Source organism: Elaeis guineensis, chromosome 1 (genome assembly GCF_000442705.2).
Source record: "Elaeis guineensis isolate ETL-2024a chromosome 1, EG11, whole genome shotgun sequence".
Taxonomy (NCBI): Eukaryota; Viridiplantae; Streptophyta; class Magnoliopsida; order Arecales; family Arecaceae; genus Elaeis; species Elaeis guineensis.
Window position 1 is genome coordinate 120395209 of NC_025993.2, and position 60948 is coordinate 120456156.

Below are 60948 nucleotides of genomic sequence, written 5' to 3' on the forward strand. Positions count from 1 at the left end.
GAGGTGGATTTTTCTACTTCATAACATTCACAGACGACCTATCTAGGTATGGGTATGTCTATTTAATGAAGCATAAGTCGGAATCATTTGAAATGTTCAAACTATTCTGAAATGTGGTAGAAAAACAAACTGGGAAGTATATTAAAACTCTTCGATCTGATCGAGGAGGTGAATACCTTTCCAATGAGTTTCTGACGTATCTAGGGGAGAATGGGATTCTCTCTCAGTGGACTCCTCTTGGAACACCACAGCATAATGGTGTGTCTGAAAGGAGGAATCGGACCCTGTTAGACATGGTTCGATCCATGATGGGGTTTGCTGGTCTGCCGATCTCCCTCTAGGGATATGCGCTCGAATCGGCTTGTTACCTTCTAAATAGAGTTTCGAGTAAGTCTGTAGCCAAAATGCCATATGAGATATGGATAGGACGTAAGCCAGTACTCTCGCACCTTAGGGTTTGGGGGTGTCCGGCTTATGTTAAACGTTTAATTACAGACAAGCTTGGACCTAGGTCTGACAAGTGTAATTTTATAGGGTACCCAAAAGAGACCAAAGGATATTATTTCTACCTTGCTGATGAGCAAAAGGTGTTTGTCAGCCTTAAGGCAATCTTTTTAGAAAAGAAGTTCCTTAGTGAAGGAACTGTTGCCTCTAAAGTCGAACTTGACGAAGTTCGACAGGTGGAAAAACCGACACATGTTACTGAACCTGAACCGGATTTGATTAGATCAGATCCGGAGCCCATTGATTATGCACCCTTAAGGCGGTCTGGTAGAGTACCACATCAACCGGACAGATACTATGGTTTTTTGATCCGGGATGGTGATCCTATCGAACTTGATGAAAACGATGAGGATCCGATCACCTACATGGATGCAATGCAGAGACCTGACTCTGAGAAATGGCTAGAGGCCATGAAATCCGAAATGGAGTCCATGAAGGTCAACGATGTGTGGACATTGGTTGACCCACCCGAAGGAGTAAAACTCATAGGGTGTAAGTGGGTCTTCAAAAGGAAGAGGGGCGCAGACGGAAAGGTGGAGACCTATAAAGCCCGTCTGGTTGCCAAGGGATATCGTCAACGTTATGGTATAGACTATGACGAGACGTTTTCTCCTGTGGCAATGCTCAAATCCATTCGGATTATGCTTGCGATAGCTGCCCATCTGGACTATGAAATCTGGCAGATGGATGTGAAGACAGCTTTCCTAAACGGAGAGCTGGATGAAGAGGTGTATATGATACAACCTGAAGGGTTCACATCCACAGATGAGTCTAAGGTGTGCAAGCTACAGAGGTCCATTTATGGACTTAAGCAGGCATCTCGGAGTTAGAACATACGTTTTGATAGGACGATCAAAACGTATAGCTTCGTTAAGAACGGAGAAGAACCCTGCATTTATAAGTGGGCTAATGGTCCAGCAGTAGTATTTCTTGTATTGTATGTGGATGACATTCTCTTAATCGGGAATGATGTCCCTGCATTACAGGGAATAAAGATTTGGCTATCGTCACAGTTCTCCATGAAGGATTTGGGAGAAGCTTCCTACATCCTAGGGATGAGGATCTATAGGGATAGATCCAAAAAGTTGCTTGGCTTATCCCAGTCCACGTACATTGATACTATACTGAAAAGGTTCAGCATGGAAAATTCCAAGAAAGGCTATCTACCGATAGGCCATGGAATTTCTCTCTCGAAGAGGGATTGTCCGACAACACCTCAAGAGAGAGAGCGTATGGGTAGGATTCCATATGCTTCGGCAGTGGGATCTATCATGTACGCCATGACATGTACACGACCAGATGTGGCATACTCACTAGGGGTAGTGAGTAGATACCAATCTGATCCAGGAGAGAATCACTGGAAGGTTGTTAAAACCATCCTGAAGTATTTAAGAAATACTAAGGACCAGTGGCTTATATATGGTGAATCGGACTTGAGACTTATAGGGTTTACAGACTTTAGTTTCCAGTCTGATCGCGATGATAGCAAGAGTGTGTCAGGATTTATTTTTACCCTTAATGGTGGGGCTGTCTGCTGGAAGAGTTCCAAGCAGCACACTGTGGCTGATTCAGTATGCGAGGTGGAGTATATTGCTGCATCAGATGCTGCCAAAGAAGCGGTGTGGCTGAGAAAATTCATCACCGAGCTCGGAGTAGCACCCTCCCTTGTTGGTCCAGTTCTGCTCTACTGCGACAGCTCTGGAGCCATTGCTCAGGCGAAGGAACCAAAGGCACACCAGCGGACGAAGCATATTCTGCACCGCTACCATCTCATCCGGGAGATCGTGGATCGAGGTGACGTCGACCTTCAAAAGATCGACGGAAAGGAGAACCTGGCCGACCCATTCACTAAAGCCATTGCGGTGAAGGAGTTCAACGACTACAAGTCGAAGATGGGTATTAGATACTGCACCGATAGATTTTAGGCCAAGTGGGAGATTGTTGGAAATAGTGTCCCAAAGCCAATCGTCAGCCTGTTGACGGTTGTGCTCCTTTTGTATTAGTACATGAATTATAAATAAATAAAAATTATTTTGATATTTTTTCATCATAAATGTTTCATCTTCTAATGAACTCCTGTGTTGTGGTGAAGTCCTTAGGACTATTTAGACTCGACAAAGGAGGATTTGTCGTTTAGTCCTTAAACATGTTCGCGACCAAATGATACGTTGTTACCAAGGACGATAATATTTATCGAGCATAGGTCGTTGTGTGCCATATGGGTTGGTTGTCCTCATAACCAAAGAGTGTGGAGACACTGGTATGGCATACAGGTGAGATGTAATGGTACATCTGCACTGAACGTGACCAACTCCGGAGCTATTTCTGCTGTCAAGATTTGCTCCGATGGGATATGGGTATAAATGTCCCTCCGACCTGAGACCGCCACGGTGACTTGCAAGCAACTCACTGCACTTAGGCACTGGACTACCTGAATTTCTAATTCAGTGACGGAAGGTTGCTGGGTGTAGTCAAGTACTTGACTTGTCGGTGCGTGTGTCAAGATGGGATTGACCACTCCAGTTTAGGAGCTGTGTACAGTCGTGTTTCAATTTAGCAAAACCTTGGCCAGGGTAGTCCTAGTGAGGAGTCACAGGACTAATTGAGTTGAGCACGATTCGGATGATATCATCAGGGTTGACAGTTTAACCCTGAGTCATCCTAAACACAGGGATCAAAAGGGATGAATTATACGGTAACCATATTCACGTAGGTTCTGAATGTTGCGATTGCAATTATTCGACCTATCCGATCATCGGGTACCATTGCTAGATGGTCACTTCGATTAGTACAGAAATTGGTTCCTGTGCTACCGGCTTAGGTTCGAACCTGCGTGGTCACACACATTAGAGGTTCCTTTCTGATCTGATGGTTGATTATGAGTCTTATCTATCTGAAACTCTATGATTGAGAATTAAGATTCTCTAATCATGAGTTCCACACATTTTGGGTACCGGGGTCAAAATTTTGAATTTCGAATTTTGAATTTGAAATTTGAACTCTTTGATCAGGGTTTCATATCGATGGTCTCTGATGCCTGATTGCCCATCGGATTTGGACTCAACATTTATGAGAGGTTTAATTAGTGATTTAATCACTAATTAACTCAATTTGATTGAGTAATTATTTTTGGATCAAGTCCAATTGAATTGGATTCAGTTTGGATTGACCCGATTAGGTTAAATGTTGACCTAATCGCTAAGGTGGTTTAGTCCCTGATTTGATCAGGGGTTAGGTTTAGTTAATTTCTGATTTGATTAAGATTTTATTAAGCCTAATTATGTTGGATTTAATTTGGTCTAATTGTGCTCAACCTATTTTAAACTAGGTTGGCTCAATTTGAATCAAACCACCTTGTTTTAAATTCCCTGCGTCACCCAACTTCCTTGCACCCATTTGAATTCACGAGAAGAAACTTCTCGTGAAATTTTTCTCACGTAAAACCCTTCCCCACATCCTCATTTGTGCGCCATATGGATGGATAAATTAATTAGTTAGCCATTCAAATTCAAAGCATGTTTGAATTTGAATGGATAACTTATTACTTGCCCTTTCATCCTTATCCATTTTGTGCGCCACATTACTTACACGAGAAAAGGTTTCTCGTGAAACTTTTTCATGCACAAAGAGCCACACCCCTTCTCTTCTCACGCCCAAAAGGATAGGGATAAGTTGGTTTTTGTTTGAATTAAAATTTGATTTGAATTCAAATGTGTAACCTCTTGTCTTTATCCTCTCACGCGGATAAGACACGTTCGATGTTGTTTTAAAAAGAGGAGAAAAGTGGGACGTGCGTAAAAAAAATTAGGAGAGAAACTTTGGGGCGTGAGGAAGGCTTCTGCGCAAGGTGAAGGTCCAAAACCTTCCGAGAGAAAAAGAAAGAAAAGAGAGAAAATTGGGCGCAGGGTTTTTGGTGTGTACCCTAGGGTTTCTACCTAGGGTTCGAGAAGTGAGATTGGTGTGCCACGAGTATCGTGAGTCCACCAAATTTCAGAGAGAGATCCATCAGCCTCTCAAGTAACTGTGCAGACGATCCAGAGCATCCGAGAAGTTGGCACACATCGATCGAAGGAGTTCGATCAACATCTGCCATCAAAAGGGTGAAATCACGAACTAGCATTCGTGAGGAGCTGATCAGACGGGAGCTTCGTGTGGACGATCCGCAGAGGCCAGACAGTTGGGTGGCTGCGACATGATGATCAGAGCCCTCCGATGGTGATCAGATTGTGGTGATCGACTACCCGCAAAAGGTGATGTGTTCTGACACAGTACTGTAAAATGTTTACTGATTCAAATTTGAATTTTAAATTTAAATGTATGCTGTTGTATCATATTTAGATCCTAGTGTAGGGTTAATTAGTATTAATTAATGAGATTAATTAATAATTCCGCTGTAAAATAGTAATTTTGAAAAAATTTTAAAATTACCATTTTGCCCCTGCACTAAATTTTTGCTTCAAAAAATAACTCGGATCCGATAGGAAAAGTGACTCGGGTTCGCACAACAGCTACCTCTCATCGCCTGATTCCAAGATCGGACTTGAGAGTTGGGGGGTAGATCCTCGTCACTTATCCAGCTAGCCTGCTTCCTTGCCTCTCGACTGACCATTTGCACTTCACTGATCAAGCTACTATTATTCAACCCGACTCCTACCAATGGGCCTTGTCTAAATTGGATACTCGCCGACTAGGATCGATGATACATGACTGGCTAGAAGCAATGGGCTTAGCTGAGTCAGCGCTTTACCGAATAGGTTCGACACACGATCTATGCATAGTCTGCAATGATACTCGGCACATGACTGACTACATACTTGGTGTCCTACCAGCTGGCTTAATCAGTGACTGGGTGACACCGCTCAACAGACTCATTCAGTTTATGATCGAATCCGAGAGCAGGTGCGCTAGCTAAGCAGCTAAACATCAAGCATGACTGTCATGCTATCCCATCAGATCATATCAAGTCTCTTCACCCAGGAGCCATATCCTGCACCTCTAGCTACACACCGTGAAAAGAAACCACGAAGTCATTAATTATGCCTATGAGCTCATTAATTGTACCCCACATGTGATATGGCATACTGCCACAGCCACCTGTGCATCGAATGAGTGGCATGTCCGCTGGCAGAGCCAATGGAGCGGCCTGTACTGCTCAGTACGGATAAGAAATCTAGAATGGGCTCTCCTTTTCTCCCCCAACCTTAATCCCTCTATAAATAGAAGTAAGCGAGGATCCCTCCAGGTATGCAATACTCGCTCTATGCTGAGACTTTGCTTCTCCTTTCATTGAGTTTCATCCTTGACTTGAGCGTCAGAGGGTCCTCATCGGAGCCACCTCCAGTGGGACTTGCCTTGCAGGTCTCGTCTCCCCCGACAGCTAGCATTCCATCAAGATTCGATCATACCGGCATCATGCGGAGATCATCCCCAGCTCATGTCTCCAGCCCTCACTTTTGCCCTTGACCATTTTTACTGTGTCCTCTCTTTGGTGGATGAGTCTCCTTTTCGATTTTCTGCCACACATTAGACGCATCTACTCGGCTCCAGGCCGACCACCCCATCATAGATAGGCTGCAACATGAGGTTTTCTTCTCATGGCTTTATTACATATAAGAGGTTTAGTAGCACAACCCACTGCATATGGCTCCTGCAACTACAGAGTCTAGAATGGATCAGATGTATGCAACTTTAATCCTACATGCAAAGATGTTGTTTCCTTGTATATAGGAGGTTTAGTGATTTGTTGATAATCACCATTTTCCCTCTTATAGGTTATACATCCTTTTATTTTGCGGGCCCTGGATTTAGCCCAGCTCTACCTGGAGGTGCATTTACTGGTGATCAATCATTAGAATAAGCTTTTGGGTTTTGATCAAAATAATTTGAATTCATCATCTTGGCTCCACAATCTAATCTTCCTTGCTTTGTCAAAGTATTATGTATAAGAGATAGTGTTGGCAGTTTCCAATTGCCAAATTTTGATAGAGTTATTGATTGTATAAATCTCCAAAATCATATTGCCAAATATTCAAGAGATCACCAAAACATATGCTTGGAATCTATTATCGAAGCATATTCTTGGAATATTCCTAGAATTTGCTAAATCTCTAAGATTATATAACCACTTAGCAAGGGATTCTCAAAGCATATTCTTGAGATCTATTGTTATATATGTCCATCCTTTTATCTATTATCCTTGCAGGCGATGATAGAGAAATACTAATAACTCTTGTTTCCTTTCTACATGGTGTCAAAGCCTCTCTTGTAGTTTCTCTAGTCACTTATTTGCATTTTTTATCCTTTTATTTCTTCATTCTTATCCAAACTAGCTTTCGCAATGGCATCTTCAAGTTTTCTCATCCCCATGCCAAACATGCTTCCACTAAGTGTTGTCCAACATAATAGAGATAACTTTATCACCTGGAAGGCATGCATCTAACCTCTCCTCACTACCAACTCATGAGATCCTATTGATGAAAAGTTCTTAAGATAGGATGTACTTTGCTTAGCATACAAAAGTGCAAGTAGTAGTTCCAATAGAGTGGCAATCACTATTTGCTCCTGCTCATAGGTGATCAACTCAATAAGGATTATCACTAGGTCCATAAAGTGCTGCAAATGGCATCTCCTATTGACAAAAATAGTAACAATAATATTGCAGAAACAAAGCAATAAATTTGAATAAGAAACATATTTGAATAATAGAATAATAGAACAAGACTTGCACCGCCACCTTCTCTTCTTCAGTAGCCATCCATGCGCAATCTATATGCTAGGGAGCAACCAGTTAAAGTTTACATTCCTTCAAGAGTTGGAATGCATCAATCATATTATCAGACACATTTTCCTTTGAATTTGTGGCATCCACCATACTGATGAATTTAAGGGCAAGTACAGCTCTGGGTCTTACTTCTAGTTACTAGATCCTCTATTACTTTTACAAACTATTCAAGTTTAAATTTTATGTGCACCAAATTTTTATGGTCTACATCTGCCACTCAAGTTCATCTTTTCTAAGAGGTGAACCTACTAATCTCTTTGGTGAAGCAAGTAACTGGTGAGCTTGCAAGATCTTAATTAGCTTTTCTTTCAAAGTGGCCAAATTAGATGACCACGGAATCTAAAGTTATGTCGAAGGACATGGTGCTAGACACATCCCATAAGCCTCCTGATTGTCGACTAATAGGATGTAGGGGATATTGTTTACATCATATTTAGACCAATATCTACAATTCAAAGACCGATCAATAATAGGTCCTAAAATGCCATTTAGTATAGATTGAGTAATAACATCTTAGGCAAGTTGTACAAGAGGCTTTGGAAAGATGTCAATATTAAGTACTAAGGTATAAACCCATAGTCTTAGGAGAAAGTCATACTTAGCCACTAGGCCAAGTTTAGCCTTTTATCAAGTACCAAACTAGACCGAAATATCAAGGTTTCTAGCCAACACACTAAGGATTCTGGTTGAAACACCAAAGGTACAAGCCAAAATACTAAAAATACAGACTGAGTGATATGAATTGAGGATGGGCCCTTAGTGGAGTGGAGTCTAAGGGTGGCAGTTGACTAGCGGCTACCACTATCCATGCATAGAAGAAGTAGTCGAACTGCCTAGCATGCATGGCAATGGTGACCAATATAAAGTAATAATAGTAAAAATAAGTATCTAGTATGAGCAGTGGTACCCATCTTCTTACCCATGATATGAGATGAAGGCTAGCACTATCTATTATGCATTAAATATTGGGCCATATGGCACATTAGCAAGGATAAGTGATAGAACTAATTAATAATGCTCATTTTAGCATATCCATATGTGAGTATATTAGTAGCACTACCTAATGCTCTTGCCAGTAGTGGGTGATATAGCATACAATGGTAAAGACAAGTGTCAAAGTAGTAAATAGGGGCCACCTATACCTATCCAAATCTATCATCTTCAAAGATGATATATAACGATAGCAAAAATCTTTGGATCTATACTACTTTCATATCTTTCGTTCCATTACCATTTTTGTGGCTACTTTAATATCGGTAGTAAACCTGTCATATCTACCCCTTCCTGTTAGACTTGTCTTACAACTCTCTAGCAAGCAAGCTGCGAAATAAATTTTTTTGGTATACCCATAAAGATATCCATCTAATAAAATCAGAACACACAAGCACTCGAAAGGCCAGCCAGAGGTAAGGTTGGAGAGAACTAGAAAATAAGCACACAAGATCACTTCGGGGAGACATGTGAGTAGGAGAGATGGAGTTAGGATTTAAATTATAGGGGGTATCATCCTCCAAAGCTAATGAGAACCAGAAATTACAAAAGCATTTGAAAGTGGATTGGATATTATAGAAACAATCCAAAAGGTTTATTATTAATCTCTTTTATATTGGTAATTTCATGTGTATTGGTATATTGCCTTTTTTTGACCATTATTAACTATATTGCTTTTCTCATTCCCTGATCTCCCTTTATTGTCCATGTCCAAGGTCAAGAAGATTATGGACAAAATATAATATTTACTTAACTATATCTCATCTCTAGTACATTTACTTATTACAAGTTTCTTTTATTGTCAAGACCAACGATTTACCAACTCCCTATCTGCAGAATATTCATTGATTAAGGTCCTATGCAGTATCTGATATAAAACTTAGTAATTTGTTGCTCTATTAATAATATATTTAAGAGGCAACCTATCAACATAATGTAATTTGGCCTAATATAGAATATTAAATTAGAATTTCTATTCAACAAGTACTTGAAAGCAATATAACATGGCATCCTAATATTTCTCTAGAAACATTTATCATGAAACACAACTTCAAAATAAGCTAACTTTTATTATGCTTAGATAGTTAATCAATCTGAATAGGTTAGAAGTAACTATGATTTTTTAACACTCATAGTTGAAGAAAGATTAACCAGTTGAAATTTGAACTCATTTTGATATTGACGAGTTAGGTATGCCACCTATCTTACTTTCAATTTGGTATTGTTCTAGATTAGGTTATTTAATCTAGTCTATTAAAGAGCTTACTTGACTGAAACCGACTCGTTAATCTAATGAAAACCCTCTAAGCAAGGATCTGTTTGGATATTTTCACAAGCATGGCCTGAAAATCCTATAGAAATCGGGTCTATTGGTCCATTTAGCTTGCATTGGTCTGCCTCAATCCCAATATTTAAGCTGCAGGAAGAAAAAAGATCCATAACGATCTTTCTTTGTTTTTACCAATAGATTTGAGCTGGAAGGTGTTTGGTTGATATAATTGCATTTAAATGGGCAGTTCAATCTTTGAATCCTATAGGATTTTCAATTCTATCTTATACAAAAATCCAAACTGACCCTAAACATACACAAGCTATTCAATCATGCAACTAATCCCTTTTTAACAAATGATATTATATACAAAAATAGTAAATAATCTTACTTTTGAGTAATGCAATGATGAAATATCATGGCATAAACCCAAGTATAATAGAATATTACCAAGATAATGTCTAAATGTTGGACTACCTACCATTCAATCTCTACCCTTAGGCCATTTATTAACAAAATGAGTTGAGAAATATTTTGTGCACTGTGGGCGGTGTAGCTCCACACACACGGCCGTGATGACTGACTTTCGCAAGAGATCGGTGAAAAAAAAAAATTTTTTCATGCTATGTCTGATTCTATATGTGAGTCAATTATCACATACAGTGCACGCGAGCTACACTGCCCGCGGTGCACAAAATATTTCTTAGAGTCATGGGCTGTTGAAGCAAACCAAAACTTTTTCTTACGCATCAATCATGTTATATTTTAATGGTGTTGGGGAATCCCCACCGGCCGACTTACGGTCGAAGGGGCTGACTGGCCGACTCCGACTGGCCGACCGGCCGACTCTGACTGGCCGACCGACCGACTGGCCGACCCCGACGGACGACTGGCCGACTCCGACTGGCCGACTCTGACTGGCCGACCGACCGACTGGCCGACCCCGACGGACGACTGGCCGACTCCGACTGGCCGACTCTAACTGGCCGACCGACCGACTGGCCGACCCCGACGGACGACTGGCCGACTCCGACTGGCCGACTCTGACTAGCCGACCGACTGGCCGACTCCGGTCAGGAAGTCTGATGGCCGACCCCGACGGCCGACTCCGACTGGCCGACCGACCGACCGACTGGCCGACTCCGGCCAGGAAGTCTGATGGCCGACTCTCGCAACATGATGCTCGCCGACCAATGGAGGGGCCCGACATCACTCAGCTGGCTACCGACTTTGGGTCGGTCGGCTCCTCCAACCACCGTACAGCCGTCAGACGTTGTCAGCTCTGACACGGACATGCGGCGCAGTTACCTAGGGACATGGTCCCGCCGAGAGCCGGGTCAACCCTGGTGATTGGACGGCCACACGGCGACATGACGTTTTTACGGCGGCTCTGACAGTCCACAGTGAGTTGACAGTTTCTCACTTGTCCGCGCCATTAATGATGGCGCCATACCGTGCTCCACTATATATACCGGGGAAGGCAACAGTGCAAAGGGTCGATCCGCCCGTCTCTCCCACATACGCAGGCTCGCTCCTCCCCCTCACTCTCTCTTTCTCAGAGCTCTCTGTCTGCATTTCACTGTTGCCCAGTCACCTCTCTGACTTGACCGTCGGAGGGTCCCCGCCGGAGCCGCCTCCGGTCAGTGCGGACTTCCTTTTGCAGGTGCACGCTTCCCGACGATCGGGCGACGAGGCGATTGGCCGCAACAGATTGGCGCGCCAGGTAGGGGACAGCATGACAAAGACAAGAGCTCAATGATTGAGAATCACTGGGTCGGCAAGGCGCTCTTCCCGCCGGGAAGAGGCCTCCCCGCCACCACCGGCGGCGGAGCCTAGCTCTCCGCGCCCTGCAGTGACCACGGAGGCGCAGATTGCGGCCATCGTACGGCAGATGACCGTACTGACCGACGCAGTCAAAAGCCTCCAGCAGCAACCGGCGGCCCGACCTATGCCTTCCAGGAGCAGCCGCCGACGACCGCGCCGACCCCTGTCGCCTCCATGCGTGCGCTCCCAACAGCGCTCCCACGAAGAGGAGGAGGGGCGACCACGGCGCGACGACCGACGGTCTCAGCGGCCCTCTCCTTCCCCGTTGGAACGGGCGAGGAAGGAAAAGCGACCGCGTACACCGTCGGCCTCTCTTTCAGAATCCTCCGGAGGCTCCACCCCTGGGGTCTCCCAGCATCGACGAGCGGACGACTACGAGCGCCGGTTCGAGGAAATCGACCGCCGACTCGCTCAGTTGCAGATGGACGGCCAGAAGTCTTCAAACCACGTCGACTTCCAAACCGCCCAACCTCTCTCCCGACTCATCCTCGACGAACCGATCCCCAGTCGGTTCAAGATGCCGCACGCGGAGTCTTACGACGGCTCCACCGACCCAATCGACCATCTGGAAAGCTACAAAGCTCTCATGACGATTCAAGGGGCAACCGACGCTCTCCTTTGCATCGGCTTCCCCGCCACACTCCGCAAGGCTGCCAGGGCCTGGTACTCCGGCCTCCGATCGGGAAGTATCCACTCCTTCGGACAGCTCGAGCACTCGTTCGTGGCCCATTTCAGCACCAGCCGAAAGCCGCCGCGAACGTCGGACAGCCTTTTCTCCCTCAAGCAGGGGGAAAACGAGACGCTCCGACACTTCGTGGCGCGATTCAACGCGGCCACGCTCGAGGTCCGGGACCTCAACGAAGACATGGCAATCTCAGCCATGAAGCGGGGGCTGAGGGCATCCCGATTCACCTACTCTCTGGACAAGACCCTCCCCCGAACTTATGCCGAGCTACTGGAGCGCGCATATAAGTATATGCGCGCGGATGAAGGAGCGTTCGACCGACGTTTGGCCGAACCCAGAGGCCCGAAGGAGAAGCGGAGGAAAGGTCGGGAACCCGCCGAACCAAGCAGGCTCCCGACCGATAGTCGGGTCTCGCCACCCCGACGAATCCAAAAGTCACCCTGACGATGGAGTCCGAGACCGACGCATCGCAGGTATGACTCCTACGCCCCTCTCCCCGCTCCTCGTGCGCAGATCCTGATAGAGATCGAAGGAGCGGAGAATCTACGATGGCCTCGGCCTCTGAAGGCAAAAGGCTCCGACCAACACGGCCGATCGTCGATCACCGAATCAATGGCTCGATCATCGATCGCCGAAATCGACGGCCTCGGCCTCTGAAGGCAAAAGTCTCCGACCAACATGGCCGATCGTCGATCGCCGAATCAATGGCTCGATCATCGATCGCCGAAATCGACGGCCTCGGCCTCTAAAGGCAAAAGGCTCCGACCAACATGGCCGATCGTCGATCGCCGAATCAATGGCTCAATCATCGATCGCCGAAATCGACGGCCTCGGCCTCTGAAGGCAAAAGGCTCCGACCAACATGGCCGATCGTCGATCGCCGAATCAACGGCTCGATCATCAATCGCCAAAATCGACGGCCTCGGCCTCTGAAGGCAAAAGGCTCTGACCAACATGGCCGATCGTCGATCGCCGAATCAATGGCTCGATCATCGATCGCCGAAATCGACGGCCTCGGCCTCTGAAGGCAAAAGGCTCCGACCAACATGGCCGATCGTCGATCGCCGAATCAATGGCTCGATCATCGATCGTCGAAATCGACGGCCTCGGCCTCTGAAGGCAAAAGGCTCCGACCAACATGGCCGATCGTCGATCGCTGAATCAATGGCTCGATCATCGATCGCCAAAATCGACGACCTCGGCCTCTGAAGGCAAAAGGCTCCGACCAACATGGCCGATCGTCGATCGCCGAATCAACGGCTCGATCATCGATCGCCAAAATCGACGGCCTCGGCCTCTGAAGGCAAAAGGCTCCGACCAACATGGCCGATCGTCGATCGCCGAATCAATGGCTCGATCATCGATTGCCGAAATCGACGGCCTCAGCCTCTGAAGGCAAAAGGCTCCGACCAACACGGCCGATCGTCGATCGCCGAATCAATGGCTCGATCATCGATCGCCGAAATCGACGGCCTCGGCCTCTGAAGGCAAAAGGCTCCGACCAATACGGTCGATCGTCGATCGCCGAATCAACGGCTGGATCATCGATCGCCGAAATCGACGGCCTCGGCCTCTGAAGGTAAAAGGCTTCGACCAACACGGTCGATCGTCGATCGCCGAATCAACGGCTGGATCATCGATCGCCGAAATCGACGGCCTCGGCCTCTGAAGGCAAAAGGCTCCGACCAACATGGCCGATCATCGATCGCCGAATCAACGGCTCGATCATCGATCGCCGAAATCGACGGCCTCGGCCTCTGAAGGCAAAAGGCTCCGACCAACATGGCCGATCGTCGATCGCCGAATCAACGACTCGATCATCGATCGTCGAACCGACGGCCTCGGCCTCTGAAGGCAAAGGGCTTCGACTAATGCGGCTGGCTAACTTGCCGACTTAGCTTCGACTAAGAAGGGCAAAACGCCAAGATGACCGCAGTCGCATTCGCGACATACCGATCTGGTCACGACCGATCGAAGGATATTCGGCTTGCCACCGTTTATCATACATCCCGACGCATACGTCCGACCAAGGGCTGGACAATGGATATTCGACTTACCATCGTTATCCTATCCGAATACGTCGGATGCTACTCGACTATCAGATTCTGCAGAATGATCGTGTCGACGAGCAACGTTCGGAGGTTGGCCGACCTCCGACCCGACGTGCATGCTCGACCTACAGTCGGGACGATCGATATTGGATCGTTCATTGATATGATCGCCAGAGTCGGGGCAGGAAAAGATGGAACACCACTCCTTTCGTCCGAAGCCGTCGCCCACGTGTTCACGCGAGCCAACACGACATCGGGCTCAGGAGTGGAGGGGGGCAACTGTTGGGGAATCCCCACCGACCGACTTACGGTCGAAGGGGCTGACTGGCCGACTCCGACTGGCCGACCGGCCGACTCTGACTGGCCGACCGACCGACTGGCCGACCCCGACGGACGACTGGCCGACTCCGACTGGCCGACTCTGACTGGCCGACCGACCGACTGGCCGACCGACCGACTGGCCGACCCCGACGGACGACTGGCCGACTCCGACTGGCCGACTCTGACTGGCCGACCGACTGGCCGACTCCGGCCAGGAAGTCTGATGGCCGACCCCGACGGCCGACTCCGACTGGCCGACCGACCGACCGACTGGCCGACTCCGGCCAGGAAGTCTGATGGCCGACTCTCGCAACATGATGCTCGCCGACCAATGGAGGGGCCCGACACCACTCAGCTGGCTACCGACTTTGGGTCGGTCGGCTCCTCCAACCACCGTACAGCCGCCAGACGTTGTCAGCTCTGACACGGACATGCGGCGCAGTTACCTAGGGACATGGTCCCGCCGAGAGCCGGGTCAACCCTGGTGATTGGACGGCCACACGGCGACATGACGTTTTTACGGCGGCTCTGACAGTCCACAGTGAGTTGACAGTTCCTCACTTGTCCGCGCCATTAATGATGGCGCCATACCGTGCTCCACTATATATACCGGGGAAGGCAACAGTGCAAAGGGTCGATCCGCCCGTCTCTCCCACATACGCAGGCTCGCTCCTCCCCCTCACTCTCTCTTTCTCAGAGCTCTCTGTCTGCATTTCACTGTTGCCCAGTCACCTCTCTGACTTGACCGTCGGAGGGTCCCCGTCGGAGCCGCCTCCGATCAGTGCGGACTTTCTTTTGCAGGTGCACGCTTCCCGGCGATCGGGCGACGAGGTGATTGGCCGCAACAAATGGGTTGAGAGAAGAATGCTAGCAATCAAGCAAAGAACATTAGCAATCTATGGAAGACACGCCAGGAAGCCCTTGAATTGACCTGAGTGCCCGAGTTGAGATGATGGAAGGGGTAAACATTTACACTGGAGCTCGTCAAGTCAATGCTAAAGATACTGTTGATCTCTACTTTTAGCCAATATATTATATCCATCCACCAAATGCATTAGTCTTTTAGCTGCGCAGGACTAGGTTTTTATTACATAACTTCTGAGTGGTATGGTATTAGTAAATTATCAAACTTTAGTGTTTAAAGATTCCAAGTCAAGGCATTTATGAGGAACTTTGAGCATTCAATGCTTAGTATTCCAACAGAGCTGCAGGTGTTACTTCAGAAAAAAATAGAAATTGCATCCTGTTGCTCATCGTTCTCATTTCCTAGACTGATGAGGGGAATGAGTGGGCCATTGATCCATACCAAGTCTAACGGGGAAACCAATAGCCTGGGTTTCAAGCATAACTGCGATGGACGCAGAAGATTTGTCCCTGAAGTAGCATTTGATGTATTATATAGATAATATTATTATGATAATATAATTACAGAAAATATATGATTATCTGATAAAATTATAAAAAAATTTATATTAGAATATTTGATATGTACAATGATATTATTATAAAATTAAAAAAAAATTATATTACAGTATTTGATATATAATTTAGATTACATAAAATATAAACTAATTTTTCATAAGTATTTTCATCTTTGCTTATTGATTATTATCTATTTTTCAGAAAGATAACTTAATTTTGAGACCAATTATTTTTCGTGACATCATTCATTATGTTTTTTTTTTCTATTTTCACCAACTGAAACTATCCATAATTTATTTTAATTTATTTTGATGAAAATATTTGGATCCTAAAGTTATCTTGTTGTAAGATTGTAAGATTGTAAGATTTTATATAATCACATAGCCATCTCCTCCTAGGCAATCAAATTATCTTTTTTTGAGATAATATTGCATTACATGTAATACAGTATTACTTGAGAAAGTAACGAAACAAATAATATAATCTAATTATTTATTATAAAATTACATATAATCCTATCAAAATTACATGTTACTAAATGTTCCCTAAATGCTGCTAAGCTTGCCATCACAAGCACAAAACTACATATTAGAAGACAACAGGTTTTTTTATCAAAAAAAAATTTATCAAAAAAAAAAAAAAAACAATGGGGTTTGCATGGTGGTTTTTTTATGTGCTCCAACTATCATGGCCGTTATATTCCAAGGATGTTGGTTAGTGTAGCTAGCCAGTATTTGATGGAATTATATTTGCTTACTTTTTTAGTTTTAAAGTCCTCAGGAGCATGAATAACATGGAAAGAGCCCTGTTGATTGGTTGACATGAAGCCAGACAAGCTATTATATAATATATGTAATATATAACATAAATAAATAACAAAATTATTCCATTTAATTAAAGCACACTCCTGGGGAAGAGGCTAGACATACGAAGGACTTGTAATTTTTTTCAATAATTAATTGAAAATAATACTAATAAGCTTAGAAAATAAATAATATTGAATAATAAAATATCAACTAAAAATAATATATAACTAATAAACAAAAAAATATTTATAATTATAAAATTAAAAAATATTTTGTTCATAGAACGCATATTCCATTCGGTTACATATGCATTTCTTGATAGTAAATATCAAATAATATTATTTAAATAATAAAAATATTTACCAATAAAATTATATTACTTTATTAAGTAAATAGATATAATAAAATGTGTATATTATATTTCTATTTTAGTAATAAAGAGAGAACATACATTAATTCATAAAGAGGAGCATCGTCACCGTCTACTTCGGGTGTGATCATATCTGCACACCTAAAATGATAAATAAATAAATAAATAAATATATATATATATATATATATATATATATTTTTTTTTTTTTTTTTTTTTTTCCCATCCCACAACCAAACAGCTAAAATGGATATATTGTTCTTCAGCAACTTATAATTAAAGAAGTTGAAATTTGAAACTATTTTCTGTAGTAGTACTTGAAAAAAGAAAACCGTCAATCCAGTTGAGTCCAAAAATTTGGTTTTATTACACAGTCTGGTACATCGTTGCTGCCCACTTTACCTCGAAAGTAGACTAGTAGAGTGAACATGGGGGTTAGTTCCAAAGCAGCCTCTTTTCCTCCATCTTAACCTTTGTTTTGTTTTGTCTTTTTTTTTTTAAATCCAAGACTCCTTTTTTCTTTCCTCTTTTTATCCTTTCGGTCTGGAGGGAGACAGTTCTCCCCTAAATCCTCGCATTTTCTGAGGTTGGTTTCTTGCAATAATCCCATTAGAAAGTCCCCAGTGAAAAAAGCTCAGATTTTTTCGTGGTATCAAGTGATTTTTCCCACAGAGATCCACTGTCTTTGATTCCTAAATCTATGGCTTTTTGAAGAAAATCTCATTGTGTTCCCTCTCCCAGAAGGCAAGAAGGTTCCATCCAGAGAAGGAAAAGGCCATCTTTTTATGGTAATAAATGGCCCCGTTTTGTTTATTCTGGTAGGGCTGAAAAAAACCAGTCTTTTTCCTTCTTTTCTCGGAGGTTTGGAGTGTTTTAATCGTAAAATAGGAAAAGGGTTCTGCTCTGAGATCACTGGGCTTTGATCTGTATCTTCAAGAGGACCTTGCCTATCAAAAAAAAAAAGGGATTTTTTTTCTCAAAATCTGATCTTTTTCCCCTCTGAAAGAGATCTTCCCAGGAGAAAAATCAGTTCTTGCAAAGGATTGTGGGATTTGAGGGCGGAGGAAAAAAATGATGCAGCTTCTGTTTCTGGTGCTTTTTGCCGAGGGTGTGGTGTCACTGCTTCTGATGGTGAAGATTGGGCCGCTGCGAGAGCTGGTGATGAGGGGTTTGGATCAGCTTAAGACGGGGAAGGGACCGGCGACGGTGAAGACTTTGGCGTGCACGTTGTCAGTGCTCCTGGCGTCGAGCATCACCAGCATTCTCAAGATCCAGAACAGAGGCACGAAGCTTGGGACTGTCACTCCAATGGACCAGGTTCTTTGGAGGACCCACCTCCTTGAGGCCTCGCTTATAGGTTAGATCTCATAATGCATCTCTTTGCCTAGATTCTCTGTTTTATTTGATGTTTTTTGTTAGAATTTTATTGATATATATATATATATATATATATATATATATATATATATATATGTGTGTGTGTGTGTGTGTGTGTGTGTGTGTGTGTGTGTGTGTTTCCATCATCTCAATATCTCTCAGAACCAAGTGGAATGGAGGAAAAGATTCATGTCGCAAGCCCAATTAGTTTGGGATTAAGCTTAGTTGAGTTGAGTCGAGTTGAGTATATCTGTTTAAGTTTCCACATAGAAAGCCTCGGGCACTGCACATTTGCTAGAGATGAAATTTTTTATCGACGTTTTTCAATCCAATACTTTGCTATGCAATCATAACTTCACATGTTTAAACTAAGGCCAATTGTGACGATAAGAATTCAGAGAGGTGTTATTTCTGTCTGAAAAGATTCTATTGTCTGATTCGTTTTTGCACTTATATTTTTGTGTTAACTTGATGTACATACTGTCACTATGTAGTCAGGATCTTAGCTGAAATGGTGAAAAGTTCTACTCTTGAGTCAATGGAAAAAACTGAAAAATTGTATTGAGTGAATTAAATACTAAAATTGTCAGATTTGTTACAAATATTTTCACTCTCAATGGTCAGTGCTGGATGAAAAGTCATGCCGTGTGGATTGGGATTTTTTTTTTCCCCAAGAAGGGCTCATTCTAGGTAGATCATGGTGGTCTTGCTGGAGGGGTTTGATGGAGTGATTCCTTAAGATAGGACTGCATGTTGTAGAATATTAAAATACCTAGATTAGCAATGGATGCTGTGACCTTCCGGTCTTTTCAAGATATTCTCAGACACTGCTTGCTTTTTGAGGTTTTCAGGGTTTGACTTGTTGGATTCTGGTTGTGGTTCAGCATCTATACCCATAAAATCCTGATCCTTGGTCAAAACAAGTTGGACTGCTCAGGTTTTTGACTGACTTGAATGTGAGATGGTAGAAGCAGTTGGCAGGTAGACACCAAGGATTGTCTACTTATCATTCCTAATGAGAGTTACCTCTATCCATTTGCAAGAGGGTCACATACGGCCATTGTAAATGATTACAGAGATAACAAATCTCCAATCTTTTTGGAGATATCCTAAGGCAATAACAACAAACTTTTGATGCCAAGAAACTTCAGGATTGAGGTTAATAAGTGGATTGTGGTAATGCGGCAAGATTCACCTGTGGAGGAAATAGCCCATCAGATACAGATGTAATAGGCTATGTCTCACTCAATTAGTTTGCAAGTCCAATACATATCTAGTAATGTTCACAGTGTGATGATCAGTGTATAAGAATACCTAGAAATTGTAACTGAAGGAGAATAGGTAACTAATACCAAGCTGCATTTTGCCAAGATGGTCTATCAGTGGAATCTCTTCCAATTTGTTTGATTTAGGTAAATTTGACTCCATATGTGCAAGACAAGAGAAGAAAGAAGATGAGGGCTGTATATTGATGAAATGCGAGGAGGAACATGAAATGGATAGCTTCAAATCCATTGCTTATTATGCATCAGATGCTAGTATATAATGGTGGTCTTAATTCATTATGCTTGAGGATCTTTACATTGTTAAGATGTGGGATTCTTAAATTTTGATTCGTAGAAAGGATAGAAGAAACGGCTTGTGGATTTTAGCCACACAGCTAGTACGTAGGCATTCAAATTTTTCAGTTGGTTTTTGGTGCATAATTAATGATGAAGGCTGGAGGAGTTCAATCTCACTACCATTTTGAAGGACAACGCCAGATGTTTTGAGGAGTTCAACCTCCAGATGGCATTTTTGAAGGGTGCATATGTATTATAAGCTTGTGATTCTCAAGCAGATTAATGCCTTATATAAGAACAAAGTGACTATTTCAACATGGATTATGGAGAACTGCTCTAAGGCAGGGCCCTTGGTTTATGCTCTATATGGCAAGTTGAAGGAAGATGATGCTCAAAGCATGCATAAGTATGGTTCAATAATGGATTTTCTATAACTAGAATATTTCACATAAACTTACCCTGGTCATGGTCTCCTAAAGCCTTCACATCAATGTGCTCAAGAGGTGTTTGCCTGTTATTATTTTCTTAGGCTTCAAGGTGAAGATGTTAGATAATCATGCAAATGATTGTCTTGTCGGATGTAAGGCAGCTCAGGTATGGTTCAATAATCTGTATATCTTTCATGATTGCAAGGGGCTATGGATGGGGCATATCTTGGATAAAAAGGCACATGATCGTTTGGTTGCAGAAAATCAAAAACCTTATGTATTGAGATTCCTTTGAGGATATGAGAACTCTTAAAAACATCAAACAATCTGAAAACTACCTGGTAGTGTCAGGATACTAATTTGATCTCTTTCAGGAACCTTTGTAGCTTTGCTAAAACATGTACTGAATAACCTTAGTTTTTCATTGATGTTAGGCATCTCAATATCAATTTTGATTCCAAGGTAGGAGAGACTATGTAGTTGGAAGGCCAGTGCTTGGTTCATGGGGTGGGTTATCAAGATGTTATAGAGAGAGTAGCAACACTTCTAAAATGGGCTTGGAGGCTGTGCTCCCAAATTGAAAGGTTTTGGTGAGAAACTATTGGATTCAGATGCTGTAATGGTAGAAAAATTTTAGCCTGCCCTTGTTAAGATTCATTTCCATATTCAAAATGTATGTGCTTCTTCTTCAAGAAGAATGTCTGCATAGGTCAACATATGAAATATGCATTGCTGATAGACTATGAGCTTGGAGAATGTGAAAATGAAAGCATTTTGTCTTGTAAATCTTTTCCTGGCAATGCATTTCCATTTCCCACAATTCTTGTGGGAAGATTTAAGGTTACCATGAATGTTGGAAGATCATAAATTTCATAATTCTGAAAAAAACCATGGGAAAGATGAGTAGATTATATTACAGATTGTGAAATTACTGTTTAAATATAATCATAGTCATCATGATCGTCATCCCTACAATGAAGCTAATTGCATAATGATACAAGATTGTACATCATTCTGTGTTGATCTTATAGTCTGTTTATGTAACACTGTGCTAATTGTTGTATATATTATTCTTTCCCACTTTTTTTTAATGGGTAGATTCTGCTACTTCTATACCATGTACCCTTTAACTATATGGCTTTTTTACCACTGTCAGTTGCTTTCTGCAAATGGTATGAGCACATCCCGATTCCTAACAGTGCTGAGAGTGCATAAAAAGTGCTTTCTGGTGATATAGGAGCCCTTGCTTATTTCATTGGAGTGAAGTACTCCCTTCATGCTCAATCTCCTAGAGCATAGGAATTTGAGCACTTTGGGGGATCAGAACTTCTATAAGATCTGATGGTTGTTTAGGGTGCAAAAGAGCCGAGCCAATCAGAGTAATAGGCTGTCAGCTTATTCTATAGAAGAGCTGTTCTCAAGTTGAGCTTAAAGAAAACTGTTCAGACTCTGCGCGGATAATGTTTAAGCCAAGTTTCTTTCTGAGCTGAGAAGCTTCCATATATTTTAAAAACCTTGGATATCCAGGCACAGCTTATTTATGAGCTGAGCTCTAAACACTCTGAGCTTGGCTTGTTTCCTGACTAACCCATGCCTGAGCCCAGCTGTAACCAAGCCGGTCTAGATCTGCTCATGAGTAGCTTGGATCGTTTGCAGCCTAGGTGCAGTGTGGTTCTCCAAATAACATATACTTCCCCTATTATTCTAATTTCCTAATTTCAAAATGAGGCATGACTAGAAACTGCAAGTCTAGTCATATCTCCTTTTATTTCCAACAATCGCCAATAAAACCTGCAATAAAGTTCAGCTTAGCATTAAATCCATCATCCTACAACTTTAAAGCACTGGAGACTGGACTACCATGTGCTGCTCCTTTATTTCCTTTTTCCTTCTCCATCACCTATTCTTGATGGTTCTTTGGTAGGATGTCCAAATATTGATTTTGGTAGTCAGATCTGTAATTCAGGCTATTTCTGCCTAAGTTTATTGAGGACTTCTCTATGATCTCTATTCTTCATTGTGCCATTTATTTTTGGATGTAGTTAAAGGTCCCTTGCGCTCCTACCATGGAGCCACTTCTATGGGGAACTTCTGCACTGTCTAGAGCTCTTGCAAGTCCCTGATCACCTCGAGGCATCACTTTGAAGATAAATGCATGCTCTTTGATAATTTGTTGGACCCCTATTTGGGGCTTTCAGAGATTTTTCTGTTCTCTTCTATGAAAACTGCTTTTTCTTTAGATACATATAGCCCACCTAGCATACTTGGTCAACTTGTCATGCTTCTAGACTTTACATCTCTTGTCTTATAATGCATGAGGGAGACATAGATTACCATTTCATCACCATGTTGATGACACCATACATCTTTGTTGTTATTTTGGTGATGAGGGTCTCTAGATCTACCAATACAAATTGTGCTTATGGGTATTTTTCCTTGCAACTTAATGTAAATTCATCAGAAAAAGAAAAAAGAGAGCCAAGTCAGCAGCAATCAACTAACATTATGTCAAATTTTTTCATGGTATTGTTGGCCACTCTCAAGGATTAACTTTTGATTCTTCAGTTGGAGTTCCTGCCATTTTGAAGCATATCAATAATCTCTTAGCCATGATGATTGACTGTAGATACTTGTAGATTTTATTTACTAGTTCTTATCCTCATTTCAACATCTATTTTTATTTCTTTTCACACATCTTCCTCAAGATCTGTCCTGGCTGCTATTTCAACTATAACTCCTTCAAGAGTAATCTCCATTAACTTCTCTACCATGGTTCTATGGACCATTTAAATTGCAACTGCTAATGTATGCCTCTTCTTATTTTGCATCATTAGTAATTTTACACCTTAGTTTTAAGTCATTAGGTTGATTTTATCTTGTCATATTCATTACGTCACTGTGCTTGTATGAGCTCCTTGTACATGGTTGAGAAGTCCAATTATGTAGTTTCAATAATTTACTTTGAGCATACTGAATATTACCAGTCCATGTTTGTTCATGCATCTCCTTGAGGTCAATATGTCCTCAATGAGGGAGTCATAAGAATCATCTGGGACGGTCCAGGTCACATTTGTTTATGAGTGCTCACAATGAAAGTTTGTCATGAAAGACCTTGGCCCTCTGGTATTTTATGGTATTTTCCCTGGAGTCCTTATAGCATTTGCTCTCTCAGTAAACATATTATTCATGTGATGATGCGCACACTTTACTAGTTCTAGAAATCATAACAGCAAAGAATCAGGATTCAAGGGTCAGTGTTTTTTTTTGTGATCTAACATCACCCCGTCAATAATTTATTTGTCCTTACCATTGTCAGGTCGAAATGCTAAGATCATGCATGTGGTTGGTTCATTGCTTCCTCATGTACTGCTCAGTATTTTATTGAAATGCTTATATTTCTCTGCATCACCCATGGCTTTTACTTGCCCTCCTCTTTTCAAACTTAACTTTAAAATTACTTGAATGCCCAGTGGAACAGTTGTGTTATAGAGCACTAATTAATGCACTACCTGAAAATTTCATTACCTCATGGAAGTTCAAGTAGCAAGATGAGTAGTGAAGCAAAATATTCTACCATATTTATTGCTTAAATGCATTTATTGTTCATACAATAATTACCATTCCTCCTTTCCAACTACTGGGTGGGACAATCTGAGTGCTAGATCATCAATAATCCTGTTTTCTGTTCTTTTGAGCATAATTCTACATATTTGGTTGGGGAACAGAAAATCAACTGTTTGCCTAGAAAAGGAAAAAAAGAACCGTAAGCAACCATTTTTGGTTCAAATCTTTGGTTCATATGATTCAAAATTTCAACTTTTCATTGGATCCATGTGATCTATTTTCTAAACAAAGTTTGTGGTGATTTAATGGAGGACATTAAAACCTACTCAAACGAAATTAGTGCAATCAAGCATGTCTACTTTAGTACAACTTTATCCTATATGTTCGGTGCATACTGAAAATCCTTCAATACCAGCTCATGCAAACTTATAATATGACATGCAATTACAAAGGGTTTGTATCATGTAAAGAAGGCCATATGTGGTAAATACAGTATGAGATGCCATGTTACACTGATGCTGTATACTCTACTTGAGACATGACAATCCCATTTTAAGGTTTATACTGGAGGTAGAGGTTCCTCCAGATAGGATGGTCTGAAAGCTGCAGTGTGGACTACTTATTGCAACTAAAAGGGAGCTATTGGTTGGCAATTTTTTTAATGAGGTTGTAAGTTGGCTACGCTTTCTGGTTTTATCAGATATTCATGGAAAACCACTTGTTCTTTTGTCTATGCAAGTAGACCTAATGGGAAAGGCAGGGGGGCAACAATCTTTGAGCCTTTTCCCCTGGTTTTGTGTTTGCAAAAGGTATGAGACTATGGCCAAACAAAGCATTTCCAATTCATTTTACAAAGACTATGGCCAAACTTGTTTTTCGTGTGCATCTCTGTCCAACTTTGCAAGGAAGTCAGTGACTGCATTCCATTCCTTCCATGTATCAGAGCTGTAAGTTTCCAAAAACTGTGTTTCAGAACAAGATAAAAATAATTTTCAAAGTGGAACAGCAAGCTTTGAATATCAGTTGTAATCCAACAGTCTGCTCAGACTTCAGCATGATAGAAAGTTGTTTTACTCTTTATTCATCTCTTCTTTGTTCTTCTATTTTCTGGCTTGTACTATCTATCTTGATGAAAGAGACATCGCCTGAAGCTGAGCATGATTTTGCAGGCTACACGCTTTTTCTGGGATTGGTGATTGATCGCTTGCACCACTACCTCCGGAAGATGGTTACTTTGAAGAAAACAGTTGGCACCTCCAAAGAGGAAGTTGAGAAACTTAAAAAGGAGCACCTTCATTTCAAAGACAAGGAGGATAAAGCTTCCAGTGAGATGCAAAAACTCCAGAGAGAAGTCGGTAGTTTAACTGAAAAGTTGCAGAAGCTGAAGACAGAGTGCGAACAGCAGGAGAAACGGGCAGTGTCTGCTGAGGCTCATGTTGTTTCCCTTCAAAAACAGTTAGAAGAGCTGCTGCTCGAATATGACCGGTTGTTGGAGGACAACCAAATCCTCCAAGGCCAGCTTCTATCATACAGAGGCTGAGAGCCTGAGGAAGGTGAGTTATCCTGGAATCGGTCCGCGATGTGTGTGCATGTAAATGAAGTGGAGAGAAGGAAGTGGTAGATATTTCTTGCGGGTACTGATAACTTGATCCTACTCTCATCGGTTATGTCCAAATCATGTCAACTTGTCAAATTCCCATAGCTTCTAAACCCTTTTTTGTGGTTAAGCCAAAACCTGCTGCAAGAGATTGCTAATGGTTGTGCTCTTGCAGGTGTTTTTAGAAGGCTTTCGTTTTGCTTCTATGGGGAGAGTTTCATGGAACCCAAGTGCTGTTGCTGTATTGGTTTTGATTTTATTCAAGAACAACTTTTATGGCTAACCCTCAAAAGGTTTTAGTTGAGGAACAAGTGATCAATCCTATTGCAATGAACGACTCTTTTTAGAAATGCATTATTTTGTGCCACATTGACAGATGTGCTGCTTTTTGTGATTAATCTACTTGAGGAAGGCAACTTTATCTGCCATGCTTGGAAAGGTCATACGTAGTGCTACGATCATGATCTATGATCCTTCTTCAATTATTTGGTATTGGTGTCACAAGATCCATTTCTTTATGTTGTGACACCAATACCTTCCTTTGCGCCGTTGGATCATGCAACGATTGCTTCGAGATCTATGCAGGTGGATGATGGAGTTCTAGATGCTTTGATATCTGTGCAGAGTGTGATCTAACATCGTGGAAGTAAATCAAGCATTCTTCCTTGGTACATACATCTGGAGCAGGGTCAGCCAAATGCTCCGTTTTGCGACAAAAATGCACACTTTTTGTTTATTTATTGATAAATTGAATAATTGATAGATCAAATATGTGAGGAATTTCATTAATTAAATGCTCCCATTATGTTACGGTAGACTTCTCATGGGTTGATAAAGAGTAAATATATTAGATATTAGATTTATTTTCCTCCTCTAGGTATTGACATGAAGCACTTACATAACATGTTGCGAGCTTGTCTGCCAATGTTCCCCTGTACTTCAATCACACGGATGGTTGTGGTCCATCTAGGAGTGCCTAGCCTGTGCCCACGTTTTGTGCAGCTTCACTTGAAAACCAATGGCCATTTTACTTGTATATCCAAATTTATCACCGAAGGCATTTAAGGATATATAAATCCAGACAATACTGACCAATCATACAAGAATCCTGCTTCGTTGCTAAAATATTGTGTTCCTGCTTTGTCGAATCATGAAAATCGTTTTTAACTAAACCATAAAGACGGCAGCATTAGTTAGCCCCAGAAAGGAAATGATTAATTTTATATTTTCAGAAAGATATTATTATTTCTCATAATATTAGTTTATTTACATTAGTTTTTTTTAAAAAATGCTATAGCATGCATAATAATTTTAGACCAAGAATATTTTAGTTAATGAAAAGTTGAAAACATCTAATATATATATATATATATATATATATATATATATATATATGCACTAAAATGGAGGCCTCTCAATAGAGAGACCTCTGTTTGTCGTGTGGGGTATTGGGAAAGAAGGGAGAGAACCACGTGGCCTAACTCGCAGTGCTCGTGGAGTGGGGTATTGGGAAAAAAAATAGGAGAGAACTACGGGGCCTAACTCGCAGTGCCCGCGGAGGCCTCCGCCTCTCCATCATCATCGCGCATTGTCTGGATAAGAAGAGATGGCACGTTTTGAGGAATTCTCGATCCCTCTGTTGTCGTTGCACGTTGGCGCACTCAAGCTCATGGAGGGACTTGCAGGCGAGGGTGCGAGAGAGGCGGTCAGGGACCGGGAGGAGGGGTGGTAGTGGTCATGGGCGTGGAGTAGGGAACAAGGCCAGGCCAAGTCCAGGCCCAACGTGCAAGAACAATAGAGAGTGTTGCACACAAGGATTCAGCCCGTCACGTGAGGTATTATCTGCTCTGACCTATGAACCTCACGGTTTTATCTTTTAAAAAATACCTCACGTGAGAAAGATTTTTTCCTCCTTATAAGTGCGAGTTCTATTTGGCTCACAACCGATGTGAGACTATTGGTACCTTCCACATTATTAGAATCACAATAAAACCCCAACTTGATACGTTATTATTGTGGACAAGAGCTCGACCCGTTACGTGAGGTATTGTTCGCTCTGGTCCATAGGCCTCATTGTTTTATTCTTTAACGTAGGAAAGATTTTTTTCTTCCTCATAAGTATGAATATTCCTTGACTCACAACCGATGTGGTACTATTGGTGCCCTCCACATTATTAGAACTACAACAGAGGAGATTGCCTAAACTTTCTTATTTGTAGAGTTAGGGAAGTTCTTCCGTGAAAGTGAACTCCAAAAGGGATGAAAATGTTTGGGGGTTGGAGCTGTGGTGGCAGAGAAGAGATCCTGCACATCATGTAGGTTAATATGCTAGTTTTTAAATTATAACAATGGCTTACTATTAACTTACTCTCATGCTTATTCTCTCCTTTACAAATCACTTATTATAAACTTAAAAATAAATTCAATAAAAAAGAGCAATATGTAATATTATCAAATAATACTCATCCAAAAAAAAAAGTAACAAGTGAGCAACAATAGACTACACCTGAAACGAAAAGTGCATATTCTTTTTTCACATCAATTCCTATCATCACCACTATTCATCAAATTCCTAAAAATTTTTAATAGCTTAAATATCTTTGATATCAGCGATCAAACATCAAATTTACATGGGAGCATGGACCTCCCACTACAACAAAATTAATAAATAACTAAAGGTGTGTTTGGTTACAATTTTTAATTTTTAAATTTTTTTTTTAATTTTTACTATTTAATGAAAATAAAAAAATAAAAAATATGTTTGATAACTACGTTGTTATAAAGCAAAAAGTAATATTTAAGAATGGCAGATGAAGAGCTCGACAAGGAAGAAAAATTTAAGAAGAGAGAGAGAAGAGGGTGGGGAGGTGAAAAGCTCGATGAGGAAGAAAGGTTTGTATTCTTTACTTTTTGGTTTGGCATTTTAGATGTACAGAAGTAAAAAAAAAATAAAAAAATAAAATTTGAAAAGTAAAAAATTTTTATTTTATAATTATTATAATTATTATAATTTTAATTTTTTATTTTTCATGATGTTATCAAATATTAATTTTTAATTTTTAATTTTTAAAAATTAAAAAATAAAAAAATATTTTTTTAATGATTATCCAAATGCATCCTAAAAGTCAATGCACAATTGGTTTTCAAAGAGACAAAAATTATATCCCTGTATCAAAAACAGATAAAAATTATATTCCTGTATCAGAAAAAAAGGCAGTTATATTCGAAATATACATAAAAAATCAGATCTAAGTAGAATAAATATGGAATATTAATATGTGAGAAAGGAATTATAAAATTTCTGTGCCAAGTGCCTTCGCTCGGGGATGTAGCTCAGATGGTAGAGCGCTCGCTTAGCATGCGAGAGGTACGGGGATCGATACCCCGCATCTCCAGCCCTTTTGTTTTTTAATATTTGCATTTGACAGATCAGTGCCCCAGGTCCACCGGCGTTACGTATTCCCGCGGCGTACATATGAGTTATCCTGGACCACCACCTCCCATACTCCGCCCTCTCTCGTTACCTTCTCCCCATTATAAAAAGAGTCCGCCTCCAGATCTGCTTACCAGCTACTGAGAGCGCGCCTTCCAGGTTTGTCCTCCCACCTCTCGAAACCCGCATCCCTCATTACCAAATCTTCGAAGAACCCGTTTCATAATATGATGAGGAGGTACTTTCGATCTTCATTTCCATCAACCATTGTTCCCCTCTCCCTTTTTTTTTTTCTTTCTGAATTCAAGCATTTCTAGTGAATTTTTTGGACTTTTTTGGATTTTTTTCGGTTCGTTCAGGGGTGGAGAGGTTTGGGGACGGAGAGGGGGGGCGAGGCAGCTGAAGCAGCTCGGCGGGGGAATAAAGGCGTTGCCGGGGCGGCTAGGGATTGCCGTGGTCTCTCTCCTGATCTGCACTCTGTCTCTGTTCTCGATGATCGGGGTCACTCGTCACTCTAATCAGGTGGAGGTTAGATTTCTTCGATTCTGGATCGTTTTCTAGATGTTGTGGTTCTTGAATTGGACATTGGGAATGTGACCGGTGAAAAGATTGGGTTAGGATTTTGCGGAAGCCTAGGGTTTAGATTTCCTTGCTTTTCTATGTTTTCCTTGATTGCTGGTAAGAGTTTGGAACATTCCCAAAAATATGGAATTGTACCACTTGTTTCCTTCTTTGTTGGTAAGTCAAATGAATGATTGTTTACTTCCAAAGATGTGATCACTATTTGTACCATGAAATCGTTCTTCTAGAGAGCAAGATGTACTGGCATTGATGTTTTGGTGGGCGAGACTTAATTGTTTACAGATATAGGTATGTCGTGGGACTTGGGCAATTATCACGTTGCAAAATGACCCTTTTAACTGACAAGCATTTCATAAACCAGGGCTTACAGATCATACACCATAGCTAGGAAAGGAAGCAATGTAGTTCGTAAGTATCTGGAAAGTAGGAAAGCTTCATTTGATTCAATGTTCTAAAATGCGGTTCAGGCAGCAATATATCCATCTATGTATGTGTATTGGGGCCAGGTCGCATGGGAAGCCATCAGATGCCCACGTAGACCCAAGTGGCTAACATATGTGGCCTAGAGACATATGGACTGTGATGGTGATGGAGGAAAGATTGACTTTCAAGTGTCCTTTTGAGAATTAGCAGCTTAAATACCGCATTTGTTTATTAGCTATGTATTTTAGATTCAGTCACATGTCTCGCGCCGTTGTTGCTTGTTTGGTTCATCATTTGATAGTTCATAAATTTGTCTAATGCATTTGTCTACCTGAATTTGAGCATGGTTCATAGGAAAATATAGTTATCTTTTTAGGCAAACATATCATCCTATCCTAAAATAAGCATTTAAATAAATGTGGAAGTGTGTTTGTGAAATATTACTTAGTCCTCCATTTTGACTTATTTTATCTGCATATTGCATATGCACTATACCCTCATACTATTGCTGCTTTTTAAACCTTTGATTTGATTAAAACTTAATAGGAATCCATAAACAAGAAGTGACTTGTAGAAATGGGACGGATATCAATGTGTTTCCCTTTTTCTTCCCTTGGAAAATGGGCTTTCAGTTTGTTGCTACACTAATAGTAATTATTGCAGAGAGACCTGTCGATTGGGACTAATCCTTAATTAAAATACGTCTAAGATGATATGGTGAGGTCGCATCAGGTGCGGATCCATGACCACCAATTCGATCAGCCACATGGATAAAGCCTGCGTCTGACATCCGCGACTAACAATCTCGATTTAGAGAAAGTGGGAGTGAATCCTCCTTTAATGAAGGGTCAGAACGTGGTCCAACGACATGCAGAGCTAGGCCTAACAAACTTATAGATTCCGGCTAGCAGCCTATGGGTTCAACCTCCATACAAAAGAGGTACGAAGGGAACCCTCAGATAAGAAAGAAAGCAAGCAAGTAAACACAAGCACTCGAGAGGACAAGCACTCGAGGGGAGGATGAAGGAGAGCTCTCTCTGCACCTTCAGCTCTCGCTGTCTTTTCTCTCTACTATTTTCAAAGCTCCGACTAACTTAAGCATCGGAGGGTCCCCCGTTGGAACACCCTCGAAGAGCATGGACTTCCTTTGTAGGTATTTTTTAGTGTCGCAGATCTCAAGCGGTGTCTAGCTTTAGCCACATCAGTACCTCTTCAAAGTCTTACGATAACAGATTGGTACTAGAGGAAGGGTTTAATCCCCTTTAAGAAAAGAAGCATGATGCGGATGAGAGTGCAAAACTGCGCTACCTCCCATCGGCAATTCGTTCATTATTGCCAGAGTAGTGTTGCCCATGGATCCATTGTAGTGCAACTTCTGGCTATAATAAATTCGCCACCGTTTGATGTCCTAGCTCATCAGATCCAAGCATTGACCAGTGTTATGTAGCAACTCCAACAAGTGGAGCGGCAACAGCAGCGTGTGGAGTCGAACCTTTAGGTGGTTTCCTTTCCATCTTAGTTGGCGATCCTGCTCTTAAAGTCTGAGATCCACTCTCCAGAAACATTTCTATTGCTCCCTCACTATTGCAGCTCATTCCTCTCGTTAGATCTTGAGGGAGGAAGCATGCTCGAAGAGCTCTTTCTCCATTGGTGATTTAGTCCTGGCCTGCTTTCCTAGGCCCGAAAGATCTCAACGAGAGGAGAAACTCAAGAGAACTCAAGACATCAAACATTGTCTTGGTGAAGTCCAGAGCAAGCCTCGTTGGAGCAACAATGGCCTCGACTTCAGCTCTCAACCACCATTCTCGTAGACCATCCTAAATGAACTGATTCCAAATCGGTTCAAGCTATCCCTGCTAGGGCCGTATAACGGTTCCACGGATCCTTTTGATCACCTATAGGGTTATAGAATCCTCATGATGTTGCAGGGTGCCTCAGACCCCTTCCTTTGCCTTGTCTTTCTAGCCATCCTCATAAAGTCAGCATGGGCATGGTATTCAGGACTCTAATCAGGGTCCATTCATTTGTTTGAGTAGCTCGGCAGGTTGTTCATTACTCACTTTAATAGTTGTTGGTCTCAACCAAGGAACTCTGATAGTCTTTTCTCTTTCTAGCAAAAAGAAAACAAATCATTGTACGACTACATCGCACGCTTCAATGCTGTGATGCTGGAATTGCGAAGTCTTGATGAGTCAATGGCGATGTCAGTGCTCAAGTGAGGGTTGTGTAATGAGCGCCTACCTTTTTCTTCGACAAAAAGTTTTTGAGGGTGTATGCTGATCTGCTGGTTCGAGCTCGGAAGTACGCTCAGGTAGAAGAAGCCCAAGAGTTACACAAGCAGGCGGAAGGAAAGAAGATCTCTAGCAAGAAGAGAGACCGAAAAGATCCTTGAGCGGCCTAGGCCGAAAGAGAGTCTTTTTGACAATGAAAGAGATACCAACCGAGGAGTCTGCCCTGACGGTTTGACAGCTACACTTTGTCCATCTCTCGATCCCAGATTTTGATGGAGATCAAGGGTCAAAAATATCTGTGGCGACTTGAGCCAATGAAGTCTTCTTTGGACAGGAGAAGCAAGAGGAAGTACTGCCACTTCCACCATGACTATAGCCATGACATCGAAGAGTACCACCAACTCAAGGACGAGATCGAGGTCTTAATCTAGAGAGGCTACCTCGGCAACTATGTTCGAGAGCGATGAAATCGAGCGCTCGATGAGGAGAATAATGACAATTGATCAACGGTTGGTGTTATCAACACCATCTTTACCCCAATTGGTGGCATGGGGAGTAGGAGACCAAATTAAGGAAGAAAAGGAGACGGTGCTTGGGGGGCATCCTTTTTCTTTCTGATTTTAGAGAGAAGTCAATGGCACCGTCGTTGCACTGCTAATGATAGGTAGCCATAATGTAAATACTATTCTAGTTCATAATGAAAGTTTAATTGATATTTTGTTTCATAATGCTCTTTGAAGGATAAAACTGCCAGACAGCCCAAAGAAGGTAAAGACAGAGCTGAGGCTATGTTAAACGAGGCTGGCCCTAATGACAGTACATTTGAGACAATCTTGAAAAGCTCATAAGGCTCACAACGATGGGGGAACTGGGTTCCCAACTGGACCTCTTATGTGGATGATGAATTCTCCGAGGCTCAGGGGCGGAAGGTCGCTCGATAACTGAGAAAAGGTGAAAAACTCTCTAAGATTTTTCAGAAAATAGAGGTCCTGCCAGCGTCAAGACCCGAGGACACCCGAGTCGATGCCTTACCCTGTTAGGCAACTTGGTGCTCCATGCCCATGGGCAGGTCGAAGCGAAGGCCACGACGATAGAGATGTAGGGGCTAACCGTCCAGAGACCCTACATGGCCCATTGTAGTTGATATGGCTTATTGAAGCCGATGCAGTCTACTGTAGCCGATATGGTCCACTGAAGCCAACCATAGCCCATTATAGTCGACATGGCCCATTACAGTCGATATGGTCCATCGAAGTCGATTTGGCCCACTGAAGCCAGCCACGATCTACTATAGCTGATATGGTCCACTGTAATCGATGCGGTCTACCATAGCCGACATGGCCCACGGTAGCCACCCGTGGCCCACCGTAGCCAACATAGCCCACTGCAGCCAACATGGCGCACTGAAGCCAATCCGATCCACTGTAGCTAGCCACAGTCCATTGAAGCCGCCGACATGGTCCACTGTAGTCAGCCACGATCCATTGTAGCCAGCCACGCCTCACTAAAGCCGACATGGCTCACTGAAGCTAACTTAGCTCACTACAGCGACATGGCTCACTACAGTCAGCTACGGCCCACTGCAGCCAGCTATGGTCCACTGAAACCGACATGGCCCACTGAAACTGACACGGCCCACTGTAGCCTACTTAGCCCATTGAAGCTAGCTGCAGCCCACTATAGCCGATCTAGCCCACTGTAGCCAGCTATGGCCCATTGAAGCCGATGCGGGCCATTATAGCCAATGTGGCCCACTGAAGCAGCGTAGCCCATTGAAGCCAATAGGGGTTAATCAAGGACCCCATACTGCCAATAGAAGTCGGCAATAACAACATGAGAAGGGTTAACTCATTCAAAGGCCCCACTTGAAGAAAAAAGCACCGGACAACATGTTAAAGAAAACTTCAAAAAAAGAGCACTTCATTCAAAAGGTTCGTATACATTTCGAAGGAATTCATTTTATGATAGTTTCAGTCGAACGAGGCTTGTTACAACAAAGAAAGAAGAAATACAAAGCTAGGACTCGATCGACACCCTTGGAGCACAAGTCGAGCCCTAGCAAATGTGACCCTTGATAAGGAGCACAAAATTCTCCATTTTGAGATAAGCATCGACCTTCGTAAAAGGATATCAGGGATGGAATGGCTGTTTCCTATGTAGAAACCCATCCACCTCTCAGATATTCCTTCAAGGAGGATTGGAAAGCAACACTGGGGGAGACAACAGACAAGTCATCTAGAAAGGCCCAAGACCTATGTGTGGAGGACAATGTGTTAGAAGCCCCCAAATGCCCGCTGTTGCGGCCCCTCGGTCGGAGCAATGGGATTTTCTAACACCTCCCATGCCAAAGTGAGACGCCTGTTGAAGCATTCCTCAGAAGCAACTTACGTTGATCGAAGGAGAAAGGAGATCTAAAATGGAGAAGAGCGCCAACTATCCATCGACACTGGACAAGGCGGCACCACCATGGTATTGTAGAAGATGACTGAGACAATACCAATCCCAAGTGGCAGAAGGCCCAGGCCCATTCAAATACCCCATTAATCATGCGACAAATGTTGCCACTTGAAAGGTTTCGGAGACCGTGCTTCCTAAAAAGCAGGTACCGGCATTAAATGCGAAGCCCCATCAGGTCTCTGGATTGTACGGTTCTCTGCCGCACAACCCCTGAGATGAATCATCTTCTTTGATTCACGGAAAGCAATATGGCACCAATCAACATCCAGTACTTGGTGTGCAAACATACCCACAATTTTCAAAAGTTCATTCACCACATATCGACGAAGCGAGTGCTTCGAATAAGGTCAAGGGAGACATCAGCTTGAGAATAGAAACCGACCCCACTGACCCATCTAAACTATTTGAGCCTTTGATCGAGGCAAAGAGCCAACCAACAAAAGCATTGCAAAAAAGCAAATGGCTTCATATGTGAAAGGTAAAGACAATGAAAATATACTTTTCACTAATTAAAATGTTTATTTACAAAACTGTGTCAAAAAGAAGTCACCAAAAGCAAATGCAAAAAGGGAGAAGAATTAGTCTTCATCCGAAGAAAAAGCCTTAGCTTCCTCATCGCTATTTCTGGGGTGGAGGCACCTCAGGTCCAGCTTCAGGATCATGCACTGCAGGCGTGCCTTGTAGTCCTCGAAGTCCTGGATGAATGCGACCGAAGACACCTCGACGAGCTCATCCTCAAAATCCACTGAGGCATTGAGTACTCTTCCATGCATCTGAATCTGACGTCGACGGCAACCTCCACTCTAGTCTTGGTAAACCCCCCTCCGCCCTGGGCAAAGAAGGATTCGCCCTGAGCCTCGCTAACCCTCCAGAGGGAAGCGGGGACCAACTTTATAAAAAAGGAGCTTGAAGTGACTTCGATACAACTTCTTGCGACAGCCCAACTGTAATTGACCTATCCTTGGTCCCTACCAGAGGTTGCGAGAAGTCGGGGATAGGAAGCTCCGACTGGTTACTCCTCACCCTCTTAGACAAGAACTCCCGACCCGAAGAGCTCATCTTCTTCTTCACTGTCAGTTTAATGGATGACAGTGACGGCTTCATGGCTACAAGACAAAGAAAAGCGAATCTACTCTTGACGGCTACAACTACAAAAGATCAACTGATGGTAGGATGACAGAAAAGTGGTTGGACAGGTGGTCTATTTATACAAACTATTGATGGTGCGGACTCGATCATCGAATCGTCAGATCTTGCCACGTGACAGGCCTCGATGAGTCCAAGGGCAATCTCTAGATTTCTTCTCTCGGAAGTGTTGCCCTGTGACTTCTCGAGCTCCCTCCCTAATAAAGGTAGCGCGAGTCATGAAACGATACACCATAAATCCCCAGAAGTCCTCCCTTCCAAGTGCAATAATACGGACGCATGCAAGAGGGAATCGGGTTGGTGATTCAACTACCAAAGCAACTACTTCCTTTGCTTGAAGCCAAAAGGCCACTTCGAACTCAAAAGTTGGGGGTATGTGTTGTAGAGAGACCTGCTGACTGGGACCAATCCTCCATTGATGGTGAGGTCACACCAGGTGCGAACCTAGGACCACCAATTCGACCAGCCGTATGGGTGAAAGTCTGCGCCTGACTTCTAGGGCTAACAACCTCGATTTAGAGGAAGTGAGAGAGATTCCTCTCTCAATGAAGGATCAGAACATGGCCTAACGACCTGCAAAGCTAGGCCTAACAAACTCATAATTCCGACTAGCAGCCTATGGGCTCAACCTCCATATAAAAGAGGTATGAAGGGGACTCTCAAGTAAGAAAGAAAGCAAGCAAGCAAACACAAGCACTCGAGAGAAGGGCAAGCCTTAAGGGGAGGAGAAAGGAGAACTTTCTTTGCACCTTCGATTCTCACTCTCTTTTCTCTCTATTATTCACAAAGCTCCGGCTAACTTAAGCATTGGAGGGTCTCCCGCTAGAGCACCCTCAACGAGCCTGGACTTCCTTTGCAGGTACTCTTGGGAATCGTGGATCTTAGGCGGCTGTTCATCTCCAGCCACATTAGCACCTCTCTAGAGCCTTGCGGCAACACTAATTATACATCACTAACACTTATACATCACTAACACCAATTATACATAAGTAGTAAATGAACTTGAACGTGCTTGATATGAATATGTTAGCATCTGCATATATCTAGTGATGGCCCACTGCAATACTTGTAGCTGGGTCCAGAAAAGTTTCTGCAACTTGGCTCTTCCAGTCCTTTTTAAGTTGATTGCTGAGATGGGATCCAGCTTAAGCTTAGTATACATAGAAAATAGACCAGAAATTGATACACCTGCAAGCTTTTAACTTCACCAGGTAGTGATCACAACCATGGGGCCCTCGCTTGTAATTTCTTTTATCTTGTTTTTTGTTGTGTGAATTTGGTACATATTGATGCACCAAGCTTGTTTACGTTAAATCATCATTTTGCAATACTAAATTCTGTTTTTGGTTTCATGCTTGATAGATTCAATTCTTTTAGAACCCAAGAAGATTTAATGCAATGTTTTGGCATGTCTGATGTTTATTGAAGTTACGATAATATTACCTTGGCTTGAGGCTTTAGTGGCCTCTATTTCATGTAGATGATCATCAATATAGCTTGTCATTATGTAAATAATGTCCTTCGTATGCCAATGTACTTGTATAGTTTTTTGAACTTTTTTTGGTTGTCTCAGTTTTCTGTTCTAATATCTTTCTTCGACATGCTTGAAGTATGTTGATGTAAATAAGCTTTGGAGAACTGCTGATTCTGGTGGTTGGAGATCCTCATCTGCTCCACGATCATATTGGCATTGTATGTAATTTCTGCATCTTCCTAAACGGTTCTTGTAACTAGGTTTGTGATTATATTTAGTTCTGTGCTGAATTACTTGGACCTTATGATGATGAATCTGACTCTGAAGTCTCTTTTGTAATGTTAATGTTCTAGCTCCTCCAAATGAGAGTAATGGCTATTTACGAGTGCGTTGCAATGGTGGCTTGAATCAACAGCGAAGTGCGGTATGAAGAATACTTTCAGTTGTGACATTCTCTTATTTGTAAACCATGCTTTCTTTGTGATGATGTTCAGTCTTGATACAGATTACAATTGGTAAATGTTGAGAAATATGCCTATGTTATCCAGCATGTCAGTAATGACTTAAAAACAACAACTATTTTTTTGTTGGTACTCCTTTATAACTTTTGACAGTTTGGTTGTCTCTTTATTGTTGTTATTTGATTAAGGAGTAGCATAGTTGATGGTTTTTAAAGTTGGCAATGAGAAAGAACAAAAGGTTCAGTCATGTCTAACTACAAGAAAATTCTTAAGCTTCCAAGCGATTGTATAGTTGAGAAAGCAAAAAAATAAACTAGATACCTGCAAAATTTGGTGGGTTTTATATCTTGAAATAGTTGCTTTAGATAAAATACTAGAAAAGTTGAAAAGTAATAAATTGATGTGGCCATTCTTCTGGAGTGTTCACATGACCATTTCATTTATAACCAGCCTTACGTCTTTGCAAACAAACCTAGGATATTCCAAGTACTTTGGAGGGTCCGTATTGCACAAATAGAAGTGCCTGGCCGCATGCAATAAAAAGCAATTTTAACTTGTTATCAATTGTTGGCGCCACCCATGCAGAGCTGTAGCTATGGGAAAGCAGAGCATAGAGTATCTAGATGCTTTTGTTTTTGTTTTTTTCAATTGTTCTTGTTTGTTTTTGATAAGCAACCTAAAATGGTTATGAGGGGGTAAGAACAACAAAGTAGGAAAAAAATCTAGCACATGAAGCTCAAGATGTTAAGTTTGTTAGACTGTTGAGGGTTGACACTTAAAAGGGAACTGACGTGGTAGCGGAAAAACATCAAATGGCAAAATTAAGATACCTTAAGCAGCAACAAGTAATAGACTGCCTTGTTAGATATAATATATGAAATACAAGCTGAGGCTTATGCTTGTTGGAAAGATCACCAAAATGAGCTTTCCAACACATCTCGCATTGTGTGGATCAAGAGTCAGAGAAACATGTAATGATGTAAATCACTAAGCAATTGTATTTCTGAAATATGTTGTATCAATAGAATCTTCATCAAAATTGTTCATGATGGTCTATTTGCGGGTTTAAGATACCTAGTAAGTTTATTTCCTTTTACTTGTATTGCTTTGGGTGGTAGAACTTTTGCTAGTAGAGCTTTTAATAAAAAGTTGTTTGCTGTTTGGCAACTATATTTTTGAAGTCCTGTGGAACTTTATAATATTCTATTTGGTTATCAAGAAAGTGCTTTTAGGATCGGGAAATGACAATAAATAGACATTGCATAGTGCTTTCAATTATCTAACAGTTTGTACAATAAAAAATTATTATTTTAATGTATTCTTAATTTATAACTTATTTATTTTGATATTTTAATATAAATAATATAATAAATAATTTATATATAATATAAAATATTATCATATTTTATAATATAATTATAATATCATTATGGAATTTAACATATTAATGTATTATGAATTTATAATATAACAAGCTATTATAATATATAAAATAATAATATTATATTAATTAGATTGTATAATATAATAATGCTATTGATTTATATTACATTATAATATTAATATATTAGAGTTATATTATTGTATTATATTGTGTTGTTATTATATTCCATGGGTATTTTCATCTTGGTAAAATTCTCATCAAATGGAAATAGCTTCCTAACATGTCTCAAGTAGAGATTTTGCCCAAACGCTCCAAATTTTAGCTTCCTCTAGTAGACATTTTTCAGATTTATAAGGAAGCAAGAAGCTATTTGAAAAATTTTACCAAACACCCACAATCACCTAAAAGGGCTTTTGGTTCTCCAAGATGTACTTTTTGGCCCTCTAAATACAATGCCAAATGGGGCCATATACATCTTTCATTACTAGTTTATGAGAAAACACTTCTGAGGCCATATTTGTATGTTATGACTTGATATGCTTTGCTATCTCCTTTGCAACTTTGGCATGGAGTCCTTGAGTCCTTTTACTTATGGTCTTTACTCAGAAGATACCAAGAACGCTATATCATCTTTCTAAAGTATAGGATAGCTATAGCTGTGTCAAAACAGCACATTGTTCCAACTTATCCTTTATTTTGGCAATGTGGATATTTTGGAACTTACTCATGCGAGTATCGTTGCCATGTCGTAGTCTGGTGATAAAATTCTTCAATTGTTTCAAGGATCCTTTTGTGAATTGGTGCAATGCATTATTTTCTTAATGGTCTTTTAAGGTGCTTTCAGACACTAGCATTAGTGCCAAGTTCTTTTTTCATTCCCAAGGGTTATGAGCTGCTGATTTCTCTACCTGGACCTTTTTTTTAGATATGTAATGCAGTTGTTGCTGCAAGAATCATGAATGCGACACTTGTGCTGCCAGAGTTGGATGCAAATTCTTTCTGGCATGATAAGAGGTATCTGCATTTTCGTCTCTGCAGTCATGTTCTTTTTGTATACTGGAAATCCCTTTCCTTATTTTGGAATTGTATATCTAAACATTATCAAGTTTACTAAAAAAGGATATGGCTCTTAGCATCAATTGCTGGCCCAATTATTCGAGAATGGCCCTGCCTGAAATCCAGGAAAGACCAGGAGACTTGGGGGGGCAGGCTAGGTGCTAGGCCACTACTTTGATGACCTTGCTTTTACCCTGATTGAATCCTTAGGACTAGGATCCCTTCTTAACTTGATGCTATCTGTATGTATCCATATCTTGCAACCATGAAGTCGAGGTGAAATTTGCCTTGTTGCGAATTATTTGGCTTTATATTATACTCCTGACAACATCATACTCCTTTCAACATAGAAAGCATGAGTTTTTACGATGATTCACATGGGAGGAAAAATCATAAGGAAGGGAGAAATAGGAGGGATGCAAATAAGAATTATGCTTTATCATCTCTCTGTTCTATTAATGCCATCCTCGAACTGCAAATCATTGTTCGCTAATTGCTACGTAACAAGGGATAAAAGGGAATCAATCTAAAAATACAAAATTAAAACTAAAATTCAAATCTTTGTATCAAAGTCAAACTGAAGAAGATATCCACAAGGGGAAGCCTTGCTTGTCTAAGTCTCGAATTTTATGAATCTGAATTATGGATCTGATTCAGATACATATTTTGTTGAATCATGTCTAGTTAGTTTTCAAAACTTGATGGAATGAACTTCTGTGTTGATTCTAAAACTGTTCCTGCCCTAAGTATTTATTACCATGATATGATTATTTTGGCTAATTAGCATAACTATTTATTAAATACAAAACTTCTTAGGGCCTGTTTGGATATTCCTACAAGATTGGGATGAAAATCCCATGGGAATGGGCCTGTTGGGCCATCTAGCTCCAGCTTCTGAAGGCCTGCCCAAATCCCAGCCTAAAACTAGGCTTTGGGCTTGCAGGAAGAAAAAAAGACCCATGGAGGCCTTTGTTTTCTTCCTGTAGGATTTGGGCTTTGAGGTGTTTGGTTGATAGAGCCGTGCTTAAATGGGTGGTCCAATTCATGAATTCAGCAGGAAATTCAACTCAATCCTGCTGGATTACCCAAACAGGCTCTTATTGTTTTCTTTAATATGCATTTTCTCTGGCCACAGCTGTATATATCAACTAGATATACTTTTTAATCTGATCTCATATGTCGAATTGTTAGAATTTAGTAAATCCATTCATTCCCATGCAATCTTTGGGCAATAACCTACTTTATTTTCTGTATCTGTACTTTTACTATTTTGCATAAATTACTTGCATTAATCTTTTATTCACACTGATGCACATGAAGATTCATCCGCAGTATAGATCATCTGCATTCAATTATTATATAAACATTCTGTGTTAGACAATTCTGATGTGATCGGTATGTGAGGCACCATTGCTTATTTCATAGTCAAATCTGCTGCTAATCTTGTCACCTTATACAGTACACAAGCCTATGCATTTATGATTTGTTATTGTATTGTTAAAAAGTTGTTTTTCTTCATAATTATATAACAATCTGCATCTTTATGGTACTAATTCGAACATTTGTACCTACATCAGTGGTTTTCCAGGTATCTATGATGTTGAGCATTTTATCAAGACATTAAGGTATGATATCCGTATAGTGGAAAGGCTTCCTGAAATTTCTTCACATGGAAAGACCAAGAAAATGAAATCTTATCAGGTTGAATGCTAAAGCTTAGTATGATATTATTCTGAAATAATACATAGATATGATGTTCAGAATATTATTAAGTTGAAATTGTCGTATATCCTGTTCTATTTCAGATTCGTCCACCAAGGGATGCTCCTCTGAGCTGGTATACAACAACTGCTTTGGAAAAGATGAGGAAGCATGGTGCTATTTACCTCACCCCCTTTTCACATCGTTTGGCAGAGGAGATTGATGACCCTGAACTTCAGAGGTTGAGGTGTCGAGTGAATTATCATGCACTTCGATTCAAGCCACACATAATGAAGACAAGTAGTGAGATAGTTAGTAAGCTCCGTGCAAATGGCCATTTCATGTCAATACACCTTCGATTTGAGATGGATATGCTTGCCTTTGCTGGGTATGTATATATACCTCAACTCCAATATATGTATCTTATACGTTCGTATGTACATATTTATGTACATAGTTATAGTGCTGATATAATTATGGTGTTGCTGCTGATAAGGGCGTTGTAGTCCATAAGGCTCCCATAACCATAAGGTCTGAGGAGGGTTAGATGTACTCTGTTGTAATCCATAAGGCTCCCATAACTATAGGGTCCGAGGAAGGTTAGATGTACACAGTGTTACCCTTATGGGCAGAGAGGCTGTTTCAATAATAATGTCACTATTGAGTACTGATATTATAAAATATTAATAATAGAGCACTTTAATTCTTCTATTATAAAGTGATAGAAATTTGGTACTTTCTCAATTTAAGTTTGTTTACATTTTCTTTTGTGGTTTAACTTTTGATGATGTGAGATCATGTTGCAAGCTATAGGCAGGCTTATAATATCATCATTTTTATGACAGATAAGTAGTACATAATTATTTTCCTAACTAAGAAGCCATTTTCTTCGCTTAAACTTTGTTGACATGATTAGGTCTCAGACTTGTCATCTTAATACCTTTTTGACCTAAGTTTGTTGTATAATATGTTTATTTCTTTTCTCTCATGGTATGTGTGTGCATTCATGTCATGCACACTTGTGAGCTTGCATGGGTCTGTGCATGTGTGTGTTTCTGTTGTGTGCATATGGGATGTCTTTAATGTCTAAGGGAACAAACAGCCTTGTTGTTATGTAGGTTAAACTGACCATATTTGCCCTAGAAATTTAAATATGTTAACAGAATTTTGGGGCATTTCACGTAATGGCACTATGCTAGGCTACTATCCAGTTAGCGTGAGACTTTTAGTAATGTCAGCACCCAACTCTTGCTCTCCAGCCTTCCTTTGTTGTCTCCCTCGCACTCTGTCTGACTATGTTCTTTTACCATCACAACCCTTCCTATTGTTCTTTATCTATCCACAAAAGCACTTCTTCTTTCCTCTCATGGTGCTGTCTCTATTCATTTCTTCCTCCCATACATTAAGATTGAGGGAAGGGGATGGTCTAGTGCGCAAGACTCCTACCACTGTAGGGTTTGAGGAGGATTAGATGCATGCAGCCTTATCCTCATGTGCGGAGAGGCAGTTTCTATATTTCAAACCTGTGTCCTAGGTCACAATATAGCAACATTATTGTTGCACCAAGGCTCAGCCTCAAATGAATGAAATACATCATCCTACATATGCATCAAGTGGATGCAAGAACTGGTAAAGACTTAATATCAGATAAGAGTGAAACCAAAAATCATACGTTTTGGAGACTAGAGAGAGGAATCTGCATTAAGTGCTAATTCTTTGGGAAAAGATTTGATAATTCAAAATTAAAGATGGGTTAGCTGAATTGGAAAGCCATGTTAATCATAATTAGCACCATTAAGAACGCATGTAAACTAATAACCAAATGTTCTGGAAGTTTCTAACCTATGCATGAAGTGGGTGTAGAAATGGAAGGTATGGAATGTGCTATGAACCTATAATTTTATTTATTAGTTAAGAGCTATTTTCATTCATTTAAAACTTGTCATTACATTTAAATAAAACAATTAAAATTAGCATTGTTAAAAATGTTTGGATGATGTGGCATATTTTAGTATATCAAGTTTAAATGTATTTACAAACTTGCATATATTTTTATGCCAGTGCATGCCAAGTGTTCACTGTCCTCATGCCACTCTGGCTCTTGACTAACATGGGCACAATATGTGATATTTTATTCCCTGGCTCAATATAATAAGGTTCTCAATGTCACAAATGTGAAGCTGAAGTTTTTTATCAGATTCTCATTAGAATTTTATATTGGGATCTGTTGCTAATTTTGAGCACAATGGTGGGTAAGAGATGGATGTGTGATAAACAGCAACTTATTTTCAAATTCTAAAGCTTGTGATTTTTTTAGGTCAAAGCTTGGAATTCAATATATACTATTAAATGCATGTAGTGTTCTCACTAATGGAAAGTTGGAAACTACATAGCCACTTCTGTTGTCCTAATCACACAGTATGGCATTTCTAACATTTTACATCTTCATTGTCTTGAAATTCACTGAAAGCTTCATAGCTTAATATGTTTGTATCCAACTCAACATATGAGAAGATATTCTATTAAATTATTTTGAATATCATCAAATTGCAATTCAGCTGAGTTAATTAGTTTCAGATTTGAATGTAAATTTTTTCAGGTGTTTGGATATATTTACACCTGAAGAACAGAAAATTTTGAAAGAGTACCGGGAGAAAAATTTTGCAGAAAAGGTACTTGTTTATAGAGACAGGATGCTTATTGGGAAGTGCCCATTAACTCCAGAGCAGGTAATTTTTTCTATCTTTCCATCCTGCAATTGCCTACCAAGTAGGTTAGACTTGGAAAGATTCCCAATCAGATTTGTAGACTGTACCACTCCAATATCTAGGTTCATTGGTTATGGTTATGGTTTTATAACACATGCAGCACAGTCTCTCTCATTTCATAGAGGCCTCTTTTATCTCACAATTGTTTCCGTTCATCTGTCCTGCACAATATATCAGCTTTATAATATATTCATGAAATTTCCAATTTATTAAACTGTAGACCTTCCCATTGGAGATAATCTCATCACTAGCTATAGGTTTCCTCATATGTGCGTGTTTGCTATGTGTTTATCCTGATATGATGCAAATGTTCTTTAGATGGCTTCCGAAATAACTGTTACAACAGGCCTAGATGGATCTTCTTTAGGACCAAAAACCTATTTTCTAATGCTTTTGAGGGATAAAGTTCCCTGTAGGTGTCTATAAATGTCATTTCAAAACGACTGAATGTAGCAGTTGGTTTTTAATGATTTTTATGATTTTACACACTTCTAGGCTTTGAACCTGAAAACGCCAAAAGGGGAAGATACAAGTCCAAATATTGCATACAATAGAATATGCTTGAAAATTATAAAGCATGTGCTTCCTTGGATTTATTGTTTTAGAAGTCTTTATTCATAAGGTGAAGTTTTCTCATATATTTTGAGTTTGAAGATCCACAAGTTAATTTAAGAAAACCATTCATTCTTTGTTTGATATTGTGCCATTACATGTTACCAGAAGCTATACATGAATGACTCCTTGTACTATTACAAACAGTTGTGTGGGGCTGTATTGAAGTCGCATTGTAAAGTAATTAATTAATACCTGGGCCAGATATCTGAATAAATTCGGATACATGACTTTCCTTGAAAAGACAATGAAGTGGTCTCCTGTGTAGATCCCCTCTTCATGAGAATTAGTTTGTCCTAAGTTACACAGATTCCAACCTGAAGCTTTAAGGTCCTTGCGGAGAGACATGCGGAACATATAAAGCTGTTCCTGGATTAAAGGGGAGCAAAGGGATTCTGGAAATAACTTGGTTTCTGTGGCTGTGCAGGTGGGCCTCATCTTGCACTCCATGGGATTCGACAACTCCACACGCATCTACCTTGCTGCCGGTGAACTTTTTGGTGGAGATCGCTTCATGAAGCCATTCAGAACAATGTTCCCTCACCTTGAAAACCACAGCACGCTGGGACCTGAAAAGCTTGAAGAGAATGCACGAGGGCTGGCTGGTGCTGCTGTGGATTACATGGTCTGCCTCCTCTCAGACATTTTCATGCCAACATATGACGGCCCAAGTAATTTTGCAAACAATCTCATGGGCCACCGTCTGTACTATAATTTCCGGACCATAATCCAACCTGACCGGAAAGCCTTGGCTCCAATACTCTTGGATATAGAGGAAGGACGCAGAGCTGGCTCAGAGGAGCGGATCAGGCAAGTTATGTTCAAAACCAAATTTGGGGGGCCCCACAAGCGGGTCCCACCGGAGTCTTTCTATACAAATTCATGGCCCGAGTGCTTCTGCCAAGTGTCTCCAAAAAATCCTGCTGATAAATGCCCCCCTAACAATGTGTTGGAAGTCCTTGGTAGCCAGTTGCAGGGTGATGTTTCAGAACGCCCGCGGATGTCCAACAGGACGCATGCAACAGGCTTGAAAGAAGACGCTTGATATTAAAGGTTTCAGCTTGTTTCGTTTGATCTCATCTGTAAAGGTAGTATTCTTGTTTACAGCCTCGAACACATGTGAATGGATTCTCAGGTTGCAGCTGGGAACTGTTTTACCTGAAAATAGCAGAAAGTTGGAATTAAGGCTTTTAGGGGTGTTGAAGAGCAGTTAGGAAGCTAGTATTGAAACAGTGTAACATAGACTAAACTTGGTGCCCACATTTTTTTCTCCTGCTGCTTTAGGCGAGGTATTTGTATGCCTCCCATAATATTTTTGGAAAGTTATGCTGTTTTGGAACATTGCAGTTGAGGCTTGTGCTTCAGACCTTCAAAATTGAGTGATACGACAATGCTTACACTATCCTGGATAATCCTTCACTGTGGAGTCTAATCAAACTTAGACTTGGTTAACCAGCAAAGGATCAAGGTCAAGCTAGATCTAGTTATCCAAATACAATCAGGCTCCACAAAACGATCCTATTTCTGTTGCACTTGGGACTTTATCAAGTATTACAACTTGTATCATCCTGCTTTCGGTTGCCATTTTCGTTCACATTATCAAGAAGCATGTATCAATTGCAAAGACCATCTCCTCTGAAACCTTTGATAGAATGGAGCATCAGCCAAGCTTTAGACGTGTCTAGAAATAATCTGATTTTTTTTTTCCTGCTAACTCATATTTCATTTGTAGAGGTGAAGTAGCAGGCCAGGTTAACCATGAATTGGACCTGCGCCAACAAGAAATCCTGCAATATAAGACCCTAATCTCAATTGATCCTCCTTGACTGGGTACTTTCCACGTAACTGTGAATTTTAAGTCATTTTGCAATTTTGATTGCCCTAATGGCATGCTTGAATCAAACGACAGCCCACGCAACAATTCTGCCGAACAACCCAAGCTCCTTTAAAGCAGCACAAATTGATCATGGAACACGAGATTAAAATTTCTAGCACCCAGTATGGTCTGGGTATCTCATTCAATACAATTGATAGGGCATAAGCGGGAAAAGGTCACTACAACAGCTTAGGACTACACGTTTAGTCATGTGCTGTACGCGACCTCGTAGCTTGTTATGCGTTGTTTCCAATTGTCTACACTGGCATCACAAACATTCCAGAACCACTTTAAGAAGTTTCAGAATCTACAAGTTTTCCATCGTATCTCATCAAACACCTTCGACTTTGCTGCCAGAAAACGTCTCTCGCCATTTTAAAAGAACATACAGCAGTAAACTGATCAATCACACATGGACATATATAAATATCTTTTTTCTGTGCAACAGTAAATGTTTCACAGAAACACAATGAATTAAAGCGGATGCTAATGCAATTTGTAGGTCACAGCATACCTCGTATGATCAGCAAAATCAGATCGCTCATCCAGAGAGCTTCAAAACACTATAAATGGGAGCCAACAAGGCGACCATCGACCTAGGGGCATTTAAAAACCCATAAAACTAAGCTGCTACTCTTTCAGGCGTTAGATGACTATCAGAACAAACATTTACATGGCCAACAAATTTCCACAATTCATGCACAAATACACCCAAAAGCCAGAATGGAAAATGGAAAGTCAGCCAGCAACTGGTCCTCGCAACTTGTTAGCAACATGTAGGAGGTGACTGATGTTTGTGGTCGGGTAATTTTGTAATAGCTTGAGATTGGCTGTAAAATCACCTGCTAAGAGACGTCTTCGAACAAGTATCAGCATGGCACAGCATATCCGTAGTAAGGTTTCCTGCACAAAAAATGTGTTATTCTTAATTTTCAACCTCATTTAGAGTCCTCGTAAAAAGCCCAAACACACTGATAGCAGATATAGAGCAAAGCATCCAAAGTAGTAAACCTGAGGGCCCTCCGGATCACCTAATAGAGTGTCCCAGATAAGAAGGCAGTCTGTGAAACTGAACTCTTGAGTCAATAGTAGGGTTATCCATCTAAATGCATAGAACTGTGGATTTACCTGTGATATGCAGATAATAAACTCTGAAGAATCAGAAATGTAGGACAATAATGACAAAATGATAATGGTAGATATCTGACAAATAAAATTAAAAGCTTACATTCTTGATTATGGGCATATAAAGCTATAAATGTCTAAGATATCAGTAAGCTTCACAATTAAAATTTAACTGCAATTACACAGCTCCAATATCAGTAAGCTAGCATTTCAACCACAATTCATTACTTAGCAAATGCAATCTGCATCTTTCAGATACTGGGAAAGCACTTTAAACCCATCTTCCAAACTGGTTTTAATGAAGCATAAGGCTGTACAGGTTCAGTTAGGATCTTTGAAAAAAACCCTGACTCGACGAACCATCTGGTTGCCTCATCAAATCCCCCTTCCCGGCGAATCGGGTAAGGCTAGAAGGGATGGTAGGTCAGCGGCTTCATTCAGCAGCGGATCTGAAGCAAACTCTATTTCTATAGAATATAAGTTGTACGAGCAATACATTTTTGTTCTGGATCATTGCTTGTACTTTCCGTGAGATGCAGCCATAGACCAGGACTACTTGAATTTTCTCCTCAACAGTATCTTCTAATGACTTTCAGTCATTTTCATCCTACACCTCAATTGTCATTCTCCAGAAATAATATCTACCATTCCTCTTGGAGATAAAACCATGTACCATCATCATAGACCAAACAATTTTAAAACTGAATAACACGGACTAGACATGAAATGCAAGAAAAGAGAAAGGAGAGAAAAAGGATAGACTGAGTGATAGGGGGCTCCTAAAGATGTGCAGCATTAAGATACACATTTGTTAGAGACCAAAGACCTGACTGACAAACTATGCATGTGGCCATTATAAATAGCTATATTCTACTTACTGGAATACCCTTCCTACTAGAGAATCAGCTTGTTAATTACATGCAAGTTTCATTTCTTGATGGTTTTATACACCCCTTCTGTCACAGTAGACAGATCAAGTACCTTTCTATCAAAATTGATTGACACACTCGCAAGTAAAGTTGCTTTAGCAAGCAGGGAAGAGATGGCAACCTATGAAATTGACACCAGGCACAAAGATTAATAGATCCATATCAATATAACAGCTTCAGAATGGGTTATAGGAAGAAGAAATCAAACACTTCTCCACATAAAAACCACATCAGGTACTAATATTGAATCGGAAAAAAACAAAAGCCATTCAAGTACTTCCACATGCAGGAAACCCACCACAATTTCTTGATATAGTAAAGAAGGTTCCTGGTCACTGGATAAATGAAATTAAGCGGTCTTTAACTTACTAAAACTGCTGGTCCTTTACACAAACTTTTGTTGATCCTCCGCACAAGCTAAAAAAGCCAAAACAGTGAAGCTATACCTTACAAGTTTCTCTGTAAATAAGACAATCATCTTTGTTGATCTTCAGCTTAGTGATAGTATTTAATATTTACATAAAAAATGTGAATTAGTACCACCAGCAGAAAACCAAATGACAGGACATCTTTTATTTATATTCATTTTTTGGTATGTAAACTGAAGATAGTTCCTCATGCTCACAAAACTACTCCACAACTCAGCTTGCACTACGAGCATAATCATTACGAATGCTAATCAAGGAATACATACATGCTTCAAAAAAGTTTTTCTGAAACATTAAAAAGAAAAAAGTACATGGTGGAAAACACAAACATGTCAAAACATTCAAGTAACTCAAAATCTTCAAAAAGTCTTACTTTTGTTGTAACCTCTAAATGACGCCAAAGCTCTTCATCATGTCTTTTTAGAAGCTGTGATAATTTGGCAATTGTAGAACGTATACCAACAACACTATTGTCAAGCTGCTTGCAAAAATTATCTCTGAACCCACTCAATAACTCGACAAAACAAAAGAATGTGTCTGCTTCTGCATAGGCCTGTGCGCATCACAAAATGGTAAAGCTAGTTAGTGAGACAAAAGGGTAGTAAGAATAATAATGTGGAGTTGTAGAAACCATATTCTCCCAAAATCATACATCAGTGTATAAGTTTAATGTTATGCTCTTTCTGAAATTTACAACTACATTCATGCCTATGGTTGAATGATGTATATTGCTTACAATTTCTACAGATAGGTGCAAAATAATCCTCATGAGGAACCTTCTTGAGAGACCAACATCATCTCAGTCTCACATCTCAATGATGTGTTTCAAAAGTCAAGGCCAACCAAGCATGGCTAAATTGGTACCACAAAAGAAATTCAGAAAGAAAATTACTTTTTCCAAGGCAACAGTTTCTTTGAATGTAAATTTAAGCCCAAAATGTTTGAAAAAATAATTATTACAATTCATCAACATGATTCTAAGAGTTAACATCCAGCTTCAGAATTAGGATAAAAGTTTGGATCACATTAAAGTATGTAAGTAAGACTTGAAGTTCCAGTTGGATTACCGAAAGATCTCAACTTCCTGGGTTAATACGATAATCTGTTAGGGTATTCTTTAAATGGTTCATATGTGAATACATTCACAATATTGACAGTTAGTTGTATGAACATTATAAATAACATGGCTTTTGTAAATTAGTTGTTCCCCTTGAGTTTCAGAGATTAAAAAAAGAAGATACTAGAGCATTTCCCCTTCTAAATCATGGTTGGATCATTTGTTTTGATTGTTCCCTCACCCGAATCAGACTTGGTCTCAAGCACTTACAACGGACATGACCACAATCTTGTGCTCCAGATTGACTCCAGATGCACAGACCATGCCTTTACGACATGTGTACATGAGCTACATTGTAAAACACAGGAACACATTATGATTGCTGAATGAAGGATAGGTTCAGCGATATAGAAATGGACAGAGTCATCACCACTTGATTACAAATTCTTTCTATGCCTTATTTCGGAGATTGTTTCTACACATGAACTTGGTTGCTTCATATTGATTAAGTCTTCATCCATATTTGATACACACCTTAATGTAATAGGTTTACTGTGCAACTTTTTTTGAAGAAAAATTAACATGAAATGACTTAAATTCTGGTTCTCTTTTGGCTTCGCCCCCTAAAACCTACTTTTAACTTCTTTCATCATGATGTTTTTCTATTGCAAAAGATTAGAAAATAATCAATCATCGCTGCCTTATCAAGGCTATGACCCTTTCAGCTGTGAATGTTCCTTCATAAATTACTTCAATTTGTTAATCACAGGCAAACCATGTCCCTAGTCTGATTGTCCTATCCATACTGACATAGAAGTGGGAGAAAGATCCAACTATCATCAAAATGGGACAATAGCATCGATAATGTACCGTTCCGATCATATCAATATGAAACTGCAACCAACATAGGTATGGGATGCCAAAACATGTGAAATAAGGTGGCATGGTGCCAAAAGGGGCAATGGGGTGGTGTTGGAGAAGGAAGCAGCAATAGAGCAGTGTTGGAGGTGGAGGTGGAGGTGGAGCAGCAATTCCAGCACAGTGGTTCACAGTTTAGGACCGCTCTGCCATCACCTCCAACCTCCAAGCCATGTAGGAGAAGGCAACAGTTGCATGAGGATGCTGGCGGTGGACACAAGAGAGAGAGAGAGAGAGAGAGAGAGAGAGAGAGAGAGAGAGCAGCAGCAGCAGGAGCTGAGAGGGAAAGAGAGAAGCTGAGGAGGGTCGGTGGAGGGAGGAGCCCATGGGGCCACTGGTAGAGCCAAGGAGGATCGCCTGCAGGAGGAGGTGTTGAGGAGGTTCACCAGAGAGAAGAGGAACTGAGTTGGAGGAAGAGAGAATATGTGGTGGGTCTTGGAGCATGGGAGGAAGCGGAGGTTAACACTCCAACATCCCAACCTTCTCATCCCTTGATTATCCAATGGCTCAAATTCACTCACCTAAAAACAATTTGGTTGATGGAGAGGATACCTGAGTGTTCTCATATTCACTCAAAAATTTGCCTCAGGACAGACTGGCACAGATGTATTGTAAGCCAGTACGTGACAGACACATTATGTACCGGTCCACAGAAAATCAGTACCACCCTCTGTACTAGTTTTAAAATCTCAAGTAGGACTGTAGGAGATCCTAGAATGCATATTTTGGCTCTCCTTTAGTTTCTTTTCTGGAACCTCATCTTTCAACTTCTTTTGTCATAAACATTTCCAGTTTATTGATATTAGCAATAATTACAAACTATTTCATTATTGAGTTGAAGGATGCACTAAGTCCTTCATAGGAAATTTGAAGTTGTTGAATATACTGAAGATAAATATGTTGATCAATCCACACCAAACAAGCATATAGGTTATATTAGTGTGCATTCAATTGTCCACATACAAGCTGTCATATCACCACTAACAACAGCAAGCAAGTTTATTAACATTCTTGTGCTCTCATTGATCTTTTTCATTTTTTCCCCTTCTCTTCCACATGCTCTTTGAAAATCTGGTCAACCAAAAGAGGAGGATCATGTAAGCTTGTTACATTAAAGCAGTAACCTGTTCTTCAAGTAATTGATTTAGTTGCTGAAAATCCATTTGTGCTTTATTTTTACCAGCATATCATCACATCTCATGCCCACAAAAGATTTTTCTGCCTCCATTGAACCTGGTGAAAATCCTAAGTTTAGCTCTATACCAGTGATAAAAGCAACGACTTGGGAAGGTCTGATTTGGTTATATTCTTGAGATATTTTTCTACTTCTATCAGCTAGACGCTTTACTTTTTAGCAGTCTCTCATTGAAATGCATGTCTGCAAAAGATTTTTCCACTTCTATGGGCCATGGTTAAAGATCCAAGTTTAGCTCTGCACTGAAATTCATAAAGCAAAGACCTGGGTATGTCTGAATATTAAGTGTCACATATAATTGAAGGTTTAGGCTCAAAAGAAACTGGTTTAGGTTAAAGATTGATGCCAAGGATAAGACTGGTAATATAGAATAAAGTCAGTATACTTTCAGCATGCTGGTTTGAAACAATAGAAAGGACATTAACGTTAAAATAAAATCATTTAGATAAAGGAGAAATGTAGTTCTATGATTGATGAGAACAAAAGAAGAACAAATCCATAAAATTACAGCAACAACCGGGCACAAGATGTCATCAATAGTCTAACAAAGAGCCAAACCAGCAATATGGCATCATGAACTGGATATGAAGTATATGAAATTGTTATCTAAATGGGAGAAAAGAAAAGTACAATGGAAGACATCCACACTTAACTCCCTAATGTAGCCACTTGCATGTTTCGACTCTTTTCCACTTTCCTCATATTCTTGAACTTAAAGAAACCAATATGGTAGGACCAACAAGTGAAGTAAGCAAATAATACTTCATCCACCAACCGGGACCCCAATTTAGAAAAATATCATTCTATAACTTAGAAGGCATAAAAATGTACCATCCTGGAGTAGCACAAAATATCAACCCAAAATAAAAAAAAAAAAAAACATATATATTCAATCAAGGTTTTGAATCTTAGGGAAATATGGAATGGGACGCTCTTCTATCCCATCCCGTCCAGACAACAATCTCGGACATGCATCCTAATAAATATCTTCCGTCTCTCTCCCCTTCTTCTTTTCTTTATTTCTTTTCTTCTTTTGTTTTTTATTTCTTTCCTTTTATTTCTTTTCTTCTACCTTCCTTTCATTTCCTTTTTCTTTCTTTTTCTTCTCCCTTCCTTTCTTTTTGTCATTTTTCTTCTTCTTTCCTTTCACTATTTCCTTTTCTTTATCTTTTCTTCTTTAACTTCTTCCCTCTTTCTTCTTCCCTCTCTATATGAAGGGGCTTCAGAGTCCCAAACCCATTCTGACCCGATTTTCTCACAGGAATAGGATGGGATGGTCGGGATTCCCCTCGTCCCGTCGGGATGTAAAACCTTATACTCAATACAGCTAAAACTATCCTAAAGCCTTAACTTCTATTTCCAGTCACATTTATGCCCAATGGAAATCTTCATACATAACAAAGATCCACCTAAAGCTTCTATCTTGTAGCTTACTCAGACCATATAAGTCTCATCTGCTTATTCTGTTCCATCTCTGTTTCCTTTATTTTGTTCCAAATCCCTTGATCTTCCTTCTTTTCACTTGATATACATAAGCAACCCTCAACAGGAAGGAAGGTAACAATGCAGCAAATTTTGAAGTAGAAAGGATTAGGATGCTTTCTAGGTTACTAGAAATTTAAACAGTGAGTTCTGTACACTTCAACTTCTTCAGCAGAAACCATTAGACCTCAAAGTTTCCTTCTTAAAAAGTAACATAGTATGAAAACCAAAATAAACCTCATGCAATTTAATGATGTTACATGCATACTAAAATATCAGAAACAAACAACGAACCACAGTAAAGAAAATTCTCTTAAAATTCATCTATCATGATCAAGGTTAGCAATCCCGGTACTGAACCCATGAACCATGCAGATAAAATGTTGGTATGCCCAGTACAGGGGTCAGTTTGGCACTGAGACTCGGTTTGCCCTTTGTACCAAGTCTCGGTTTGTTACTGGTGCAGTACAATACACTTGGTAGGGGGTGGTGTGTGTACATTTTTCTTTTTTTTAAAAAAAAAGAAAAAGAAAGTAAAGCCACTTTAAGCAAATTGGTACTAATATCAGATTCCTTACAGCATTATTCTCATCTGGATCATTCCTGAATACATAGAAGAGTGGTGCTAAAACTTCATTCATTCCTTGTACATATCTTATACCGGGATTTAGTTTTGCAAAGATAGTAAGTATGCGCCTCAAAGCCTCCTGAAAACAAGACAAAGAATACAATCAGCCCAGTGCAGCTGATATATCAAAAACAGGATACCCACGATATGAAGAGAGAAAAGCTCACCTGATTAGACTTTGCAAAGGAAGAGTCCCCAGAGAAAAACTGCATATCTGGATGGGTACGTTTTACGTCCCGATCAATCTGTTCTATGATCTCTGTGTCCTGAACAGCTAAACATTGTTAATCTATTTGGAAATATGTCAGCACATGAATGAAAAGACACCTAGATAACTGTAAATAACATATAACTTGTAGAAAGATCCCTTTTCCATGACTGGTGCCCTAACATTTAGTATTATATGTGGCTTCAAGCAATAAATAGCCCTGATGATAGACTTCAGATGCAGACATCCATCCAGTTGTTTTTATCAAAGATTTTGATAAATGCAGTTATATATATAGGAGTTTTTCTCAGATCCCTATAGTGTTCTATTATATAGTTTCTTACTAAAGCCACCCCTTTTCACATTCCAACACCTTGTTAGAATATCCAATTCACTCCCTTGACTTTCAGTCCATGATTCTTAACAGAAAACTGATGGGTCTGCAGCATGATGTGCACTGGTACTTACCAGCAAAGTCACCTTGCTAAACATATTGGTGCTGCATTGGACAAATCGGATGGCTGTTTTCATAGTAATAATTCTTTGACTTGCTCAAAACTAGAAAAAATGGTTTTTCAGAAAATGCTATCAAGTAAAAGTTAGGAGGCATGAGATCTTTAAACTAGATGACAGCATATGCTTTATTTCCTAGTAGGGTGATTATCTGTTCAGAAAGCTGAGAACTAATTGAGGAAAAGAAATGTGTATTATGAAGTTAATGTGACACATGGAAAAATTGAATTAGATTACACAAAAACATGTTTTAACACTGTTCATGCATGAAATGAACAATTTGTTTTAGTTGTTTTGTTTATCACGTAATGGTATTCTAATAAAATGGAGAACAGTCATATACAGATCACAAGTTACATTCAATCTCAAAGCAGTACCTGGAAGTATTGATTCCAAATGCTGGTCTTCCCAAGGCTCAGAGGATGTTCCCCATCAGTAATTTCTGACCTCTGAAGCAAGCCACTTCCTTTGCAATTCATCTCTTCAGTTTTGGAACCAGCTGATTCCTCCAATCTTCGCGTGATTTCTGACTGACTAGCAACAAAAGCTTTCAGAGGCCATTGAATGGGATGGTAAAAGACAAGCACATAAACAAACATATTAAATGTATACATATTACATGTTCTTCTATGGTTGGATATCCTTCGCTTACTGCGTAAATACATGCACATTGGCTTGAATCCATATTTTACATTAATGATTACCATTCAAAATGCTAGAAGAAAAACAACCACTGGTTTGAAAACACTCCAGATAACTTACAGGATTTAGCAGAAGCTCATCTTTGAAAGCCTTATATTGAGAACGTCTCTTATCCAATTCATGTGCCCATAGCGTCCGATCATGTGGCAAATACCCCAAGAGGAGCTGCTCGCTACCAAAAAAATTAAATTAATTTTGAATAAGAAGAAAAGTTCAAAAAACAAAGGCATATGAATTTTATTTTCACTCAAGACTCCTAAAATTGCCATGTCACCATGAAAGCACTTTAAAGGTAAATTAGCGTTACTATTTTGCTTATGTTTTCTTTTTATGTCTAATGTGTAAGTCAGAATTTCATAATTCAAAAATGTGTTGCAGTATGTGAGAAGCAAGGGACTGCAAATGCTTAAGTAGCAGAGAGGTGCATAGACCAATGCTCAGATGGCTTGCATCCCAAATAAACAAAAAGTAACTTAAATTTTATAAGTATATAAAATGACTGTAAATTTATTAATAACATAGGAGCAAAAAAATAAATAAATGGCATTAAAGAAACACTTCTACCATTATTTAAAACCTGCTTATCATATATAACTAGTAAACTAACAAATTTCTCCAACAAATCAAACAATAATATGACCATTCAAAAAATTCTAACAAATTTGAGTATGTAAATCAGACAAGCAACTATGGTGTTGATGGAAGGTTGGAAATATAGCAAAGCTAATGATACTTGAAAGTTCTAAAAGATAGTGCATATTAACTGACTGACTGAGATCCAAACATGCTGTTTAGGCACATGTAGGTATACAAGGGCCACATAGGTGTCTGGGTGCTAAGCAAGTGGATGGAGGGACCACATCGGTCCAGGTGGCTACCCTTTAGAATGGCATATACACTTCTCAATCCCATCCAAAGGGCCTGTCTAGATGCAATCAAATCCCATGGTTTTCTATGGGATTAGAGCATTTCAATGGAAATCCTAACCCTTATGGGAATACAATCCTTCAAGTTCACTATTTGGGTAAGATTATAAAAGGTTCAGAAAATCATGAAAAGAAAGAGATTTTATAGGGAAAAGAAATTCCACTTCTTTTGGGGTTTTTCTAACCCATGCTTTGCGAGTGAAGTCCACTCAGTTTCTTGAAACTAAACAATGCCCCTTCAAACAAAACATCGCCCTCTCTAAACGTGTCCTAATCTCATCTGCTCCCTATCCCTTTCACGTTTTACTCGAATGGCCAGCCTTCAGATTCCAATCTGCACAAGTGCAGAACCTACCACTGCTGTAGATAGGGTGCCCCCCCCCCCCACCCCCACCAACCCACACACCACAAAGGTTGGAATCAAGATGGGTTAAAAAAGGAAGACAAAAAAGAAAGAAGATTAGAAAAGGACGATGAAGAAGATATGCCAGCATTGTTGACATGTAGAGGCATCTGCAATGATGCTTTTATTAGGTTTGTTTTCTTTTGGGGTGTTTATTTCTCTTATATTTGGGAATTGGGACAGTACAATCATGTTTTATGGTATAGGATAGGTAATCAGAAAAGGTGCTCAAGCCTAGTTAAAATGAAAATATATTTTTTTTCTCATCTTCATTGCTTTCCTTCTGAAACAAAGAAGATTGGATGATATTCTCTTGTCTGGCAGTCTTGACACACCAGATTCCAATAATTTTGTTAGGCATGGATTCAGATATTCAACATTAAGAAACTTTCTTTAGTTGTATTCCTTAACCATTTAGAAAAGAAATTCTTATGTATTTTGCTACAATCAACCAAACAACAAATACAATAAAAAACAAGGTTAGTTTTTTCTTCTTCTCCTAAAGCATCATTTTCTTCCTAGATTTTTTCAATCCTTCGGTAATTTTTGCCCAAATATCTAAACAAGCCGAAATGTTATGTTAAAGCCAAAACAAAGATCCTAAATTTAACTAAAAATCTTGGTTTCATAACATATATGGAGTTAGATATGAAAGAGTTAAACATGAAACTGACTTAAAGAGGCATCAAAATCTTAACTTGTACTTGAGCCCTCACACATAAAGATATAGTAAAAATACTTTCATACTATTAAAGTAAGAAGTATTCATGATCTTTTGATTGGCCAAATGGTTTTCCAGTAATTGTACTGATCAAGAATTATTCAAAGATTCATGATTTCATGATTTACTCATGAAGCATTCAAGACTCAAGGTTGCTTAAGGATACAATTAACAAGGCATGTTCTGCTCTTGGTGGCAGTGATGTTCTTATTCTTTGATAATCTTGCCATCCCCATGCTTGTTTCCAAATGAATAAGTAGACAAATCCAGCAATAGTTCTATAGCACTAATTCTTCATATACATTTTTTTTAAAAAAAAAGTATCATTTAAATTATTTCCAAACTTTTGTCATGTAAATTGACCACCCCCCCCCCCCCCCCCCCAAGCCCCCCACCCCTTTGAAAAAAAAAGGAAATAAAGGAACCCTAACTACAGATCTTTGCCATTGGCCTAATCAGCACCAATCTTCTGACTATGCATGGTAAATGCATTGTTTTAAGAAATATACAGTGCTACAGATTTTGTAATACTAAATTCCATTCCATAACTATCAAGCCTTGTCCCGATCAACTAAATCAGTCTCATGAAGGAATTGCATCAAGTATAAACAAAGCTGAATTTTCACAACTCAGAACATCCTTCAGAAAGAAATTACATTATTTAAAAATTAGCAGCATAACGCAGCAGACTCTAGTTGCCAAAATGAATGAGAATATCGACCAAATGTTTGAATTGAACAGACAACAGGGGAGTAAACTCTTAACATTCATGCTTTCTAGCTGAATTAACTCAGAGCGACCCAAAGATATAAACGAAACCAATCAGCAAAATAAAGGGGGTAACGGGAATGGATTAAAGACCTTCCATACGGTTGGACGGATTGCAGCGCCATCAGGAATACCCTGGCACGTTAATCTTCTCAATTCCCCAAGATTTACTACCTTCTTCGACAGCTAATCAACACAAACAAATCACCAAACAAAATCCAAACAAGATAAAAACCAAATACGGAGCAATGAAACAATAGAAACCCTAACCGTGAGCTTGAACTCGGTCAGGAGCTGGGACTGGAGGGAGTCCTCCTCCGGCGGGACCCCCGACGGGCTCGGTTCCTCTCTGGTCGGATCGGGAAGCGGTGGCGGCGGAGGAGAAGGATCGGAGGGCGGCGGCGGCGGCGGAGGTCGCGGTGGCGGATCGGGGGAGGTGGATTTGGTGGCGTATCGGACGTCGGATGGATGGGAGGACCAAAGCGGGCTGTTGAGCCAATCGGGAACGCCCTTCTTCCCCATCATTCCCGGTTTCCCACCCCGTTTCCCCGGTTCCTTCCCCCCCTTAGCTCTCGTGCCGTAACGTATCGGGCATTTGGAGCCCCTCCCTCTCGTTTGTTTATGTTTTCTAGTTCCAAGCGGCGACCGGTTGGTTGCTCTCGAGAGAGATCTAGCAGCCGGCTGGAGGGCGTTTTTGTAAATTTAAGCCGTGCCAGGGTCTTCGTATGCGAGGAAGGAGAGCGGAGAAAGGATGGGGAGATACGGTGACGCCACGAAAGGACGTCTCCTAGCTAAGAACATCCACACCATGGTTTTTACTAAAATAAAAATTATTTTAATAAGATATTTTAGAACAGTGAAATAAGATTTTGGTGTAAATTTTTTCTAGCATTTTATGTATTCAAGAGCTAAGACGAGAGAAGACATAAATATAAGCTTATACTTGTCAAGTGAGTTTTGCAACTGAATAAGTTACATCAAATAGTCCTAGCCAAGGGAAAACAACTGTTTGTGCACTGTTTGGATAGATGTGGGTTTACTTGGAGAGGAAAAAGTTACATCAAATATATTAATTTACAAAGGCATGAACAGGTATAAGCCTTATCCCTTTTTTTTTTAAATTTTGCTAAGCTTATCTTTTTTTCGAAATATGATCTTATATAAAGCAGTGATTATAATTATTTTCTTAATTTGTATATATGGATGCCAACAAGGGATAAGAAATGTTGTTTGGATATTGCTCACGGTTGGTCGAGTGAAAAAAAAATTTTTTTTTAATGAAATTGAAAAAACTTTTGCTCTTTCATTTGCCACTATTATAGATTCATTTATTTAAAATATTTTATTGAGGGATGATATATTGTATAGCAATTCAATTAAAATATATTATATATCATATTATATTATTATTTCATTATTATTTGTGTCCTGTATAATTATATTATATATTATAATATGATAAATTATAATATAATATAATACTATATAAATATTACATATTATATTTTAGTATAGAACAAATTATTGTAATAAAATATAAATTATAGAACAATAATTATCGTAGTATTATATCATTACATTATATCATTACTTCTTGATTAGATAGTGTATGATATGATGATAATAGTAAGTATATAGTTAAATTTCGTAATATATTATAATGTTCCTGTATGGTAAGAGATGTTGAATTTAACATTTCAATGTATTCATATCATCATGTTATTATAATACACAAGAATCATGATGGACCAAAAAACAAGGGGTGGTTTTAGCTATGTGCATGCCCTTA

The 60948-nt window shown here is 40.2% G+C and overlaps 3 protein-coding genes and 1 non-coding gene across 7 annotated transcripts; 3 read left to right on the top strand and 1 right to left on the bottom strand.

The window, feature by feature from the left end:
• Window positions 1–17527: 17527 nt before the first annotated feature.
• LOC105038834 (uncharacterized) lies at window positions 17528–25919 on the top strand. The gene is made up of 2 exons (XM_073261426.1): window positions 17528–18381; window positions 25125–25919. The coding sequence occupies exons 1-2, from the start codon at window positions 18096–18098 to the stop codon at window positions 25493–25495; spliced, it is 657 nt and encodes a 218-aa protein (XP_073117527.1). The 5' UTR covers window positions 17528–18095; the 3' UTR covers window positions 25496–25919.
• A 2955-nt stretch (window positions 25920–28874) lies between these two features.
• Window positions 28875–28947, top strand: TRNAA-AGC (transfer RNA alanine (anticodon AGC)). The gene has a single exon. It is a non-coding gene; the product is annotated as a tRNA-Ala (tRNA).
• A 122-nt stretch (window positions 28948–29069) lies between these two features.
• Window positions 29070–46682, top strand: LOC105038835 (O-fucosyltransferase 1). 2 transcript variants are annotated; one of them, XM_010914744.4, is made up of 9 exons: window positions 29070–29223; window positions 29345–29513; window positions 37435–37516; window positions 37652–37722; window positions 40069–40157; window positions 41777–41900; window positions 42005–42288; window positions 44500–44629; window positions 45708–46682. In XM_010914744.4, the coding sequence occupies exons 1-9, from the start codon at window positions 29213–29215 to the stop codon at window positions 46323–46325; spliced, it is 1578 nt and encodes a 525-aa protein (XP_010913046.1). In that variant the 5' UTR covers window positions 29070–29212; the 3' UTR covers window positions 46326–46682. The 2 variants fall into 2 exon arrangements, with proteins under 2 accessions (XP_010913046.1, XP_010913047.1); XM_010914745.4 differs by having other exon boundaries at window positions 29345–29507.
• An 873-nt stretch (window positions 46683–47555) lies between these two features.
• Window positions 47556–59802, bottom strand: LOC105038836 (uncharacterized). Of its 3 annotated transcripts, none has more exons than XM_010914747.4 (9): window positions 59430–59802; window positions 59253–59345; window positions 56402–56506; window positions 56017–56169; window positions 55086–55184; window positions 54869–54997; window positions 50012–50191; window positions 48188–48284; window positions 47556–48059 (listed from the first exon to the last, which is right to left on the bottom strand). In XM_010914747.4, exons 1-9 carry the CDS (start codon window positions 59682–59684, stop codon window positions 47995–47997), a joined length of 1176 nt encoding a protein of 391 aa, XP_010913049.1. In that variant the 5' UTR covers window positions 59685–59802; the 3' UTR covers window positions 47556–47994. The 3 variants fall into 3 exon arrangements, with proteins under 3 accessions (XP_010913049.1, XP_010913048.1, XP_010913050.1); XM_010914746.4 differs by having other exon boundaries at window positions 48168–48284; window positions 59430–59797; XM_010914748.3 differs by having other exon boundaries at window positions 48168–48284; window positions 56402–56513; window positions 59430–59694.
• Window positions 59803–60948: the final 1146 nt, after the last annotated feature.

Coding starts and splice junctions, on each gene's coding strand:
- LOC105038836 (XM_010914746.4), bottom strand. CDS start 59,684: ATGATGGGGAAGAAGGGCGTTCCCGATTGGCTCAACAGCCCGCTTTGG. Junction 56,507..59,252: donor TCCGTCCAACCGTATGGAAG/GTCTTTAATCCA, acceptor GGTAGCGAGCAG/CTCCTCTTGGGGTATTTGCC. Junction 55,185..56,016: donor TTTGGAATCAATACTTCCAG/GTACTGCTTTGA, acceptor TTAGCTGTTCAG/GACACAGAGATCATAGAACA.
- LOC105038834 (XM_073261426.1), top strand. CDS start 18,096: ATGATGCAGCTTCTGTTTCTGGTGCTTTTTGCCGAGGGTGTGGTGTCA. Junction 18,382..25,124: donor CCTTGAGGCCTCGCTTATAG/GTTAGATCTCAT, acceptor ATGATTTTGCAG/GCTACACGCTTTTTCTGGGA.
- LOC105038835 (XM_010914744.4), top strand. Junction 41,901..42,004: donor AGAAAATGAAATCTTATCAG/GTTGAATGCTAA, acceptor GTTCTATTTCAG/ATTCGTCCACCAAGGGATGC. Junction 42,289..44,499: donor GATATGCTTGCCTTTGCTGG/GTATGTATATAT, acceptor AAATTTTTTCAG/GTGTTTGGATATATTTACAC.